This window comes from Salvelinus namaycush, unplaced genomic scaffold (assembly GCF_016432855.1).
Source record: "Salvelinus namaycush isolate Seneca unplaced genomic scaffold, SaNama_1.0 Scaffold1448, whole genome shotgun sequence".
In the NCBI taxonomy this organism is placed as follows: domain Eukaryota; kingdom Metazoa; phylum Chordata; class Actinopteri; order Salmoniformes; family Salmonidae; genus Salvelinus; species Salvelinus namaycush.
Window position 1 is genome coordinate 1326 of NW_024058173.1, and position 61175 is coordinate 62500.

Below are 61175 nucleotides of genomic sequence, written 5' to 3' on the forward strand. Positions count from 1 at the left end.
GAGACTGGCCCTTCCGGAGAGAGAGACTGGCCCTTCCGGAGAGAGAGACTGGCCCTTCCGGAGAGAGAGACTGGCCCTTCCGGAGAGAGAGACTGGCCCTTCCGGAGAGAGAGACTGGCCCTTCCGGAGAGAGAGACTGGCCCTTCCGGAGAGAGAGACTGGCCCTTCCGGAGAGAGAGACTGGCCCTTCCGGAGAGAGAGACTGGCCCTTCCGGAGAGAGAGACTGGCCCTTCCGGAGAGAGAGACTGGCCCTTCCGGAGAGAGAGACTGGCCCTTCCGGAGAGAGAGACTGGCCCTTCCGGAGAGAGAGACTGGCCCTTCCGGAGAGAGAGACTGGCCCTTCCGGAGAGAGAGACTGGCCCTTCCGGAGAGAGAGACTGGCCCTTCCGGAGAGAGAGACTGGCCCTTCCGGAGAGAGAGACTGGCCCTTCCGGAGAGAGAGACTGGCCCTTCCGGAGAGAGAGACTGGCCCTTCCGGAGAGAGAGACTGGCCCTTCCGGAGAGAGAGAGACTGGCCCTTCCGGAGAGAGAGAGACTGGCCCTTCCGGAGAGAGAGAGACTGGCCCTTCCGGAGAGAGAGACTGGCCCTTCCGGAGAGAGAGAGACTGGCCCTTCCGGAGAGAGAGACTGGCCCTTCCGGAGAGAGAGAGACTGGCCCTTCCGGAGAGAGAGACTGGCCCTTCCGGAGAGAGAGACTGGCCCTTCCGGAGAGAGAGACTGGCCCTTCCGGAGAGAGAGACTGGCCCTTCCGGAGAGAGAGACTGGCCCTTCCGGAGAGAGAGACTGGCCCTTCCGGAGAGAGAGACTGGCCCTTCCGGAGAGAGAGACTGGCCCTTCTGGAGAGAGAGACTGGCCCTTCTGGAGAGAGAGACTGGCCCTTCTGGAGAGAGAGACTGGCCCTTCTGGAGAGAGAGACTGGCCCTTCTGGAGAGAGAGACTGGCCCTTCTGGAGAGAGAGACTGGCCCTTCTGGAGAGAGAGACTGGCCCTTCTGGAGAGAGAGACTGGCCCTTCTGGAGAGAGAGACTGGCCCTTCCGGAGAGAGAGACTGGCCCTTCCGGAGAGAGAGACTGGCCCTTCCGGAGAGAGAGACTGGCCCTTCCGGAGAGAGAGACTGGCCCTTCCGGAGAGAGAGACTGGCCCTTCCGGAGAGAGAGACTGGCCCTTCCGGAGAGAGAGACTGGCCCTTCCGGAGAGAGAGACTGGCCCTTCCGGAGAGAGAGACTGGCCCTTCCGGAGAGAGAGACTGGCCCTTCCGGAGAGAGAGACTGGCCCTTCTGGAGGCAGAGAGACTGGCCCTTCTGGAGAGAGAGACTGGCCCTTCTGGAGAGAGAGACTGGCCCTTCTGGAGAGAGAGACTGGCCCTTCTGGAGAGAGAGACTGGCCCTTCTGGAGAGAGAGACTGGCCCTTCTGGAGAGAGAGACTGGCCCTTCTGGAGAGAGAGACTGGCCCTTCTGGAGAGAGAGACTGGCCCTTCTGGAGAGAGAGACTGGCCCTTCTGGAGAGAGAGACTGGCCCTTCCGGAGAGAGAGACTGGCCCTTCTGGAGAGAGACTGGCCCTTCTGGAGAGAGAGACTGGCCCTTCTGGAGAGAGACTGGCCCTTCTGGAGAGAGACTGGCCCTTCTGGAGAGAGAGACTGGCCCTTCTGGAGAGAGAGACTGGCCCTTCTGGAGAGAGAGACTGGCCCTTCTGGAGAGAGAGACTGGCCCTTCTGGAGAGAGAGACTGGCCCTTCTGGAGAGAGAGACTGGCCCTTCTGGAGAGAGAGACTGGCCCTTCTGGAGAGAGAGACTGGCCTATATCTTCACCCCTCCCCCTCTTCTTGTCTCAACATTTTGTAAATGATACTCAAGATGCTTTTCACTGACAGCCACAACTCAATAATCAGCTAGTCTCTCTGTAGACACTCACAGGGCCCTACACTCTTACGCACACTACAACACACACACTCCATCTTCTCACTCACACATAATAAGCACATACATTTATACTGACACTCTACACACACACACGTCTCACCAGGACAGTGAACTTCCCGCTGAGCAGTTCAGAGCGAAGAGGTTCCTCCTCTGGGTTGATGTTGAAGATTCCTTCCTTAATCCTCGTGTTCTGATTGGATCAATCACAGACATACAGGTCAAGGGTCAACCATTAGTACATTCTGACATAGGTGGGAATTTACAGTGTATCTCCGGGACTAATAAACACAAAAATGCTCTCTCTCTCACGCGCACGCACACACACACACACACACACACACACACACACACACACACACACACACACACACACACACACACACACACACACACACACACACACACACACACACACACACACACACACAGCAGTAGCGTCTGGTCCCTCTCGGTACCTTGTATGCCTGGAAGAGGTTTATTGCTCGGGAGACATCAAACTTGCGTGCCATGAGGAACTTGACGGCGGTTGGCTGAGAGACCAGGGCTGCACTGTGGGGATGCTCCCTGCTACGCACCTCACTCAGAAACTCCTCCACCGCCTGGGGACAGACGGAGGGGACGGGGGGATGGTGGGGAGGGATGGTGGGGACGGAGAGAAAGGACAGAGAAGGGACAAGTGAGGGTGGGGTTGGAGAGAGAGGACAGAGAAGGGACAAGTGAGGGTGAGGTTGGAGAGAGAGGACAGAGAAGGGACACGTGAGGGTGGGAGAGAGAGGACAGAGAAGGGACAAGTGAGGGTGGGGTTGGAGAGAGAGGACAGAGAAGGGACAAGTGAGGGTGGGGTTGGAGAGAGAGGACAGAGAAGGGACAAGTGTGGGTGGGGTTGGAGAGAGAGGACAGAGACGGGACAAGTGAGGGTGAGGTTGGAGAGAGAGGACAGAGAAGGGACAAGTGAGGGTGGGGTTGGAGAGAGAGGACAGAGAAGGGACAAGTGTGGGTGGGGTTGGAGAGAGAGGACAGAGAAGGGACAAGTGAGGGTGGGGTTGGAGAGAGAGGACAGAGAAGGGACAAGTGTGGGTGGGGTTGGAGAGAGAGGACAGAGAAGGGACAAGTGAGGGTGAGGTTGGAGAGAGAGGACAAGTGAGAAGGGACAAGTGAGGGTGGGGTTGGAGAGAGAGGACAGAGAAGGGACAAGTGAGGGTTGGAGAGAGAGGACAGAGAGGGGACAAGTGAGGGTGAGGTTGGAGAGAGAGGACAGAGAAGGGACAAGTGAGGGTGGGGTTGGAGAGAGAGGACAGAGAAGGGACACGTGAGGGTGAGGTTGGAGAGAGAGGACAGAGAAGGGACACGTGAGGGTAAGGTTGGAGAGAGAGGACAGAGAAGGGACAAGTGAGGGTGGGGTTGGAGAGAGAGGACAGAGAAGGGACAAGTGAGGGTGAGGTTGGAGAGAGAGGACAGAGAAGGGACACGTGAGGGTGGGGTTAGATAGAGGACAAAGAAGGGACAAGTGAGGGTGGTGTTGGAGAGAGAGAGCGAGGACAGAGAAGGGACAAGTGAGGGTGGAGTTGGAGAGGAAGAGAGAGGACAAGTGATGGTGGGGTTGGAGAGAGAGGACAGAGAAGGGACACGTGAGGGTGAGGTTGGAGAGAGAGGACAGAGAAGGGACACGTGAGGGTGAGGTTGGAGAGAGAGGACAGAGAAGGGACAAGTGAGGGTGGGGTTGGAGAGAGAGGACAGAGAATGGACAAGTGTGGGTGAGGTTGGAGAGAGAGGACAGAGAAGGGACAAGTGAGGGTGGGAGAGAGAGGACAGAGAAGGGACAAGTGAGGGTGAGGTTGGAGAGAGAGGACAGAGAAGGGACAAGTGAGGGTGGGAGAGAGAGGACAGAGAAGGGACAAGTGAGGGTGAGGTTGGAGAGAGAGGACAGAGAAGGGACACGTGAGGGTGGGGTTGGAGAGAGAGGACAGAGAAGGGACAAGTGTGGGTGGGGTTGGAGAGAGAGGACAGAGAAGGGATAAGTGAGGGTGAGGTTGGAGAGAGAGGACAGAGAAGGGACACGTGAGGGTGGGGTTGGAGAGAGAGGACAGAGAAGGGACACGTGAGGGTGAGGTTGGAGAGAGAGGACAGAGAAGGGACACGTGAGGGTAAGGTTGGAGAGAGAGGACAGAGAAGGGACAAGTGAGGGTGGGGTTGGAGAGAGAGGACAGAGAAGGGACAAGTGAGGGTGGGGTTGGAGAGAGAGGACAGAGAAGGGACAAGTGAGGGTGAGGTTGGAGAGAGAGGACAGAGAAGGGACACGTGAGGGTGAGGTTGGATAGAGGACAAAGAAGGGACAAGTGAGGGTGGTGTTGGAGAGAGAGGACAGAGAAGGGACAAGTGAGGGTGAGGTTGGAGAGAGAGGACAGAGAAGGGACACGTGAGGGTGAGGTTGGAGAGAGAGGACAGAGAAGGGACAAGTGAGGGTGGGGTTGGAGAGAGAGGACAGAGAAGGGACACGTGAGGGTGAGGTTGGAGAGAGAGGACAGAGAAGGGACACGTGAGGGTAAGGTTGGAGAGAGAGGACAGAGAAGGGACAAGTGAGGGTGGGGTTGGAGAGAGAGGACAGAGAAGGGACAAGTGAGGGTGGGGTTGGAGAGAGAGGACAGAGAAGGGACAAGTGAGGGTGAGGTTGGAGAGAGAGGACAGAGAAGGGACACGTGAGGGTGGGGTTAGATAGAGGTGAGGTTGGAGAGAGAGGACAGAGAGAGAACAAGTGAGGGTGGAGTTGGAGAGGGAGAGAGAGGACAGAGAAGGGACAAGTGAGGGTGGAGTTGGAGAGGACAGAGAGAGAACAAGTGAGGGTGAGGTAGTTATAAGAAGGGGAGAGGAGAGCTCAAAGAGTTGTTGACACTTGTGTCTCATGGTTGAATCCCTGTGTGGTGTGTTGTGCTGGTGTATTCAATGTAACCAACATCCCCAGGAAGTAGCAACCAAGACCAGTCACCTATTGGCTAAATCAACAGCAACTCAATCTCTGATTGGTTGATAGAAAGACAGTCGGACAGATAAACACACGGCCAACATCACGTGATTGACAGATATACACACTAGAGGTCGACCGATTAATCGGCATGGACGATTAACTAGAGCCGATTTCAAGTTTTTCATAACAATCGGTAATCTGCATTTTTGGACGCCGATTATGGTCGATCACATTGCAATCCACGAGGAAACTGCGTGGCAGGCTGACCACCTGTTACGCGAGTGCAGCAAGGAGCCAAGGTAAGTTGCTAGCTAGCATTAAACTTATCTTATAAAAAACAATCAATCTTCACATAATCACTTGTTAACTACACATGGTTGGTAATATTACTAGGTTAACTAGCTTGTCCCTGCGTTGCATATAATCAATGTGGTGCCTGTTAATTTATCATCGAATCACAGCCTACTTCACCAAACGGGTGATGATTTAACAAAAGCACAATCGTTGCACAAATGTACCTAACCATAAACATCAATGCATTTATTAAAATTTATACACAGAAGTATATTTTTTTTTTAAACCTGCATATTTAGTTAAAAGAAATTCATGTTAGCAGGCAATATTTACTAGGGAAATTGTGTCACTTCTCTTGCGTTCATTGCACGCTATTTGCAAACTAATTTGCCAGGAATTTACATAATTATGACAAAACATTGAATGTTGTGCAATGTAACAGCAATATTTAGACTTAGGGTTGCCACCCGTTAGATAAAATACGGAACGGTTCCGTATTTCACTGAAAGAATAAACGTTTTGTTTTCGAAATGATAGTTTCTGGATTTGACCATATTAATGACCTAAGGCTCGTATTTCTGTGTTTATTATATTATAATTAAGTCTATGATTTGATATTTGATAGAGCAGTCTGACTGAGCGGTGGTAGACAGCAGCAGGCTCGTAGGCATTCATTCAAACTTTACTGTGTTTGCCAGCAGCTCTTAGCAATGCTTGAAGCACAGCGCTGTTCATGACTTCAAGACTATCAACTCCTGAGATTAGGCTGGCAATACTAAAGTACCTATTAGAACATCCAATAGTCAAAGGTAAATGAAATAAAAATGGTATAGAGAGAAATAGTCGAAATAACAGCAACCTAAAACTTCTTAATTAACTGGGAATATTGAAGACTCATGTTAAAAGGAACCACCAGCTTTCATATGTTCTCATGTTCTGAGCAAGGAACTTAAAACGTTAGCTTTTTTTACATGGCACATATTGCACTTTTACTTTCTTCTCCAACACTGTGTTTTTGCATTATTAAAACCAAATGGAACATGTTTCATTATTTATTTGAGACTAAATAGATGTTATTTCTGTTTTATATTAAGTTCAAATAAGTGTTCATTCAGTATTGTTGTAATTGTCATTATTACATATATATATAACATACATATTTAAAAAATCGGCCGATTATATCGGCTTTTTAGGTCCTCCAATAATCGGTATCGGAAAATCACTTTCGGTCGACCTCTAATACACACAGCCCTACGTCATGTGCTTGAACTGGGTGGACCTTTAAGCTTCCAATTATATCCAGTGACGTAGGGGATATGCAACGACAACATCCGTTCGACACTTGACAACGGATTGTACCAACTACTTCAACAACCAATTTTGGCAAAGGAGTACATAGAAACGTCCCTGGAAAAACTTGACTCAAAATGTTAACTCCCGTTACAAATGCACGTTAAAGTGGTAACATAATTGATATAGCACATAATGCGTGTTACTCGCTAGCTAGAGTAGCTGCATTAGTCAAATAACTAACGTTAGCTCTAGCTAAAAGATGAGAGGACCGAGCAAGTCGTAGCTACTAGCTAGGGCCCTAAGCTACTCGTCTACTGTTGCCAATGTAGTTTAACAGTTAAATAAGATGAACTATGGCAGTGTGGTCTAGCATCAGCTATTTTGTATCTGATAGCGGCTCTTTCGTCATCGATGATGGGGGTTGTTAACGTTAACTTGCAGTCTAGCCAGCCAGTTGAATGACGAAAACAAAGTTAACTGTTACTAGGAATTGGGAGCAAATTCTGTGAGCCGACTGGCGTAAAATTGATAGCTAACGTGCGTGCTATGACTGAGACCAAACAGTACTCAAAACAAACATGTCACTAGACATGCAACCTTAAACTGACTTCTGAAAGGAAGTCGTATTTTGCTCAAATTAATCAGCAATGTTCTCTTACTATAGTTACCTAACTAGGAAACTACATGTGGTATGCCAAAGAGGATGTGGGTAAACCCGGTCTTCCTCTCGGGCTAACGTTTAGCTGTCGCTAGGTAGCCATCTGCGTTCAATATGACTGACGACGTTCAGTCTCAATTGGAGAGTTGATTTTGAAAATCAACGTTAGCGAGTTGATTTTCAGTTCTTCAAAATAATATGGGTAAACAATATGAAATCTAACCAGTGAGATGTAACTTCGCTTAAATATTTGCAAAACAAAATGCTAGTCAGCCAACTAAACGTGAGGCGTCAACTGGGAGTTGCATCCAGACGAGCGTGCTAAGCAGCTAGCTAATAGTAGCATGCTAGCGGCTGTCATAATATTTGTAACGGGCCACGGATATTTACGAGACAGTATCCTCACCAAGGAGAACACTGACCTACAACCTAACCAGACATTGGGTTTATTATGCAAATAATATATAACACAAATGTTATAAATCCACGTTTTTGGACGAAATCGAGAGCACCATGGTAAACCAAACCCTTACCAGTTCCTCCTGACTTGTCAAGGCTTCCGCCATCTTGAAGCCTCGGCAACGTCGTTTCTACGTGCTCGTTCACGACGCAGAAGACCGAGTGCGCGGGGGGTTGTCACTAGTTACCAGAGACACAAAGTCAAAATACGTTACTAATATCGCAACAAAATGTATGAAAACAAAAAATGAGCTTTTAGGTCATAATTTAAGGTTAGGGTTAGGCAGAAGGCTAGCAGTGTGGTTAATGTTAGGTTTAAAGTCAGATTTTAAGAAGATACATTTTAAATATAGGCGTGGTTTAGCATAAATATGACTTTGTGGCTCTGGTAACTAATGACGACCAGACGGGAAGCGGGTTAGTGCTATACAAAATCCTTGGGACGTCCTTATCCAAAAACCTAACTTTAACCCCAAAACTTTAACTATAACCTTTACCTAAACTTACATTTGAACTTCAATGGGGTCCCAAGGAGCCCGAAAAACAAGGACCACGGGAGAAGACTACGGGTCGCCAAAGGGCTCATTCTACAAAAGGTCGAACGTTAGTGTACACTTCTAATGCAGATGATGATTTAATAAATTCTGCACCATTCTTTATTAAAATGTTAGGTGACACAACACATGGTGGGGAAGCATACAAGGTTTGGTTTAATGACTGACAATGAATGTATATCCATGTTTGTGATGTTATTTTCCATACGTGAATCTCTCTGTCATGAAAAACAAAATGTCAGGCAAAGGTTCAGTCACAAAACATCCTGAAAACGATTTTTATTGGACCATCTCTTGAGTTGTCTGTCACAACAAATTACATCATATCATGTTAATTTATTTATTTTAATATTATGCTTCTGACATTCATTATCAAGGAAATCCTGATAGATATTTCCTGAGCAAGACAGTTGGCGATGGAGTGTCTCAGCGGCACCCTAATCCCTACACAGTAGTGCAGTATATAGGCAATAGGGTGTAATTTGGGACACAAACCCACATCAGAGGGTTTAGTAGGGATACATGTAAATACAAGGTAGGGAACAGCAGGGACAGATCAGTCTCATTTGGGACACAGTCCCCCGTCAGAGGGTTTAGTAGAGATACATGTAAATACAAGGTAGGGAACAGCAGGGACAGATCAGTCTCATTTGGGACACAGCCCACATCAGAGGGTTTAGTAGAGGGATACATGTAAATACAAGGTAGGGAACAGCAAGGACAGATCAGTCTCATTTGGGACACAGTCCCCCGTCAGAGGGTTTAGTAGAGATACATGTAAATACAAGGTAGGGAACAGCAGGGACAGATCAGTCTCATTTGGGACACAGCCCACATCAGAGGGTTTAGTAGAGAGATACATTTAAATACAAGGTAGGGAACAGCAGGGACAGATCAGTCTAATTTGGAACACAGGCCACATCAGAGGGTTTAGTAGAGATACATGTAAATACAAGGTAGGGAACAGCAAGGACAGATCAGTCTCATTTGGGACACAGACCACATCAGAGGGTTTAGTAGAGATACATGTAAATACAAGGTAGGGAACAGCAGGGACAGATCAGTCTCATTTGGGACAGTTCCTCTCTGACATCACTTCTTCTGGATGCAAACTACAAGCTCAGGGTCCGAAATGGCACCCTATTCCCTATTAAAGTGCACTGCTTTTGACCAGAGTCCATAGGGTAGTATGAACACTATATGTAACCTCTTTATTTAACTAGGCAAGGCATCTTCAACAACAGACAGACCTGTTTATATAGTGAATTGCTGACATGGCTTCTAACTGAGGAGAGCATATAGGGGGCGTCCCAATAATATCTCCTTTCTTATGAAGGGTGCACTCGTTCACTACTTCTCTCAAAACCAAAAGCCTTGGATTGGTGGAGTCATGAGTTAGTAGGAATCATCATATTCATTATACCAGTCATTTCCTTTTAAAACCTGTGAAGGGAAGTGAACAAAGTGCACACTCTGGGAGGAAGGAGAGATGATTGGGACACACCTATGTCGCTATCAATCATCCAAAATCCCCATGAGCCAATAGGAACGTTTAGGTGACGATTGTGATCCCGCCTTTTAAGATCAAGAGTTCCTCCCCTCTACCTCTCTCTCTCCATCCCGCAAATGAAAACCATGGGAAGTGTGTATGTTCGGGTGTGTAAACACTGTTGTTTTTATTCTCATCATCATCATCATCATCATCATCATCATCGTCGTGACAAACACAACAAGGTTGTTAGTTAAGGCATGTGCATAGCAGTCAGAGCTGTGCTTTAAACCAGAGTAGAAAACACCAGTCTGAGCTGTGCTTTAAACCAGAGTAGAAAACACCAGTCTGAGCTGTGCTTTAAACCAGAGTAGAAAACACCAGTCTGAGCTGTGCTTTAAACCAGAGTAGAAAACACCAGTCAGAGCTGTGCTTTAAACCAGAGTAGAAAACACCAGTCTGAGCTGTGCTTTAAACCAGAGTAGAAAACACCAGTCTGAGCTGTGCTTTAAACCAGAGTAGAAAACACCAGTCTGAGCTGTGCTTTAAACCAGAGTAGAAAACACCAGTCTGAGCTGTGCTTTAAACCAGAGTAGAAAACACCAGTCTGAGCTGTGCTTTAAACCAGAGTAGAAAACACCAGTCTGAGCTGTGCTTTAAACCAGAGTAGAAAACACCAGTCAGAGCTGTGCTTTAAACCAGAGTAGAAAACACCAGTCAGAGCTGTGCTTTAAACCAGAGTAGAAAACACCAGTCAGAGCTGTGCTTTAAACCAGAGTAGAAAACACCAGTCAGAGCTGTGCTTTAAACCAGAGTAGAAAACACCAGTCAGAGCTGTGCTTTAAACCAGAGTAGAAAACACCAGTCAGAGCTGTGCTTTAAACCAGAGTAGAAAACACCAGTCAGAGCTGTGCTTTAAACCAGAGTAGAAAACACCAGTCAGAGCTGTGCTTTAAACCAGAGTAGAAAACACCAGTCAGAGCTGTGCTTTAAACCAGAGTAGAAAACACCAGTCAGAGCTGTGCTTTAAACCAGAGTAGAAAACACCAGTCTGAGCTGTGCTTTAAACCAGAGTAGAAAACACCAGTCTGAGCTGTGCTTTAAACCAGAGTAGAAAACACCAGTCTGAGTTGTGCTTTAAACCAGAGTAGAAAACACCAGTCTGAGCTGTGCTTTAAACCAGAGTAGAAAACACCAGTCAGAGCTGTGCTTTAAACCAGAGTAGAAAACACCAGTCAGAGCTGTGCTTTAAACCAGAGTAGAAAACACCAGTCTGAGTTGTGCTTTAAACCAGAGTAGAAAACACCAGTCTGAGCTGTGCTTTAAACCAGAGTAGAAAACACCAGTCTGAGCTGTGCTTTAAACCAGAGTAGAAAACACCAGTCTGAGCTGTGCTTTAAACCAGAGTAGAAAACACCAGTCTGAGCTGTGCTTTAAACCAGAGTGAAAACACCAGTCTGAGCTGTGCTTTAAACCAGAGTAGAAAACACCAGTCTGAGCTGTGCTTTAAACCAGAGTGAAAACACCAGTCAGAGCTGTGCTTTAAACCAGAGTAGAAAACACCAGTCTGAGCTGTGCTTTAAACCAGAGTAGAAAACACCAGTCTGAGCTGTGCTTTAAACCAGAGTAGAAAACACCAGTCTGAGCTGTGCTTTAAACCAGAGTAGAAAACACAGAGGGACTACTATGTACACAGTCAAGTGCTACCCTCTTCTCATAGAGGTAGAAAGAGAACTCATTAAACCAGGTTATATCCATCTAGAGCCCTCTTTCTACCTCTATGCTCTTTCTCTAATAATGGTCCATGGGGCCAGCCCTGTTCTAGAATCCCCCCATTCTAGAATCACCATCTGTTCTAGAATCACCATCTGTTCTAGAATCAACATCTGTTCTAGAATCAACATATATTCTAGAATCAACATATATTCTAGAATCCACCCCTGTTCTAGAATCCACCCCTGTTCTAGAATCCACCCCTGTTCAAGAAGCACCACTGTTGTCAACTGGGGTTTTGCAGGTACAGGGGGTTAGTTTGAGGGGACTGAGGGGTGGTTATATTTGGTTAGTTTGAGGGGTGTCAGGGATGTTATGGTCCGGGCGTGTCAGGCGGTGTGAGCGTCTCCGTCGGGGCTGAAGTAGTACCTAACGGGGGGTCCAGGTAGGTCTTCATCACCATCTGACTCTGGAGCGAAGGACACGGTCAGGTCAACATAGCGACGGTCTACAGACGGCTTGATCAACTTCTGCATCCTGGGAGAGGAGGGGAGGGATAGAGGGAGGAAAGGGAGGGATAAAGGGAGGAAAGGGGGGGATAGAGGAAGGAAAGAGGGAGGGATAAAGGGAGGAAAGGGGGGGATAGAGGAAGGAAAGGGGGAGAGAGGGAGTGAGAGGGAGGGATAGAGGGAGGAAAGGGAGGGATAGAGGGAGGAAAGGGAGGGAGAGGGAGGAAAGGGAGGGATAGAGGGAGGAAAGGGGGAGAGAGGGAGGGATAGAGGGAGGAAAGGGAGGGATAGAGGGAGGAAAGGGGGGAGAGGGAGGAAAGGGGGGAGAGGGAGGAAAGGGGGGGAGAGGGAGGGATATGTGGAGGAGAAGGAATACGGGAGGAGAATGAGAGACTAAGATTCAGTGATTCAGGAGGACACAGTGTGTGTGTGTGTGTGTGTGTGTGTGTGTGTGTGTGTGTGTGTGTGTGTGTGTGTGTGTGTGTGTGTGTGTGTGTGTGTGTGTGTGTGTGTGTGTGTGTGTGTGTGTGTGTAGTGCTTACGTTAGTTTCAGTCTCTTGTTGTGTCCTGGCATCACAGGAACATAGAGCATCTTCACACCATGGACCACCATGGTAGGCTCTATCCCATAATGCACCTGTAATACAACACAGTCAACACCATGGTAGGCTCTATCCCATAATGCACCTGTAATACAACACGGTCAACACCATGGTAGGCTCTATCCCATAATGCACCTGTAACACAACACAGTCAACACCATGGTAGGCTCTATCCCATAATGCACCTGTAACACAACACAGTCAACACCATGGTAGGCTCTATCCCACAATGCACCTGTAATACAACACAGTCAACACCATGGTAGGCTCTATCCCATAATGCACCTGTAATACAACACAGTCAACACCATGGTAGACTCTATCCCATAATGCACCTGTAATGCAACACAGTCAACACCATGGTAGGCTCTATCCCATAATGCACCTGTAATACAACACAGTCAACACCATGGTAGGCTCTATCCCATAATGCACCTGTAATACAACACAGTCAACACCATGGTAGGCTCTATCCCATAATGCACCTGTAATACAACACAGTCAACACCATGGTAGGCTCTATCCCATAATGCACCTGTAATACAACACAGTCAACACCATGGTAGGCTCTATCCCATAATGCACCTGTAATACAACACAGTCAACACCATGGTAGGCTCTATCCCATAATGCACCTGTAATACAACACAGTCAACACCATGGTAGGCTCTATCCCATAATGCACCTGTAATACAACACAGTCAACACCATGGTAGGCTCTATCCCATAATCCACCTGTAATACAACACAGTCAACACCATGGTAGGCTCTATCCCATAATGCACCTGTAATACAACACAGTCAACACCATGGTAGGCTCTATCCCATAATGCACCTGTAATACAACACAGTCAACACCATGGTAGGCTCTATCCCATAATGCACCTGTAATACAACACAGTCAACACCATGGTAGGCTCTATCCCATAATGCACCTGTAATACAACACAGTCAACACCATGGTAGGCCCTATCCCATAATGCACCTGTAATACAACACAGTCAACACCATGGTAGGCTCTATCCCATAATGCACCTGTAATACAACACAGTCAACACCATGGTAGGCTCTATCCCATAATGCAACTGTAATACAACACAGTCAACACCATGGTAGGCTCTATCCCATAATGCACCTGTAATACAACACAGTCAACACCATGGTAGGCTCTATCCCATAATGCACCTGTAATACAACACAGTCAACACCATGGTAGGCTCTATCCCATAATGCACCTGTAATACAACACAGTCAACACCATGGTAGGCTCTATCCCATAATGCACCTGTAATACAACACAGTCAACACCATGGTAGGCTCTATCCCATAATGCACCTGTAATACAACACAGTCAACACCATGGTAGGCTCTATCCCATAATGCACCTGTAATACAACACAGTCAACACCATGGTAGGCTCTATCCCATAATGCACCTGTAATACAACACAGTCAACACCATGGTAGGCTCTATCCCATACTTCTTAATATAGTAATGAATGTGTCTCACCAGCACTGCGTTGATGAAGTCAGAGAGGGAGAAGTGTTGGTGACCCCACACAGTCCAGCGATCCCAGATAGAGAAAGATATGTCTTCCCTGAGGAGGAGAACACACAGACAGGACTCAGTGATAGAGAGAAACAGAGACAGAAAGAGAGACAGAGACACAGACAGAGAGACAGAGACAGAGAGAGACAGAGACACAGAGAGAGAGAGAGAGAGAGAGAGAGAGAGACAGAGAGAAGGAGACAGAGACAGAGAGGAGAGGGAGACAGAGAGAGAGAAAGAAGAGTTGAGACCACACAGCTCAGAGGTCCCAAATAGAGAAAGATATGTATTTTCTGTGTGTCTGTGTACAGGTGTGTGTCTGTGTACAGGTGTGTGTGTGTGTACAGGTGTGTCTCTCCTACCTGATCTGTGTTCTCTTGACAGGTGCAGCCTCGGTGAGGACCATGACAGGAATGGCCAGGTTGAAGAAACAGTTGTTGAACGACTCAAACCCGTATCCTCCCACCACCTTCACCAGCTCCAACGACACCTGGGGGTGCACAACACAACCACTCTCAAACCTGTATCCTCCCACCACCTTCACCAGCTCCAACGACACCTGGGGGAGCACAACACAACCACTCTCAAACCCGTATCCTCCCACCACCTTCACCAGCTCCAACGACACCTGGGGGTGCACAACACAACCACTCTCAAACCCGTATCCTCCCGCCACCTTCACCAGCTCCAACGACACCTGGGGGAGCACAACACAACCACTCACTGACCCGTATCCTCCCACCACCTTCACCAGCTCCAACGACACCTGGGGGTGCACAACACAACCACTCTCAAACCCGTATCCTCCCACCACCTTCACCAGCTCCAACGACACCTGGGGGTGCACAACACAACCACTCTCAAACCCGTATCCTCCCACCACCTTCACCAGCTCCAACGACACCTGGGGGAGCACAACACAACCACTCTCAAACCCGTATCCTCACACCACCTTCACCAGCTCCAACGACACCTGGGGGAGCACAACACAACCACTCTCAAACCCGTATCCTCCCACCACCTTCACCAGCTCCAACGACACCTGGGGAGCACAGCACAACCACTCACTGACGACCTCCCAGACGACCCCCCCAGACGACCCCCCCAGACGACTACCCAGACGACCACCCAGACGACCCCCCCGGACGACTCCACAGACGAACCCCCAGACGACCCCCCAGACGACCCCCAGACGAACCCCCAGACGACCTCCAGACGACCCCCCAGACGACCTCCCAGACGACTCCCAGACGACCCCCCAGACGACCCCCCCAGACGACCCCCCAGACGACTCCCCAGACGACCCCCCCAGACGACTCACTTCAACAGCCAAAACTACACAGCGCTGAATCCATTGGTACGTTCTATTTAGTTCTGTGACTGAATCAGACAAGCAGATTCTGTAAAACCAATTCAAAACCACGAAGAAGAAATCCAAGCTGTTTAAAGAACCTATTAAACTGATAAACATCTGACTCAGTCATTTACTACCATCTAAAACCATTTCCTACCAGTCTGATAAGACAGAGAACTAGAGAGGCCTCCTGTTCATCTGATTCAGTCATTTACTACCATCTAAAACCATTTCCTACCAGTCTGATAAGACAGAGAACTAGAGAGGACTCCTGTTCATCTGATTCAGTCATTTACTACCATCTAAAACCATTTCCTACCAGTCTGATAAGACAGAGAACTAGAGAGGCCTCCTGTTCATCTGATTCAGTCATTTACTACCATCTAAAACCATTTCCTACCAGTCTGATAAGACAGAGAACTAGAGAGGCCTCCTGTTCATCTGATTCAGTAATTTACTACCATCTAAAACCATTTCCTACCAGTCTGATAAGACAGAGAACTAGAGAGGCCTCCTGTTCATCTGATTCAGTCATTTACTACCATCTAAAACCATTTCCTACCAGTCTGATAAGACAGAGAACTAGAGAGGCCTCCTGTTCATCTGACTCAGTCATTTACTACCATCTAAAACCATTTCCTACCAGTCTGATAAGACAGAGAATTAGAGAGGGCTCCTGTTCATCTGATTCAGTCATTTACTACCATCTAAAACCATTTCCTACCAGTCTGATAAGACAGAGAACTAGAGAGGGCTCCTGTTCATCTGATTCAGTCATTTACTACCATCTAAAACCATTTCCTACCAGTCTGATAAGACAGAGAACTAGAGAGGCCTCCTGTTCATCTGATTCAGTCATTTACTACCATCTAAAACCATTTCCTACCAGTCTGATCAGACAGAGAACTAGAGAGGACTCCTGTTCATCTGACTCAGTCATTTACTACCATCTAAAACCATTTCCTACCAGTCTGATCAGACAGAGAACTAGAGAGGCCTCCTGTTCAGCTGATTCAGTCATTTACTACCATCTAAAACCATTTCCTACCAGTCTGATAAGACAGAGAACTAGAGAGGACTCCTGTTCATCTGATTCAGTCATTTACTACCATCTAAAATAAATATCTAATTCACATTAGTATTCACACCCGAGTCAATACATGTTAGAATCACCTTTGGCAGCGATTACAGCTGTGAGTCTTTCTGGGTAAGTCTCTAAGAGTCATTACAGCTGTGAGTCTTTCTGGGTAAGTCTCTAAGAGTCATTACAGCTGTGAGTCTTTCTGGGTAAGTCTCTAAGAGTCATTACAGCTGTGAGTCTCCTTGGGTAAGTCTCTAAGAGTGATTACAGCTGTGAGTTTTTCTGGGTAAGTCTCTAAGAGCTTTACACACCTGGATTGTACAATATTTTCACATTATTCTTCTCATAATTCTTCAAGCTCTGTCAAGTTGGCGGTGATCATGGCTAGACAACCATTTTCAGGTCTTTCCATAGATTTTCAAGACGATTTAAGTCAAATCTGTAACTTGGCCACTCAGGAACATTCACTGTCGTCTTGGTAAGCAACTCCAGTGTATATTTGGCCTTGTGTTTTAGGTTATTGTCCTGCTGAAAGGTGAATTCCTCTCCCAGTGTCTGGTGGAAAGCAGACTGAACCAGGTTTTCCTCCAGGATTTTACCTGCATAGCTCTATTCTGTTTCTTTTTATCCTAAAAAAAATTCCCTTGTCTTTGCCGATGACAAGCATACCCAACACATGATGCAGCCACAACTTAGACCGCCCAGTAATCTCCTCTGATGTCATGAGGTGTGTTCTAGATAGCAACTTAGACCACAACTAGACCACCCTAGACCACAACTAGACCACAACTAGACCACAACTAGACCACCCTAGACCACCCTAGACCACCCTAGACCACAACTAGACCACCCTAGACCACAACTAGACCACAACTAGACCACCCTAGACCACAACTAGACCTCAACTAGACCACAACTAGACCACCCTAGACCACAACTAGACCACCCTAGACCACAACTAGACCACAACTAGACCACCCTAGACTACAACTAGACCACAACTAGACCACCCTAGACCACAACTAGACCCCCCTAGACCACAACTAGACCACCCTAGACCACAACAAGACCACAACTAGACCACCCTAGACCACAACTAGACCACCCTAGACCTCAACTAGACCACCCTAGACCACAACTAGACCACAACTAGACCACCCTAGACCACCCTAGACCACAACTAGACCATCCTAGACCACCCTAGACCACAACTAGACCACCCTAGACCTCAACTAGACCACCCTAGACCACCCCTAGACCACCCTAGACCACCCCTAGACCACAACTAGACCACAACTAGACCACCCTAGACCACCCTAGACCACAACTAGACCACCCTAGACCACAACTAGACCACCCTAGACCACCCTAGACCTCTACTAGACCACCCTAGACCTCAACTAGACCACCCTAGACCTCAACTAGACCACCCTAGACCACCCCTAGACCACCCTAGACCACCCCTAGACCACAACTAGACCACACTAGACCACCCCTAGACCACCCTAGACCACCCCTAGACCACAACTAGACCACACTAGACCACCCTAGACCACAACTAGACCACCCTAGACCACAACTAGACCACCCTAGACAACAACTAGACCACAACTAGACCACAACTAGACCACCCTAGACCACAACTAGACCACCCTAGACCACAACTAGACCACAACTAGACCACCCTAGACCACAACTAGACCACCCTAGACCCCAACTAGACCACCCTAGACCACAACTAGACCACAACTAGACCACAACTAGACCACCCTAGACAACCCTAGACCACAACTAGACCACCCTAGACCACCCTAGACCACAACTAGACCACAACTAGACCACCCTAGACCACAACTAGACCACCCTAGACCACAACTAGACCACCCCTAGACCAAGACTAGACCACCCTAGACCACAACTAGACCACAACTAGACCACCCTAGACCACAACTAGACCACAACTAGACCACCCTGACCACAACTAGACCACCCTAGACCACAACTAGACCACAACTAGACCACCCTAGACCACAACTAGACCACCCTGACCACAACTAGACCACCCCTAGACCACGACTAGACCACCCTAGACCACAACTAGACCACCCTAGACCACCCTAGACCACAACTAGACCATCCTAGACCACAACTAGACCACCCTAGACCACAACTAGACCACCCTAGACCACAACTAGACCACCCTGACCACAACTAGACCACAACTAGACCACCCTAGACCACAACTAGACCACGACTAGACCACCCTAGACCCCTCTAGACCACAACTAGACCACCCTAGACCACCCTAGACCACAACTAGACCACCCTAGACCACAACTAGACCACCCTAGACCACCCTAGACCACAACTAGACCACCCTAGACCACAACTAGACCACCCTAGACCACCCTAGACCACAACTAGACCACAACTAGACCACAACTAGACCACCCTAGACAACTAGACCACCCTAGACCACCCTAGACCACCCCTAGACCACCCTAGACCACCCTAGACCACAACTAGACCACCCTAGACCTCAACTAGACCTCAACTAGACCACCCTAGACCACCCTAGACCACAACTAGACCATCCTAGACCACCCTAGACCACCCTAGACCACAACTAGACCACCCTAGACCACAACTAGACCACAACTAGACCACCCTAGACCACCCTAGACCCCAACTAGACCACCCTAGACCACAACTACACCACCCTAGACCACAACTAGACCATCCTAGACCACCCTAGACCACAACTAGACCACCCTAGACCTCAACTAGACCACCCTAGACCACAACTAGACCACAACTAGACCACCCTAGACCACCCTAGACCACAACTAGACCATCCTAGACCACCCTAGACCACAACTAGACCACCCTAGACCTCAACTAGACCACCCTAGACCACCCCTAGACCACCCTAGTCCACCCCTAGACCACCCTAGACCACAACTAGACCACCCTAGACCACCCTAGACCACAACTAGACCACCCTAGACCACAACTAGACCACCCTAGACCACCCTAGACCTCTACTAGACCACCCTAGACCTCAACTAGACCACCCTAGACCTCAACTAGACCACCCTAGACCACCCCTAGACCACCCTAGACCACCCCTAGACCACAACTAGACCACACCTAGACCACCCCTAGACCACCCTAGACCACCCCTAGACCACAACTAGACCACACTAGACCACCCTAGACCACAACTAGACCACAACTAGACCACCCTAGACAACAACTAGACCACAACTAGACCACAACTAGACCACCCTAGACCACAACTAGACCACCCTAGACCACAACTAGACCACAACTAGACCACAACTAGACCACCCTAGACCCCAACTAGACCACCCTAGACCACAACTAGACCACAACTAGACCACCCTAGACCACAACTAGACCACCCTAGACCACCCTAGACCACCCTAGACCACCCTAGACCAGCCTAGACCACAACTAGACCACAACTAGACCACCCTAGACCACCCCTAGACCACAACTAGACCACCCTAGACCACAACTAGACCACCCCTAGACCAAGACTAGACCACCCTAGACCACAACTAGACCACAACTAGACCACAACTAGACCACCCTGACCACAACTAGACCACCCTAGACCACAACTAGACCACAACTAGACCACCCTAGACCACAACTAGACCACCCTGACCACAACTAGACCACCCCTAGACCACCCTAGACCACAACTAGACCACAACTAGACCACCCTAGACCACCCTAGACCACAACTAGACCATCCTAGACCACAACTAGACCACCCTAGACCACAACTAGACCACCCTAGACCACAACTAGACCACCCTGACCACAACTAGACCACAACTAGACCACCCTAGACCACGACTAGACCACGACTAGACCCCTCTAGACCACAACTAGACCACCCTAGACCACCCTAGACCACAACTAGACCACCCTAGACCACAACTAGACCACCCTAGACCACCCTAGACCACAACTAGACCACCCTAGACCACAACTAGACCACCCTAGACCACAACTAGACCACAACTAGACCACAACTAGACCACCCTAGACAACTAGACCACCCTAGACCACCCCTAGACCACCCCTAGACCACCCTAGACCACCCTAGACCACCCTAGACCACCCTAGACCACCCTAGACCTCTGATGTCATGGAGTGTGTGTAGTGTGTGCTCGTGCGCTGTCTCACCAGCCCGGCAACGGCGGCGGTAGCCGTGGCGATGGCGGGGATGATCTTCCCAGCGATGCGTTTGGTCTTGAGGCGGTCGGCCACCTCGATGGAGTACATCCTGGCCCTGAGGGAGGAGGCCGCCGCCACGAAGTCCATGTGACCGTTGAGGTCGTCGTCCTTCTCAAACATCCGGGGAGACATCCGTAACCTCTCTGTAGGACACACAGTCAGGGGTCAGGAGTGTGTCGATAGTGCCCTCCAGCTGACTGAATGATGGGGGGGGGGGGGGGGGGGGGTGTGTGTGTGTGTGTGTGTGTGTGTGTGTGTGTGTGTGTGTGTGTGTGTGAATGATGGTGAGAATGAGTGAGACAGAGAGAGACAGAGAGACAGAGAGACAGACAGAGAGAAAGACAGAGAGAAAGACAGAGAGACAGACAGAGAGACAGACAGAGAGACAGACAGAGAGAAAGACAGAGAGAAAGACAGAGAGAAAGACAGAGAGACAGAGAAAGACATGGAGACAGACAGGGAGAGTCAGAGAGAGACAGAGAAAGACAGAGAAAGACAGAGAGAGAGTGTGTGTGTGTGTGTGTGTGTGTGTGTGTGTGTGTGTGTGTGTGTGTGTGTGTGTGTGTGTGTGTGTGTGTGTGTGTGTGTGTGTGTGTGTGTGTGTGTGTGTGTGTGTGTGTGTGTGTGTGTACCTGGTGTAACGTGGTCTGCACTGATAGCCTCCTCTAACTGGGCGATGGCCTCTCTCTCCTCCTCGCTGCTCACAGACAGCTTCATCTGATCAGGCTTCTTCACATTCTCATCCGTCTCAATACGCTAGCCAGATCAATACATTAATCAATACATCAATATACTGTATTAATCAAACTTCACATTCTCATCCGTCTCAATACGCTAGCCAGATCAATACATTAATCAATACATCAATATACTGTATTAATCAAACCTCACATTCTCATCTGTCTCAATACGCTAGCCAGATCAATACATCAATCAATAAACAAATGTGGCAATTCATACATCCATAAAAGAACCACTAAATCAATAAAACAATCACTCAATCAATAAAACAACCACTCAATCCATAAAACAACCACTCAACCAATAAAACAACCACTCAACCAATAAAACAACCACTCAACCAATAAAACAACCACTCAATCAATAAAACAACCACTCAACCAATAAAACAACCACTCAACCAATAAAACAACCACTCAACCAATAAAACAACCACTCAACCAATAAAACAACCACTCAACCAATAACACAACCACTCAATCAATAAAACAACCACTCAACCAATAAAACAACCACTCAACCAATAAAACAACCACTCAACCAATAAAACAACCACTCAACCAATAAAACAACCACTCAACCAATCCAAAAAATCTATCCATCAATCAATCAGCAATATTTATCAATACATTAAGTGAATCTATCAATACAGTCCGTCAATCAATCCATCCCATAACCCAGTGTCGTCCATAGTAACCGTGGTATCCTTACCTTCTCGGCTGGCCTGTACTCTGGGACGGTAATCTCTGACAACATCCTGGACACGGCTTCCTGTGACAGATCCTGCGGACACACACACAGCCCCGGGGGGGGGGGGGGGGTAAATACCATTTGAATTCAAGGACGTATACTGAAAGTCAAATTCCAATTCTCTTCAATAGATTCCAATGGATTTGGAAGTGACCCCCAACCCTGGAAAGACAAACTAGTTACTAGTGAAGGGGCGGGGGGGGGGGGGGATCGATAGTTACATATGCTCCAGAATTAAAGTATTTTTACTTCAGTTTGTTCTCCATATTGTTTTTACATATCCTATTGTGAGGTCTCTGATAATTCAATACGTATCGTATGGTGAGGTCCCTGATAATTCAATACGTATCGTACGGTGAGGTCCCTGGTAATTCATTACATATCGTATGGTCCCTGGTAATTCATTACATATCGTATGGTGAGGTCCCTGATAATTCATTACATATCGTATGGTGAGGTCCCTGGTAATTCATTACATATCGTATGGTGAGGTCCCTGATAATGGTAATCCATTACATATCGTATGGTCCCTGGTAATTCATTACATATCGTACGGTCCCTGGTAATTCATTACATATCGTATGGTCCCTGGTAATTCATTACGTATCGTATGGTGAGGTCCCTGGTAATTCATTACATATCGTATGGTCCCTGGTAATTCATTACATATCGTATGGTCCCTGGTAATTCATTACATATCGTATGGTCCCTGGTAATTCATTACATATCGTATGGTCCCTGGTAATTCATTACATATCATATGGGGAGGTCCCTGATAATTCATTACATATCGTACGGTGAGGTCCCTGATAATTCATTACATATCGTATGGTCCCTGGTAATTCATTACATATCGTACGGTCCCTGGTAATTCATTACATATCGTATGGTCCCTGGTAATTCATTACGTATCGTATGGTGAGGTCCCTGGTAATTCATTACATATCGTATGGTCCCTGGTAATTCATTACATATCGTATGGTCCCTGGTAATTCATTACATATCGTATGGTCCCTGGTAATTCATTACATATCGTATGGTCCCTGGTAATTCATTACATATCGTATGGTCCCTGGTAATTCATTACATATCATATGGGGAGGTCCCTGATAATTCATTACATATCGTATGGTGAGGTCCCTGGTAATTAATTACATATCGTATGGTGAGGTCCCTGGTAATTCATTACATATCGTATGGGGAGGTCCCTGATAATTCATTACATATCGTATGGTGAGGTCCCTGGTAATTCATTACATATCGTATGGTGAGGTCCCTGGTAATTCATTACATATTGTATGGTGTTCACTCTCTCTATTTCACTAGTAACTGATTCATACTCTATACAGAGGAGAGATAGAGATATAGTAAAATAGAGATATAGTAAAACAGAGAGATAGAGATATAGAGAGATAGTGAAATTGTGAAATAGAGAGATATAGAGATAGTGAATTAGAGATGGAGATAGTGAAATAGAGAGATAGAGAGATAGTTAAATAGAGAGAGAGAGAGATAGTGAAATAGAGAGATATAGAGATAGTGAAATAGAGATAGAGATAGTGAAATAGAGAGAGTGAAATAGAGAGAGATAGTGAAATAGAGAGATATAGAGATAGAGAGATAGTGAAATAGAGAGATAGTGAAATAGAGAGATAGAGAGATCGTGAAATAGATAGAGAGATAGTGAAATAGAGAGATATCGAGAAATAGAGAGAGAGAGATAGTGAAATAGAGATAGAGATAGTGAAATAGAGAGAGAGTGAAATAGAGAGAGAGTGAAATAGAGAGATAGAGAGATAGTGAAAGAGAGAGTGAAATAGAGAGATAGAGAGATAATGAAATAGAGAGATATAGAGATAGTGAAATAGAGAGAGATAGTGAGAGATAGTGAAATAGAGAGATAGTGAGAGATAGTGAAATAGAGAGATAGTGAAATAGAGAGAAAGTGAGATAGGGAGATAGAGAGAAAGAGAGAGACAGAGAGAAAGAGAGCTAGAGGTATATATATAGGGATATTGAGTGTGTGTGTGTGTACCTTCTCTGAGTAGGGGATGTTGTAGATTTCAGCATAAAGCCGAGCTGCGCTCACCACAAAACTGAAGTGCCTGATGGGAAACACAGAGGGAAATGAGAGTGAGTTACAAATAACGAAAAGGAGTTGGAGATAATGGGAGGTCACCAACAGGTCAGGGGTCACCAACAGGTCAATCTAGAGAGAGGTGTAGAGCAGGGGTCACCAACAGGTCAATCTAGAGAGAGGTAGAGCAGGGGTCACCAACAGGTCAATCTAGAGAGAGGTAGAGCAGGGGTCACCAACAGGTCAATCTAGAGAGAGGTGTAGAGCAGGGGTCACCAACAGGTCAATCTAGAGAGAGGTGTAGAGCAGGGGTCACCAACAGGTCAATCTAGAGAGAGGTAGAGCAGGGGTCACCAACAGGTCAATCTAGAGAGAGGTAGAGCAGGGGTCACCAACAGGTCAATCTAGAGAGAGGTGTAGAGCAGGGGTCACCAACAGGTCAATCTAGAGAGAGGTAGAGCAGGGGTCACCAACAGGTCAATCTAGAGAGAGGTAGAGCAGGGGTCACCAACAGGTCAATCTAGAGAGAGGTAGAGCAGGGGTCACCAACAGGTCAATCTAGAGAGAGGTGTAGAGCAGGGGTCACCAACAGGTCAATCTAGAGAGAGGTAGAGCAGGGGTCACCAACAGGTCAATCTAGAGAGAGGTAGAGCAGGGGTCACCAACAGGTCAATCTAGAGAGAGGTAGAGCAGGGGTCACCAACAGGTCAATCTAGAGAGAGGTAGAGCAGGGGTCACCAACAGGTCAATCTAGAGAGAGGTAGAGCAGGGGTCACCAACAGGTCAATCTAGAGAGAGGTAGAGCAGGGGTCACCAACAGGTCAATCTAGAGAGAGGTGTAGAGCAGGGGTCACCAACAGGTCAATCTAGAGAGAGGTAGAGCAGGGGTCACCAACAGGTCAATCTAGAGAGAGGTAGAGCAGGGGTCACCAACAGGTCAATCTAGAGAGAGGTAGAGCAGGGGTCACCAACAGGTCAATCTAGAGAGAGGTGTAGAGCAGGGGTCACCGACAGGTCAATCCCCAGCTACCAGTAGCTACCAGCCCACCTATGAGTAGCTCGCCAAACAATTCTGAAAGTACATGCAATTTTCAAACGTTCCACCGCAAACTGTCATGAACAAATCTCAAAAGTATCAAACACAAGCTCCCAGCTATCTAATCAAAACAACATTGACATTAACCCCGACACCTGGTGAGCCACTATTGGCTTAAAAAACCAAACCTAATACAATATCTGCCAATTAATTTCCAGCAATATTGCCCGTCCGTCCGTCTGTGTGGTGCAGCTAACCTTTGTGCACCCGAGTAGTTAACTAGGTTGTGTTCTTTTACTCAATCAGACGTTATTATCATGGGTGACTTCAATTATGATTTGGGAAACATGCAGGCTTCAGACAATCTAAACAACAACATGTGATTTAAACCTAAACCCAGCTGGTGACTAAGCCGACACGGCCCCAAACCCTAAAGATCATTCAAAGTCAATTCTGATTGAGCTTATTTTTTTAAAGGAATTCACCACTCAGAAATATGTTTCTACTGGTGTCTTCACACCCAAGACATTAGTGACCATTACCAGAACGCAAAATTCTAAGCCTTGTGACATCACAAAGAGGAAATTGTAAAAACTTCAGTCTAGTCTTTTTTTTTTACACAAATCTTTATTTTAGTGACCTTGATTGTATTTAGCTTTGAGCGTCTTTGCAGATGTCTTCAATACTATTGTGTGGATAATCATGCTCCCTTCAAAAAAAATTAAGGGTTTAAAGGTAGATCGAATACCTGCTAAACTCAGGAATTTTCAGAAGTTATTCATAAAAGATATGATGTTTGGGTCAAGGCCAGGAACAGCAAGTTTTTATGCATTGTGTAAGAATCTGATTATTATGTAACTGCTCTTTCGGATTGTAATGGGAACCCCGGCTAAATTCGGGAAAGCTGTCAAATCCCTGAAGGGTTGGGCCTCAGGAGTGGCACAGCAGTCTAAGGCACTGCAGTGCTTGAGGCGACACTACAGACCCGGGTTCGATCCCAGTCTGTGTCGCAGCCGGCCGCGATCGGGAGACCCATGAGGCGGCGGCGCACAATTGGCCCAGCGTCTACCAATTAGATAACTAAACCTATTCACAATGATATTGGGCTGGATACCGATAAGGGGAAACTTGCTGAATGATCAGAGAAATGATAGTCAACACTTTTCTTTTAGGCTTATTTACAGAAAAACAAGTCCTGGTAGCTTTGCTAGCAATAGACAACAAGAAGTCCACAGGAGCTGACCAATTGGATCCTGGTCTATTTAAGTGTGCCGCGCCCATTATTGTTGGCTCAATAACCTACTTTTTTTGTTATCAGGAAATATTCCAAAAGAATGGAAATCAGCTCTTGTGCTGCCTCTCCATAAGGACGGGGACAGTAGAGACCAAGACTTCCTGGTCTAGCTAAGATTCTAGAATCCCTGGTAAAACATTGCTCTTTTTTAAAATCTGAGAAATGTATTTTGAATGTAAACCAATCAGGGTTTAGGCCTGGACATCCAATCAGGGTTTAGGCCTGGACATCCAATCAGGGTTTAGGCCTGGACATTCAATCAGCGTTTAGGCCTGGACATCCAATCAGGGTTTAGGCCTGGACATCCAATCAGGGTTTAGGCCTGGACATCCAATCAGGGTTTAGGCCTGGACATCCAATCAGGGTTTAGGCCTGGACATCCAATCAGGGTTTAGGCCTGGACATCCAATCAGGGTTTAGGCCTGGACATCCAATCAGGGTTTAGGCCTGGACATTCAATCAGCGTTTAGGCCTGGGCATCCAATCAGGGTTTAGGCCTGGGCATCCAATCAGGGTTTAGGCCTGGGCATCCAATCAGGGTCTAGGCCTGGGCATCCAATCAGGGTCTAGGCCTGGACATCCAATCAGGGTCTAGGCCTGGACATCCAATCAGGGTCTAGGCCTGGACATCCAATCAGGGTCTAGGCCTGGACATCCAATCAGGGTCTAGGCCTGGACATCCAATCAGGGTCTAGGCCTGGACATCCAATCAGGGTCTAGGCCTGGACATCCAATCAGGGTCTAGGCCTGGACATCCAATCAGGGTCTAGGCCTGGACATCCAATCAGGGTCTAGGCATGGACATAGCACTATTACAGCAACCATTTTAGTTGTTAATGATGTCATTGCTTTAGACACTAAACTGAAATGTGCTGCTTTGTTTGTGGACCCGTCAAAAGCTTTTGATACCATTGATCATGAATAAGTTGTTCCTCGATCGGCCTGAGCACTGACGCCTGTTCACGGTTTCATGATTATCTTAGTGACAGAACTCGGGCCATCGTGATTGATGGGGTTAAAGTCTGAATTTCATGCTTATCTTAGTGACAGAACTCATGGCCATCGTGATAGACGGGGTTAAGTCTGAATTTCATGATTATCTTAGTGACAGAACTCAGACCATCGTGATTGACGGGGGATAAGTCTGAATTTCATGATTATCTTAGTGACAGAACTCGTGGCCATAGTGATTGACGGGGTTAAGTCTGAATTTCATGATTATCTTAGTGACAGAACTCGTGGCCATCGTGATTGACGGGGTTAAAGTCTGAATTTCATGATTATCTTAGTGACAGAACTCAGACCATCGTGATTGACGGGGTTAAAGTCTGAATTTCATGATTATCTTAGTGACAGAACTCGTGGCCATCGTGATAGACGGGGGTTAAAGTCTGAATTTCAGGATTATCTTAGTGACAGAACTCAGGTCATCGTGATTGACGGGGTTAAAGTCTGAATTTCATGATTATCTTAGTGACAGAACTCAGGCCATCGTGATTGACGGGGTTAAGTCTGAATTTCATGATTATCTTAGTGACAGAACTCATGGCCATAGTGATTGACGGGGTTAAGTCTGAATTTCATGATTATCTTAGTGACAGAACTCGTGGCCATAGTGATTGACGGGGTTAAGTCTGAATTTCATGATTATCTTAGTGACAGAACTCAGGTCATCGTGATTGACGGGGGTTAAAGTCTGAATTTCTTCAAGTGCCTAAAGGTGTAAGACACGGGGGGGTTGATTTCGGGATGTGTTCTCTTCACTATTTATATGAACACTATTGGTCAATCTGTTAAAACGTGTAAACTTCATCCATTATGCGGATGATACTAGTATGTCTGCTGTTGCCCTGACTGGTGATCTGACTGTTGCCCTGACTGTTGATCTGACTGTTGCCCTGACTGTGTCAAAACTACACTCAGACTTCATAGCTATTCAGGAATTCAAAACGGATGCTTAATACGGGGCAAAACTACATTCAACTATATTTTTTAACTCTCGTAACAATGTTTCAGATGAATTACATGTTCACTCATTAGATGGTTCTCGGGGCGGCAGGTAGTCTTGTGGTTAGAGCGTTGGGACTAGTAACCGAAAAGGTCGCTGGAACGAATCCCCGAGCTAACAAGGTAAAAATCATAGCTAGTATAGCTAGCAGTATAGCTAGGATAGCTAGCAGTATAGCTAGGATAGCTAGCAGTATAGGCAGTATAGCTATGATAGCTAGCAGTATAGCTAGGATAGCTAGCAGTATAGGCAGTATAGCTATGATAGCTAGCAGTATAGCTATGATAGCTAGCAGTATAGCTAGCAGTATAGCTAGGATAGCTATCAGTATAGGCAGTATAGTTATGATAGCTAGCAGTATAGCTAGGATAGCTAGCAGCACAGCTAGTATAGCTAGTATAGCTAGCAGTATAGCTAGGATAGCTAGCAGTATAGGCAGTATAGCTATGATAGCTAGCAGTATAGCTATGATAGCTAGCAGTATAGCTAGCAGTATAGCTAGGATAGCTATCAGTATAGGCAGTATAGTTATGATAGCTAGCAGTATAGCTAGGATAGCTAGCAGCACAGCTAGTATAGCTAGTATAGCTAGCAGTATAACTAGGATAGCTAGCACCATAGCTAGTATAGCTAGCAGTACAGCTAGCAGTATAGCTAGTATAGCTAGGATAGCTAGCAGCACAGCTAGTACAGCTAGCAGTATAGCTAGTATCGTTGGTCTACTCACAGTGAGTCCTTCAGGTCAAACTCTATGGGAGACGGGGGTCGTTTAGGTGACTGCCAGAATAAACCTGCAGAACAAGGACAGAGATAAGAAGACTGGACAATATAATGGGCTGCAAAAGTCTTTGTTGTGTGGTTGTGGATTGACGGCAACAGGTCATCTATAGACATAAAGGTACTAAAAGCTCTTTGTTTGTTTAGAGATACTTACTGCCGTCCTTTAACCGAGTGTCCAGGGGGAAGGAGTGCAGCAGCTGTAGAGCCTACATGAGAACACACACACACACACACACACACACACACACACACACACACACACACACACACACACACACACACACACACACACACACACACACACACACACACACACACACACACACACACACACGCACACGGAAACAAGGTTATGGTGTGTGTGTGTGTGTGTGTCTGCGTGTGTCTCTTTGTGTGTCTGCTGTCAGTGTGTGTGTGTGGGGTAACGTTACCTTCCTCTTGAAGTACTTGTCGAATTTCAGGCGTGCCAGAATGATACAGTGATCCCATTGGCTGGGCCGTCGACTCAGCAGCTTGACTACCTGGAACGCCCCCTCCAGAGTCTCCCTCTGCTGCATCCTCTACACACACACACACACACACGCACGCACGCACGCACGCACACGCACGCACGCACACACGCACAGACACACACGCACGCACACACACGCACACACGCACACACACAGACGCACAGAGAGACACACACACACACAGAGAGACACACACACACACACACACACACACACGCACGCACGCACGCACGCACGCACACAGAGAGACACACACACACACACACACACGCACACACACACACACACACAATCAAACACATCAAACACAGTGCAATTTTCTTCCCAATAATAACAAACAAATGTCCCATACCTCAGTATTAATTTACTGTCTGTTAATGTCCCATACCTCAGTGTTAATTTACTGTCTGTTAATGTCCCATACCTCAGTGTTAATTTACTGTCTGTTAACATCCCATACCTCAGTGTTAATTTACTGTCTGTTAACGTCCCATACCTCAGTGTTAATTTACTGTCTGTTAACGTCCCATACCTCAGTGTTAATTTACTGTCTGATAACGTCCCATACCTCAGTGTTAATTTACTGTCTGTTAACATCCCATACCTCAGTGTTAATTTACTGTCTGTTAACATCCCATACCTCAGTGTTAATTTACTGTCTGTTAACGTCCCATACCTCAGTGTTAATTTACTGTCTGTTAATGTCCCATACCTCAGTGTTAATTTACTGTCTGTTAACATCCCATACCTCAGTGTTAATTTACTGTCTGTTAATGTCACATACCTCAGTGTTAATTTACTGTCTGTTAACATCCCATACCTCAGTGTTAATTTACTGTCTGTTAATGTCACATACTTCAGTGTTAATTTACTGTCTGTTTTTTTTTTTTAAATAACGTTCTCAAGGTAAACGGACTATTTCTAAGGTCCAGATCGTAGAATATGCATATAATTTACAGATTGGGATAGAAAACACGCCAAAGTTTCCAAAACTGTCAAAATATTGTCTGTGAGTATAACAAAACTGATTCTGCAGGCGAAAACCTGAGGAAATCTAACCCGGAAGTGTTTTTTTTTTTTTTTATCTGTGTTTCCTTTCCCGTCTTTCTTCCATTTAAAGGGGTATCAACCAGATTCCTTTTCCAATGGCTTCCTCAGGCTGTGACCAGGCTTTAGACATAGTTTCAGGCTTTTATTTAAAAAAATTAGCGAGATTTTTTTTTAAACTAGTCAGGTGCCCTTTGATTAGTTCCTGCGCGCGAGAGGGGTAGCTCTCCATTTTCTTTCTCTCTTTTATTGAATAGGTTACGGTCCGGTTGAAATATTATCGAATATGTTTGTTAAAAACAACCTGATTGATTATAAAAAACATTTGACATGTTTCTACGAACATTACGGATACTTTTTGGAATTTTCGTCAAACGGAACGAGGCTTTGGTTTTCTGAACATAATGCGCAACCCAAATGGCGTTTTTTCGTTATAAAAGTAATATTTATCGAACAAAAATAACATTTATTGTGTAACTGGGAGTCTCGTGAGTGCAAACATCCGAAGATTATCAAAGGTAAGCGATTAATTTTATTGCTTTTCTGACTTTCGTGACCATGCTAATTTGGGGCTAGCTGTTCTAGCATTGATTGATACACTCACAAAAGCTTGGATTGCTTTCGCTGCAAAGCATATTTTCAAAATCTGACATGATAGGTGGATTAACAACAAGCTAAGCTGTGTTTTGGTAGATTTCACTTGTGATTGCATGATTATAAATATTTGTAGTAATATTTTGCGCCCTGCAATTCAGCGGTTGTTTAGGAAAATGATCCCGCTAAAGGGATCCGTAGCGCAGAGAGGTTAATGTCTCATACCTCAGTGTTAATTTACTGTCTGTTAACGTCCCATACCTCAGCGTTAATTTACCAGGATATCTGGAAAAAGCTGAACATTTAGGGAAAGTTACGGGAACTTTTCAACCCGAGTTATGAGAAGAAGCTGTTCCTACCTGTAGCACGGCTTCTGCTGAGGAGTGGGTCTGCCAGAACATATTATAGATGGTGGGCTTGTGGGCAAACGCACTCTCAAACTACAGACAGAGAGACAGAGGGAGAGAGTGGAGAGAAAGTGAGGGAGAAAGACGGAAAGGGAGAGAGGGAGAGAGGAGAGAAAGAGAGAGAAAGAGCGAGAGAAAGACAAAGGGAGAGAGGGAGAGAGAGGAGAGATAGAAAGACAGAAAGGGAGAGAGGGAGAGAAAGAAGAGATAGAAAGACAGAAAGGGAGAGAGGGAGAGAAAGTGAGAGAGAAAGACAGAAAGGGAGAGAGGGAGAGAGAGGAGAGAAAGAGAGAGAAAGAGCGAGAGAAAGGGAGAGAGGGAGAGAGAGGAGAGAAAGAGAGAGAGAAAGGGAGAGAGGGAGAGAGAGGAGAGAAAGAGAGAGAAAGAGCGAGAGAAAGAAAGAAAGGGAGAGAGAAGAGAGAAAGAGAGAGAGAAAGACGGAAAGGGAGAGAGACAACAAATCAAAATTAAATCAAATGTTATTTGTCACGTGCTCCGAATACAACAAGTGTAGACCTTACCGTGAAATGCTGAATACAACAAGTGTAGACCTTACCGTGAAATGCTGAATACAACAAGTGTAGACCTTACCGTGAAATGCTGAATACAACAAGTGTGGACCTTACCGTGAAATGCTGAATACAACAAGTGTAGACCTTACCGTGAAATGCTTACTTACAAGCCCTTAACCAACAATGCAGTTCAAGAAATAGAGTAAAGAAAATATTTACCAAATAAACTAAAGTAAAAAAATGTTTTTAAAAAGTAACACTAAATAATAACAAAAAAGCTATATACAGGCAGTACCGGTACCAACTCAATGTCCAGGGGTACAGGTTAGTCGAGGTAATTTGTACATTTAGGTAGAGGTAAAGTGACTATGCATAGATAATAAACAGCGAGTAGCAGCAGTGTACAAACATGTGTAAATGGTCCAGGTGGCCATTTAAATAATTGTTCAGCAGTCTTGTGGCTTCTGGGTAGAAGCTGTGTTCAGGGTGTTGTCCTCAACATATTCTAGAACCATCCATATTAGAATGGAACATAGCCAGTTAGATTAGTTCTATCACCTTGTCCCTTGCCCATTGGATGGTGCGTTCTATAATACCCAGTTAGATTAGTCCTATCAACTTGTCCCTTGCCCATTGGATGGTGTGTTCTATAATAACCAGTTAGATTAGTTCTATCACCTTGTCCCTTGCCCATTGGATGGTGCGTTCTATAATAACCAGTTAGGACTAATCTATCACCTTGTCCCTTGCCCATTGGATGGTGCGTTCTATAATAACCAGTTAGGAATAATCTATCAACTTGTCCCTTCCCCATTGGATGGTGCGTTCTATAATAACCAGTTAGATTAGTCGTATCACCTTGTCCCTTGCCCATTGGATGGTGTGTTCTATAATAACCAGTTAGATTAGTTCTATCACCTTGTCCCTTGCCCATTGGATGGTGTGTTCTATAACAACCAGTTAGATTAGTCCTATCACCTTGTCCCTTGCCCATTGGATGGTGTGTTTGATAATAACCAGTTAGATTAGTCCTATCACCTTGTCCCTTGCCCATTGGATGGTGTGTTCTATAATAACCAGTTAGATTAGTCCTATCACCTTGTCCCTTGCCCATTGGATGGTGCGTTCTATAATAACCAGTTAGATTAGTCCTATCACCTTGTCCCTTGCCCATTGGATGGTGTGTTCTATAATAACCAGTTAGATTAGTCCTATCACCTTGTCCCTTGCCCATTGGATGGTGCGTTCTATAATAACCAGTTAGATTAGTCCTATCACCTTGTCCCTTGCCCATTGGATGGTGTGTTCTATAATAACCAGTTAGATTAGTCCTATCACCTTGTCCCTTGCCCATTGGATGGTGCGTTCTATAATAACCAGTTAGATTAGTCCTATCACCTTGTCCCTTGCCCATTGGATGGTGTGTTCTATAATAACCAGTTAGATTAGTCCTATCAACTTGTCCCTTGCCCATTGGATGGTGCATTCTATAATAACCAGTTAGGACTAATCTATCACCTTGTCCCTTGCCCATTGGGTGGCTTGTTCTATAATAACCAGTTAGATTAGTCCTATCACCTTGTCCCTTGCCCATTGGATGATGTGTTCTATAACAACCAGTTAGATTAGTTCTATCACCTTGTCCCTTGCCCATTGGATGATGTGTTCTATAACAACCAGTTAGATTAGTTCTATCACCTTGTCCCTTGCCCATTGGATGGTGTGTTCTATGACAGCAGGGAAAGACTTGAGGGTGCAGAACGGAATCTCCTCTTCTGGTGGGTCCCTCTGTCAATACACAAAGATATGGACATTCAAAAACACAGGCATCTGGTTATACATGGCTGGTACGACCATTGAGAGAGACAGAGAGGCAGGCAGACAGACAGGCAGGCAGACAGACAGGCGGTACGTACATGGCTGGTACGACCATTGAGAGAGAGAGACAGAGAGACAGACAGGCAGGCACACAGACAGGCAGACAGACAGACAGGCAGACAGACAGGCAGGCAGGCAGACAGACAGACAGAGATGCAGACAGGCAGGCAGGCAGACAGAGATGCAGACAGGCAGGCAGGCAGACAGACAGACGGTACGTACATGGCTGTTGTAAGACTCGGTCAGGTTGGGCACGATGATCTCCGTGTGTCCTTTGGTTCCCATGGTACCGGAATCCAGAAGAGCCTTCTGATTGGATACACTGCGGCTGTGGGGAAAACCAATCAGAGAGAGGCAAAACATTACACATGATCAATTAGTGTTGATTAATAATCCCAGTTTATCCCCTCCCCCCCTCAATTCAATAAAGAAAACATGATTTACCCCTGATGTGAAGTTACTCAACAACAATATACCAACATACCACAACTATTCTGCAATGACACACAACCATTCACTATCACATAACCTGATATAGATACCACACAACCATTCACTATCACATAACCTGATATAGACACCATACAACCATTCACTATCACTATAACCTGATATAGATACCATACAACCATTCACTATCACATAACCTGATATAGATACCACACAACCATTCACTATCACATAACCTGATATAGATACCATACAACCATTCACTATCACATCACCATAACCTGATATAGATACCATACAACCATTCACTATCACATAACCTGATATAGATACCATACAACCATTCACTATCACATCACCATAACCTGATATAGATACCACACAACCATTCACTATCACCATAACCTGATATAGATACCGCACAACCATTCACTATCACATAACCTGATATAGATACCATACAACCATTCACTATCACATAACCTGATATAGATACCATACAACCATTCACTATCACTATAACCTGATATAGATACCATACAACCATTCACTATCACATCACCATAACCTGATATAGATACCACACAACCATTCACTATCACATCACCATAACCTGATATAGATACCACACAACCATTCACTATCACCATAACCTGATATAGATACCACACAACCATTCACTATCACTATAACCTGATATAGATACCACACAACCATTCACTATCACATACCCTGATATAGATACCATACAACCATTCACTATCACATAACCTGATATAGATACCACACAACCATTCACTATCACTATAACCTGATATAGATACCACACAACCATTCACTATCACATACCCTGATATAGATACCATACAACCATTCACTATCACATAACCTGATATAGATACCACACAACCATTCACTATCACCATAACCTGATATAGATACCACACAACCATTCACTATCACATCACTATAACCTGATATAGATACCATACAACCATTCACTATCACATAACCTGATATAGATACCACACAACCATTCACTATCACTATAACCTGATATAGATACCACACAACCATTCACTATCACCATAACCTGATATAGATACCACACAACCATTCACTATCACATCACCATAACCTGATATAGATACCACACAACCATTCACTATCACATAACCTGATATAGATACCATACAACCATTCACTATCACATAACCTGATATAGATACCATACAACCATTCACTATCACATCACCATAACCTGATATAGATACCACACAACCATTCACTATCACATAACCTGATATAGATACCATACAACCATTCACTATCACATCACTATAACCTGATATAGATACCACACAACCATTCACTATCACCATAACCTGATATAGATACCATACAACCATTCACTATCACATCACTATAACCTGATATAGATACCACACAACCATTCACTATCACATAACCTGATATAGATACCATACAACCATTCACTATCACCATAACCTGATATAGACACCATACAACCATTCACTATCACATAACCTGATATAGATACCATACAACCATTCACTATCACCATAACCTGATATAGATACCACACAACCATTCACTATCACCATAACCTGATAGATACCACACAACCATTCACTATCACCATAACCTGATATAGATACCACACAACCATTCACTATCACATCACCATAACCTGATATAGATACCACACAACCATTCACTATCACATAACCTGATATAGATACCACACAACCATTCACTATCACATCACCATAACCTGATATAGATACCACACAACCATTCACTATCACCATAACCTGATATAGATACCAAACAACCATTCACTATCACCATAACCTGATATAGATACCATACAACCATTCACTATCACATCACCATAACCTGATATAGATACCACACAACCATTCACTATCACATCACTATAACATGATATAGATACCATACAACCATTCACTATCACCATAACCTGATATAGATACCATACAACCATTCACTATCACATAACCTGATATAGATACCATACAACCATTCACTATCACATCACCATAACCTGATATAGATACCATACAACCATTCACTATCACTATAACCTGATATAGATACCATACAACCATTCACTATCACTATAACCTGATATAGATACCATACAACCATTCACTATCACATCACCATAACCTGATATAGATACCATACAACCATTCACTATCACCATAACCTGATATAGATACCACACAACCATTCACTATCACATAACCTGATATAGATACCACACAACGATTCACTATCACATAACCTGATATAGATACCATACAACCATTCACTATCACATAACCTGATATAGATACCATACAACCATTCACTATCACATCACCATAACCTGATATAGATACCACACAAATATTCACTATCACCATAACCTGATATAGATACCACACAACCATTCACTATCACTATAACCTGATATAGATACCATACAACCATTCACTATCACATCACCATAACCTGATATAGATACCATACAACCATTCACTATCACCATAACCTGATATAGATACCATACAACCATTCACTATCACCATAACCTGATATAGATACTACACAACCATTCACTATCACATAACCTGATATAGATACCAAACAACCATTCACTATCACCATAACCTGATATAGATACCATACAACCATTCACTATCACATCACCATAACCTGATATAGATACCACACAACCATTCACTATCACATCACCATAACCTGATATAGATACCATACAACCATTCACTATCACATAACCTGATATAGATACCATACAACCATTCACTATCACATCACTATAACATGATATAGATACCATACAACCATTCACTATCACCATAACCTGATATAGATACCATACAACCATTCACTATCACATAACCTGATATAGATACCATACAACCATTCACTATCACATCACCATAACCTGATATAGATACCATACAACCATTCACTATCACTATAACCTGATATAGATACCATACAACCATTCACTATCACTATAACCTGATATAGATACCATACAACCATTCACTATCACCATAACCTGATATAGATACCATACAACCATTCACTATCACATCACCATAACCTGATATAGATACCACACAACCATTCACTATCACATAACCTGATATAGATACCATACAACCATTCACTATCACATAACCTGATATAGATACCATACAACCATTCACTATCACATCACCATAACCTGATATAGATACCACACAACCATTCACTATCACTATAACCTGATATAGATACCATACAACCATTCACTATCACATCACCATAACCTGATATAGATACCATACAACCATTCACTATCACCATAACCTGATATAGATACCACACAACCATTCACTATCACATAACCTGATATAGATACCACACAACGATTCACTATCACATAACCTGATATAGATACCATACAACCATTCACTATCACATAACCTGATATAGATACCATACAACCATTCACTATCACATCACCATAACCTGATATAGATACCATACAACCATTCACTATCACTATAACCTGATATAGATACCATACAACCATTCACTATCACTATAACCTGATATAGATACCATACAACCATTCACTATCACCATAACCTGATATAGATACCATACAACCATTCACTATCACATCACCATAACCTGATATAGATACCACACAACCATTCACTATCACATAACCTGATATAGATACCATACAACCATTCACTATCACATCACTATAACCTGATATAGATACCACACAACCATTCACTATCACCATAACCTGATATAGATACCATACAACCATTCACTATCACATCACTATAACCTGATATAGATACCACACAACCATTCACTATCACATAACCTGATATAGATACCATACAACCATTCACTATCACATCACCATAACCTGATATAGATACCATACAACCATTCACTATCACATCACCATAACCTGATATAGATACCACACAACCATTCACTATCACATCACCATAACCTGATATAGATACCACACAACCATTCACTATCACCATAACCTGATATAGATACCATACAACCATTCACTATCACATAACCTGATATAGATACCACACAACCATTCACTATCACATCTATAACCTGATATAGATACCATACAACCATTCACTATCACATCACCATAACCTGATATAGATACCACACAACCATTCACTATCACATCACCATAACCTGATATAGATACCACACAACCATTCACTATCACTATCACCTGATATAGATACCACACAACCATTCACTATCACCATAACCTGATATAGATACCATACAACCATTCACTATCACTATAACCTGATATAGATACCACACAACCATTCACTATCACCATAACCTGATATAGATACCACACAACCATTCACTATCACATCTCTATAACCTGATATAGATACCACACAACCATTCACTATCACATAACCTGATATAGATACCATACAACCATTCACTATCACATAACCTGATATAGATACCATACAACCATTCACTATCACATAACCTGATATAGATACCACACAACCATTCACTATCACATCACCTGATATAGATACCATACAACCATTCACTATCACATCACCATAACCTGATATAGATACCACACAACCATTCACTATCACCATAACCTGATATAGATACCACACAACCATTCACTATCACATCACCATAACCTGATATAGACATCACACAACCATTCACTATCACATCACCATAACCTGATATAGATACCATACAACCATTCACTATCACATCACCATAACCTGATATAGATACCATACAACCATTCACTATCACATCACCATAACCTGATATAGATACCATACAACCATTCACTATCACATAACCTGATATAGATACCATACAACCATTCACTATCACATAACCTGATATAGATACCACACAACCATTCACTATCACATCACCTGATATAGATACCATACAACCATTCACTATCACATCACCATAACCTGATATAGATACCACACAACCATTCACTATCACCATAACCTGATATAGATACCATACAACCATTCACTATCACATAACCTGATATAGATACCATACAACCATTCACTATCACATCACCATAACCTGATATAGATACCACACAACCATTCACTATCACCATAACCTGATATAGATACCACACAACCATTCACTATCACATCACCATAACCTGATATAGATACCACACAACCATTCACTATCACATAACCTGATATAGATACCACACAACCATTCACTATCACATAACCTGATATAGATACCACACAACCATTCACTATCACATCACTATAACCTGATATAGATACCATACAACCATTCACTATCACCATAACCCTCCCCCCTCACCTGTCGACGTATCTGCGAGCCTCTACATTGTCCAGCGCCGTGACAACCAGGTGTAGGCGGGAGTAGAACAGGTCGTTGTAGACCCCCTCGGTGGCAGGACACACCTTGTTGAGGTGAGCGTCTACCTGCATCTCTGGGTTGATCTCCAAGGTCGCTACTGCTGCTGTGGTGCTCTTAGGTTTCTGAGGGAGGGAGGGAGGGAGAAGCAGACAGAGAGAGAGAGAGAGAGAGAGAGAGAGAGAGAGAGAGAGAGAGAGAGAGAGAGAGAGAGAGGGGGAGGGAGGGAGGCAGGGAGGAAGGGAGGGAGAGAGGCAGGGAGAGAGAGGCCGAGGGAGAGAGGCAGGGAGGGAGGCAGAGAGGCAGGGAGAGAGGCAGAGATGAAGGGAGAGAGACAGAGATGAAGGGAGAGAGGCAGAGAGGCAGAGGCAGAGATGAAGGGAGAGAGGCAGAGATGAAGGGAGAGAGACAGAGATGAAGGGAGAGAGGCAGAGAGGCAGAGAGGCAGAGAGGCAGAGAGGGAGGCAGAGAGGGAGGGAGGGAGGGAGGGAGGGAGGGAGGGAGGGAGGGAGGGAGGGAGGGAGGGAGAGAGGGAGGGAGGGAGGGAGGGAGGGAGGGAGGGAGGGAGGGAGGGAGGGAGGGAGGGAGGGAGGGAGGGAGGGAGGGAGGGAGGGAGAAGCAGACAGAGAGAGAGAGAGAGAGAGAGAGAGAGAGAGAGAGAGAGAGAGAGAGAGAGAGAGAGGGAGGGAGGCAGGGAGGAAGGGAGGGAGAGAGGCAGGGAGAGAGAGGCCGAGGGAGAGAGAGGCCGAGAGAGGCCGAGGGAGAGAGGCAGGGAGGGAGGCAGAGAGGGAGGCAGAGAGGGAGGGAGGGAGGGAGGGAGGGAGGGAGGGAGGGAGAGAGGGAGGGAGGGAGGGAGGGAGGGAGGGAGGGAGGGAGGGAGAAGCAGACAGAGAGAGGGAGGGAGAAGCAGACAGAGAGGGAGGGAGAAGCAGACAGAGAGAGGGAGGGAGAAGCAGACAGAGAGAGGGAGAGAGGGGCAGAGGGAGAAGCAGACAGAGAGAGGGAGAGAGAAGCAGACAGAGAGAGGGAGAGAGGGGCAGAGGGAGAAGCAGACAGAGAGAGGGAGAGAGGGGCAGAGGGAGAAGTCAGACAAGTTATTTTGATGTGGACAAAACTTATAATGGATGATGATGATTAATAAATGTATCAATAATGATGGTATGTTTGTGTGTCTGACCTGTTTGTAGTGAGGTCTCTGTCTGTTGTCTGTGTGTGTGTGTGTGTGTGTGTGTGTGTGTGTGTGTGTGTGTGTGTGTGTGTGTGTGTGTGTGTGTGTGTGTGTGTGTGTGTGTGTGTGTCTGTTTGTCCTGTTTGTAGTGTGTGCGTGTGAGTGTGAGTGTGAGTGTGAGTGTGTGTGTGTGTGTGTGTGTGTGTGTGTGTCTGACCTTGTCACGTTCCTGACCTGTTTTCTCTTGTTTTTGTATGTGTTTAGTTGGTCAGGACGTGAGCTGGGTGGGTAGTCTATGTTATGTGTTTCTATGTTGGGTTTAATGTGTTGCCTGATATGGTTCTCAATTAGAGGCAGGTGTTTGACGTTTCCTCTGATTGAGAACCATATTAAGGTAGGCTGTTCTCACTGTTTGTTTGTGGGTGATTGTCTTCCGTGTCTGTGTATGTTGCACCACACGGGACTGTTTCGTTTTCGTTCGCGTAAGTAGTCTGTTCCTGTTCGTGAGTTCTTCGTGTTTATGTAAGTTCACATGTTCAGGTCTGTCTACGTCGTTTTGTTGTTTTGTAATCATTTCAAGTGTTCTTCGTGTTTCGTCCTGTTTAAATAAATATCGTTATGTCTGCATACAACGCTGCATTTTGGTCTGATCCCTACTCCTCCTCTTCAGACGAAGAGGAGAAGAGAAGCCGTTACAGACCTGTATGTGCTGAGATCTGAAGAGGAACTGTCTGTTGAGGTTGGACTTCTCTATCAGGTCGGGGTCCGTCACACACACCTGGGGACAAGGTCACCAATCAATACCACTAATCACACACACACACCTGGGGACAAGGTCATCAATCAATACCACTAATCAATCACACACCTGGGGACAAGGTCATCAATCAATACCGCTAATCAATCAATCAATACCTCTAATCAATCAATCAATACCGCTAATCACACACACACCTGGGGACAAGGTCATCAATCAATACTGCTAATCAATCAATCAATATCGCTAATCAATCAATCAATACCGCTAATCAAACACACACCTGGGGACAAGGTCATCAATCAATACTGCTAATCAATCAATCAATATCGCTAATCAATCAATCAATACCGCTAATCAAACACACACCTGGGGACAAGGTCATCAATCAATACCGCTAAATCAATCAATCAATACCGCTAATCAATCAATCAATCCACTAATCAAACACACACCTGGGGAAAAGGTCATCAATCAATCAATACCGCTAATCAAACACACACATTAACTAATGATTTTACTAATGAATTAACCAATCAATGAACTGATCAGTCTGTCAAGGTACACGTAGCGACCACAGAAGAGAACAGGTAATACGCAAAATCAACCAACCAATCCCTACCTCTCCTGAGCTCTTGGCCAATCCCACTCCCAGCAGGGCAAAGTTCTTGAGCATCTCACAGCCAATGGCTCCACAGCCCACCTGGAGAAGACAAACTGTCATCAACTACAGGTAAAATGGGGTCAAAGGCCAAAAAGGTTTGGGGACCCCTGTATTAGTGTGTGTACTGATATGTGTGGGTTGAGTCATCAGTGGGTTGTCACAGCGTGGGTTGTCACAGTGTGGTTTGTAACACCGTGGGTTGTCACAGTGTGGTTTGTAACACCGTGGGTTGTCACAATGTGGGTATTGACAGTGTGGGTTGTCACAGTGTGGTTTGTAACACCGTGGGTTGTCACAATGTGGGTATTGACAGTGTGGGTTGTCACAGTGTGGGCTGTAACAGCGTGGGTTGTCACAGTGTGCGTATTGACAGTGTGGGTTGTCACAGTGTGGGTTGTCACAGTGTGGGTCGTAACAGCGTGGGTGGTAACAGTGTGGGTCGTAACAGCGTGGGTCGTAACAGCGTGGGCTGTGACAGCGTGGGTTTTGATAGCGTGGGTTGTAACACCGTGGGTCGTAACAGCGTGGGTTGTAACAGCGTGGGTCATAACATAGTGGGTCGTAACACCGTGGGTCGTAACATTGTGGGTGGTAACATTGTGGGTCGTAACAGCGTGGGTGGTACCAGCGTGGGTGGTAACATTGTGGGTTGTAATAGCGTGGGTCGTCACCATAAAGACTCTCAGCTTGTGGAGTTCCAGACACATGGTCTCCCCGATGCAGACCCTCAGCCCGTCGTACCGATCACCCCTACACACACACACACACAGACACACACACACTTTGTGAGAATGTGTTTCACATTCTTTGTAGTGTGTGTGTGTGTGTGTGTGTGTGTGTGTGTGTGTGTGTGTGTGTGTGTGTGTGTGTGTGTCTGTGTGTGTGTCTGTGTCTGTGTGTGTGTGTTTTACCTGGGGCTAAACTCCTCTGCAGATAGAGACTGTAGTGGTTTCACTACCTCTATGGCATCTAGATAGAACTAGAAAGAGGAGAGAGAGAGAGGGGAGAAAGAGGAGAGAGAGGGGAGAGAGAGACACAGTATTACAATTCTAACACCAGAAAAATAAATCAGATGTATTGATCAGTCTGTGAGGTGGATGGCAGTAGGTTGACCTACCCAACCAACCAATCAGATGTATTGATCAGTCTGTGAGGTGGAAAGCAGTAGGTTGACCTACCCATTGCTGTAGCGGGGCAAACTTCCCCGTGAGGGCCTTGAGGACCTCCTGACTGGCAATGCCCCCCACCGCCGCGGACAACGGAGGGAGAAAACCCTGAGCCGTTCTGGACAGACAACGCACCAACTCACTATTCACTGGAGCCTGGAGAGGAGAGGGGAGAGGAGAGAGGGGGGGACGGGAGGAGAGGGGAGAGGAGGGAGGGGGGGAGGGAGGGGAGGAGAGAGGGGAGGAGGGGAGAGGAGAGGACGGGAGGGAGGGAGAGAGGGAGGGGAGAGGGGAGAGGGGAGAGGAGGGGAGGGGAGGGAGAGAGGGGAGGACGGGAGAGGGGAGGAGGACGGGAGAGTGGAGGACGGGAGAGGAGAGAGGAGAGAGGAGAGGAGAGAGGGGAGGGGAGAGAGGAGAGGAGAGAGAGAGGGAAGGGAGAGAGGAGAGGAGAGAGGAGAGGACGGGAGAGGAGAGAGGAAGGGAGGGAGAGAGGGAGGGGAGGGGAGAGGAGAGAGGAGAGGAGAAAGGGAGGGAGAGAGTGGAGAGGAGAAAGGGAGGGAGAGAGTGGAGAGGAGAAAGGGAGGGAGAGAGTGGAGAGGAGAGAGGGGACAGGAGAGAGGGGAGGGAGAGAGGAGAGGATGGGAGAGGGGAGAGGGGAGGACGGGGAGAGGGGAGAGGAGAAAGGGAGGGAGAGAGGGGAGAGGAGAAGATGGGAGAGGGGAGGACGGGAGTGTCACGAGTGTGAGTGTGTGTGTGCGCACATTCGTACACCAGTGTGTGTAGATGAAACACTCACTCTGGTTGTCAAGGTGTGGTTGACTTCCTCTGTTAGTTTGACCAGAACCTCCGCATCCTGACAGCACCTGGAAAAACAACAAATCACAACCAGCTATACAGGAAGTAGGGGCTAGGGACCAACCAGCTATACAGGAAGTAGGGGCTAGGGACCAACCAGCTATAGAGGAAGTAGAGGCTAGGGACCAACCAGCTATACAGGAAGTAGGGGCTAGGGACCAACCAGCTATAGAGGAAGTAGGGGCTAGGGACCAACCAGCTATACAGGAAGTAGGGGCTAGGGACCAACCAGCTATACAGGAAGTAGGGGCTAGGGACCAACCAGCTATACAGGAAGTAGGGGCTAGGGACCAACCAGCTTTACAGGAAGTAGGGGCTAGGGACTAACCAGCTATACAGGAAGTAGGGGCTAGGGACCAACCAGCTATAGAGGAAGTAGAGACTAGGGACCAACCAGCTATACAGGAAGTAGGGGCTAGGGACCAACCAGCTATACAGGAAGTAGAGGCTAGGGACCAACCAGCTATACAGGAAGTAGAGGCTAGGGACCAACCAGCTATACAGGAAGTAGGGGCTAGGAACCAACCAGCTATAGAGGAAGTAGAGGCTAGGGACCAACCAGCTATAGAGGAAGTAGGGGCTAGAGACCAACCAGCTATACAGGAAGTAGGGGCTAGGGACCAACCAGCTATACAGGAAGTAGGGGCTAGGGACCAACCAGCTATACAGGAAGTAGAGGCTAGGGACCAACCAGCTATACAGGAAGTAGGGGCTAGGGACCAACCAGCTATACAGGAAGTAGGGGCTAGGGACCAACCAGCTATACAGGAAGTAGGGGCTAGGGACCAACCAGCTATACAGGAAGTAGGGGCTAGGGACCAAGGGGGTAGAGGGTAGGGGGTAGGGACTAGGGGGTAGAGACTAGGGGGTAGAGGGCAGGGACTAGGGGGTAGGGAGTAGAGGGTAGGTACCAGGGGGTAGAGGGTAGGGACTAGGGGGTAGAGGGTAGGGACTAGGGGGTAGAGGGTAGGGACTAGGGGGTAGAGGGTAGGGGGTAGGGACTAGGGGGTAGAGGGTAGGGACTAGGGGGTAGAGGGTAGGGGGTAGAGGGTAGGGACTAGGGGCCGGGGGGAGGGGCTAGGTGGAGGGACTAGGGGGTAGAGGGTAGGGACTAGGGGCCGGGGGGAGGGGCTAGGTGGAGGGACTAGGGGGTAGAGGGTAGGTACTAGGGGGTAGAGGGTAGGTACTAGGGGGTAGAGGGTAGGTACTAGGGGGTAGAGGGTATGGACTAGGGGTTGTGTTACCCAATATTGGGCAGTCTGTTGTGTTGCTCCTGGAAGGCATCGAGAGCCAGCATGGCGGCGTGGATCTGCAGCGGGGCCTGAGGGACACATTCACAATGGACAAAACAGGAAACTGCTCAGAGACGGCTCCAACACACAGCAGATCAAACACACAGCACACTGGAGCTGACCTATGACCTCTCACCTCTGGTTTGCTGAAGTCGGGAGTCAGGACCTGAGGCTGAGACAGCTGCTGCTCCATCGTCTCCTGAAGAACACACGGACAGAGACACACGGACAGAGACACACGGACAGAGACGTTTAAGGAAAAGACCCCTGCAAACTGTCTTTTGGTGTGTGTTTCATTAGTCCACTGTTGATATCAGCCCCATAACAATCAGCAAGCAACTTTTCAACATATAGAACTTTAAAAATACAGAAAGTACCACAGTATGATGCAGTATGATGCAGTATGACACAGTATGATGCAGTATGATGCAGTATGATGCAGTATGATGCAGCACGAGGCAGTATGATGCAGTATGGTGCAGTATGACACAGTATGATGCAGTATGATGCAGTATGATGCAGTATGATGCAGTATGATGCAGTATGACGCAGTATGATGCAGTATGATGCAGTATGACACAGTATGATGCAGTATGACGCAGTATGACGCAGTATGACGCAGCACGAGGCAGTATGATGCAGTATGACACAGTATGATGCAGTATGACACAGTATGATGCAGTATGATGCAGTATGACACAGTATGATGCAGTATGATGCAGTATGACGCAGTATGATGCAGCACGAGGCAGTATGATGCAGCATGATGCAGTATGACACAGTATGACAATATGACGCAGTATGATGCAGTACGGCGCAGTATGACTAAGTATGATGCAGTATGACGCAGTATGATGCAGTATGATGCAGCATGATGCAGCACGACGCAGTATGACGCAGTATGATGCAGTATGACACAGTACGATGCAGTATGACGCAGTATGATGCAGTATGACGCAGTACGATGCAGTATGACGCAGTATGATGCAGTATGATGCAGTATGACGCAGTATGACACAGTATGACGCAGTATGATGCAGTATGACACAGTATGACGCAGTATGATGCAGTATGACACAGTATGATGCAGTATGACACAGTATGATGCAGTATGACACAGTATGACGCAGTATGATGCAATACGGCGCAGTATGACACAGTATGACGCAGTATGACGCAGTATGATGCAGTATGACACAGTATGACGCAGTATGACGCAGTATGACGCAGCACGAGGCAGTATGATGCAGCATGATGCAGTATGACACAGTATGATGCGGTACGGCGCAGTATGACACAGTATGACGCAGTATGACGCAGTATGACACAGTATGACGCAGTATGACGCAGCACGAGGCAGTATGATGCAGCATGATGCAGTATGACGCAGTATGACGCAGCACGAGGCAGTACGATGCAGCATGATGCAGTATGACACAATATGACACAGTATGATGCAGCACGAGGCAGTATGATGCAGTATGACACAGTATGATGCAGTATGACACAGTACGATGCAGTATGACGCAGTATGACACAGTATGATGCAGTATGACACAGTACGATGCAGTATGACGCAGTATGATGCAGTATGATACAGTATGATGCAGTATGACGCAGTATGACGCAGTATGACACAGTATGACGCAGTATGATGCAGTATGACACAGTATGACGCAGTATGACGCAGTATGATGCAGTATGACACAGTATGATGCAGTATGACACAGTATGACGCAGTATGATGCAGTACGGCGCAGTATGACGCAGTATGACACAGTATGACGCAGTATGATGCAGTACGGCGCAGTATGACACAGTATGATGCAGTATGATGCAGTACGACGCAGTATGACACAGTATGATGCAGTATGATGCAGTACGACGCAGTATGATGCAGTATGACGCAGTATGATGCAGTACGGCGCAGTATGACACAGTATGACACAGTATGATGCTTTCTGGAAACTAGATCTGGAAAACTTGATTACTGACAGGCAAAACATTTTGGGACTGTATCAACAGCGGACTAATAATTTAAAAAATTACCAAAAGATGGAATTTTCCTTTAAGTGTAAACCATTAAAAGTGTTATGTGGTTTATGAACGCGGTATTGCGGTTGTGTTGTGGTTGTGTTCTTACGAAGCTGTATGTTCTGGGGGTTTTGACCAGCAGGAAGAAGCCCCCGTGTGCATAGGGCTGCAGACACGATGTGTCCCCTACGGTGAAACTGTAGGGAGAGAGGACTGACAGACACACATTATTATCAACATTAATACCCCTCTCCTACCTGTGACCTGTCATAGGCCTGTCGTATCAGTACCTGTGACCTGTCATAAGCCTGTCCTATCAGTACCTGTGACCTGTCATAAACCTGTCGTATCAGTACCTGTGACCTGTCATTGGCCTGTCGTATCAGTACCTGTGACCTGTCATATGACTGTCGTATCAGTACCTGTGACCTGTCATAGGCCTGTTGTATCAGTACCTGTGACCTGTCATAAGCCTGTCGTATCAGTAGCTGTGACATGTCATAGGCCTATGGTATCAGTACCTGTGGCCTGTCATAAGCCTGTCCTATCAATACCTGTGACCTGTCATAAGACTGTCGTATCAGTACATGTGACCTGTCATAGGCCTGTCCTATCAGTACCTGTGACCTGTCATAAGCCTGTGGTATCAGTACCTGTGACCTGTCATAAGCCTGTCGTATAAGTACCTGTGACCTGTCATAAGACTGTCGTATCAGTACCTGTGACCTGTCATAGGCCTGTCATATCAGTACCTGTGATCTGTCATAAGCCTGTCTAATAAGCCTGTCGTATCAGTACCTGTGACCTGTCATAAGCCTATCGTATCAGTACCTGTGACCTGTCATAAGCCTGTCTTATCAGTACCTGTGACCTGTCATAAGCCTGTCGTATCAGTAGCTGTGACCTGTCATAAGCCTGTCGTATCAGTACCTGTGACCTGTCATAAGACTTTTCTATCAGTACCTGTGACCTGTCATAAGATTGTCCTATCAGTACCTGTGACCTGTCATAAGCCTGTCGTATAAGTACCTGTGACCTGTCATAAGCCTGTCGCATCAGTACCTGTGACCTGTCATAGGCCTGTCTTATCAGTACCTGTGACCTGTCATAAGCCTGTCCTATCAGTACCTGTGACCTGTCATAAGCCTGTCGTATCAGTACCTGTGACCTGTCATAGGCGTATCGTATCAGTACCTGTGACCTGTCATAGGCGTATCGTATCAGTACCTGTGACCTGTCATAAGCCTGTCGTATCAGTACCTGTGACCTGTCATAAGCCTATCGTATCAGTACCTGTGACCTGTCATAAGCCTGTGGTATCAGTACCTGTGACCTGTCGCGCGGTGCCGTTGAGTGTGTCCATGCCGTTGACCTCTCTGAAGAGAACACTCTGTCCAGTCTGGAGGCCGTGGGTCCTGCTGTCCATACAGGTTACCACCCCTGGGTTACCCTACAGATCAGAGGTCAGAGGTCAGAGAGGAGGGTGTGTGTGTGTGTGTGTGTGTGTGTGTGTGTGTGTGTGTGTGTGTGTGTGTGTACCTGTGTGTGTGTGTACCTGTGTGTGTGTGTACCTGTGTTATGTTCTGGATAAACATCTCCTTGGCTTCCTCTCCCGTGGGGTCCGACACCTCAAACTGGTCCCCGAAGTCACAGAACACTCTCACACAGATCCCGTACGCGTCACATCCAATGAACTGCAAGGAAACAAGAGAGACATCATGCTTTTAGTTCCCGGGGGGGGGGGGGGGGGAACAGGGTGCCATAGGGTTACATTTGTGGCCCAGGTAATTAAACATACCGTACAAAGATAATCCGTCTGGGTGTGACCACAGAAATATAATATATTCTCTGATTGTGAATCTGAAATAGATTACATTTCTATGATCGTGTAAATGAAGAGGTCTGACCCTGATAGGAGGGTCTCTAGAGGTCTGACCCTGATAGGAGGGTCTCTATATGTAGAGGTCTCACCCTGATAGGAGGGTCTCTATATGTAGAGGTCTCACCCTGATAGGAGGGTCTCTATATGTAGAGGTCTCACCCTGATAGGAGGGTCTCTATATGTAGAGGTCTCACCCTGATAGGAGGGTCTCTATATGTAGAGGTCTCACCCTGATAGGAGGGTCTCTATATGTAGAGGTCTGACCCTGAAAGGAGGGTCTCTATATGTAGAGGTCTCACCCTGATAGGAGGGTCTCTATATGTAGAGGTCTCACACTGATAGGAGGGTCTCCATATGTAGAGGTCTCACCCTGATAGGAGGGTCTCTATATGTAGAGGTCTCACCCTGAAAGGAGGGTCTCTATATGTAGAGGTCTTACCCTGATAGGAGGGTCTCTATATGTAGAGGTCTCACCCTGATAGTAGGGTCTCTAGAGGTCTGACCCTGATAGGAGGGTCTCTATATGTAGAGGTCTCACCCTGGTAGGAGGGTCTCTATATGTAGAGGTCTCACCCTGATAGGAGGGTCTCTATATGTAGAGGTCTCACCCTGATAGGAGGGTCTCTATATGTAGAGGTCTCACCCTGATAGGAGGGTCTCTAGAGATCTGACGCTGATAGGTGGGTCTCTATATGTAAAGGTCTCACCCTGATAGGACGGTCTCTAGAGGTCTCACCCTGATAGGAGGGTCTCTCGAGGTCTCACCCTGATAGGAGGGTCTCTATATGTAGAGGTCTCACCCTGATAGGACGGTCTCTAGAGGTCTCACCCTGATAGGAGGGTCTCTAGAGGTCTCACCCTGATAGGAGGGTCTCTAGAGGTTTCACCCTGATAGGAGGGTCTCTAGAGGTCTCACCCTGATAGGAGGGTCTCTAGAGGTCTCACCCTGATAGGAGGGTCTCTAGAGGTCTTACCCTGATAGGAGGGTCTCTATATGTAGAGGTCTCACCCTGATAGGAGGGTCTCTAGAGGTCTGACCCTGATTGGATGGTCTCTAGAGGTCTGACCCTGATAGGAGGGTCTCTATATGTAGAGGTCTTACCCTGATAGGAGGGTCTCTATATGTAGAGGTCTCACCCTGATAGGAGTGTCTCTAGAGGTCTGACCCTGATAGGACGGTCTCTAGAGGTCTTACCCTGATAGGACGGTCTCTAGAGGTCTTACCCTGATAGGAGGGTCTCTATATGTAGAGGTCTCACCCTGATAGGAGGGTCTCTAGAGGTCTTACCCTGATAGGACGGTCTCTAGAGGTCTTACCCTGATAGGACGGTCTCTATATGTAGAGGTCTTACCCTGATAGGAGGGTCTCTATATGTAGAGGTCTTACCCTGATAGGAGGGTCTCTATATGTAGAGGTCTTACCCTGATAGGACGGTCTCTAGAGGTCTTACCCTGATAGGAGGGTCTCTATATGTAGAGGTCTCACCCTGATAGGAGGGTCTCTAGAGGTCTGACCCTGATAGGACGGTCTCTAGAGGTCTGACCCTGATAGGAGGGTCTCTAGAGGTCTCACCCTGATAGGAGGGTCTCTAGAGGTCTTAACCTGATAGGAGGGTCTCTATATGTAGAGGTCTCACCCTGATAGGAGTGTCTCTAGAGGTCTGACCCTCTAAGGACGGTCTCTAGAGGTCTTACCCTGATAGGAGGGTCTCTATATGTAGAGGTCTTACCCTGATAGGAGGGTCTCTATATGTAGAGGTCTTACCCTGATAGGAGGGTCTCTATATGTAGAGGTCTTACCCTGATAGGACGGTCTCTAGAGGTCTTACCCTGATAGGAGGGTCTCTATATGTAGAGGTCTCACCCTGATAGGAGGGTCTCTAGAGGTCTGACCCTGATTGGACGGTCTCTAGAGGTCTGACCCTGATAGGAGGGTCTCTATATGTAGAGGTCTTACCCTGATAGGAGGGTCTCTATATGTAGAGGTCTTACCCTGATAGGACGGTCTCTAGAGGTCTTACCCTGATAGGAGGGTCTCTATATGTAGAGGTCTCACCCTGATAGGAGGGTCTCTAGAGGTCTGACTCTGATTGGACGGTCTCTAGAGGTCTGACCCTGATAGGAGGGTCTCTAGAGGTCTGACCCTGATAGGAGGGTCTCTAGAGGTCTTACCCTGATAGGACGGTCTCTAGAGGTCTTACCCTGATAGGACGGTCTCTAGAGGTCTTACCCTGATAGGACGGTCTCTAGAGGTCTTACCCTGATAGGACGGTCTCTAGAGGTCTTACCCTGATAGGACGGTCTCTAGAGGTCTTACCCTGATAGGACGGTCTCTAGAGGTCTGACCCTGATAGGAGGGTCTCTATATGTAGAGGTCTTACCCTGATAGGAGGGTCTCTATATGTAGAGGTCTGACCCTGATAGGAGGGTCTCTATATGTAGAGGTCTTACCCTGATAGGAGGGTCTCTATATGTAGAGGTCTCACCCTGATAGGAGGGTCTCTAGAGGTCTGACCCTGATTGGACGGTCTCTAGAGGTCTGACCCTGATAGGAGGGTCTCTTGAGGTCTGACCCTGATAGGAGGGTCTCTTGAGGTCTCACCCTGATAGGACGGTCTCTAGAGGTCTCACCCTGATAGGACGGTCTCTGGAGGTCTTACCCTGATAGGAGGGTCTCTATATGTAGAGGTCTCACCCTGATAGGACGGTCTCTAGAGGTCTGACCCTGATAGGACGGTCTCTAGAGGTCTGACCCTGATTGGACGGTCTCTAGAGGTCTTACCCTGATTGGACGGTCTCTAGAGGTCTGACCCTGATAGGACGGTCTCTAGAGGTCTCACCCTGATAGGAGGGTCTCTAGAGGTCTCACCCTGATAGGAGGGTCTCTAGAGGTCTCACCCTGATAGGAGGGTCTCTAGAGGTCTTACCCTGATTGGACGGTCTCTAGAGGTCTGACCCTGATAGGACGGTCTCTAGAGGTCTGACCCTGATAGGACGGTCTCTAGAGGTCTCACCCTGATAGGAAGGTCTCTATATGTAGAGGTCTCACCCTGATAGGAGGGTCTCTAGAGGTCTTACCCTGATTGGACGGTCTCTAGAGGTCTGACCCTGATAGGACGGTCTCTAGAGGTCTTACCCTGATAGGAGGGCCTCTATATGTAGAGGTCTTACCCTGATAGGAGGGTCTCTATATGTAGAGGTCTTACCCTGATAGGAGGGTCTCTATATGTAGAGGTCTTACCCTGATAGGAGGGTCTCTATATGTAGAGGTCTTACCCTGATAGGAGGGTCTCTAGAGGTCTTACCCTGATAGGAGGGTCTCTAGAGGTCTTACCCTGATAGGAGGGTCTCTAGAGGTCTTACCCTGATAGGACGGTCTCTAGAGGTCTTACCCTGATTGGACGGTCTCTAGAGGTCTTACCCTGATAGGAGGCTGATGGAAGTGGCAGAAGTCATTGATTTTCTTCTGGAGACTCAGCCTGGCCTCAGTTAGGATCACACACTGGACAACACAACGAGGACAGTCAACAGTGTTTCAGATCCACAAAGTTACAGCACGACTGTGCAGAATCACTCATCAACAAGACGTGTGTGTGTGTGTGTGTGTGTGTGTGTGTGTGTGTGTGTGTGTGTGTGTGTGTGTGTGTGTGTGTGTGTGTGTGTGTGTGTGTGTGTGTTGCTGTGTGTTGCTGTGTGTTGCTGTGTGTGTTGCTGTGTGTGTGTGTGTGTGTGTGTGTGTGTGTGTGTGTGTGTGTGTGTGTGTGTGTGTGAGTGTGTGAGTGTGTGAGTGTATCTCTCACCTGGTATCTCTTGAGGAAGCTGAGGTCAGTGGACAGGTCGAGAGAGGAGGAGGATGTGTCCACATGGACGTAAGGGTTCAACTCTGCTACCCTGGGATGGACCGCCAAAGCCCTGGGGGACAACGGAGACAGAGACAGAGAGACAAATACCGATTCAAACCATGAAAACCTGGGTATTGAATGGAAAGTTAGGGGATTGTTACCCGACCCCTAGTTTCCTGTTTCCTGTGTTACCGAGAAGCCACAAAATGCTGACGACGCAAGAGCAAATACGCTACAGCTGGCGAAGACAGTGGGCGTGTCGCGTAGTGACGTCAACGCTGATGGGCGTTCCTTGACGTAACTGCAGATAGACGGGACTGGTCTCACCTGTTCCTCTGAGTCAGCACATCGTCCTGTCTGAGGAAGAAGTTGGAGCCCAGGTCCCAGGTCTCACACTGCTTAGTGTCATGCAGCGTCAACACCTATACACACACACACCACACACACACACACACAGACACACACACACACACACACAGACACACACACCACACACACACACACAGACACGTCAATACAGCCAGGTCCCCCTGATTAAATGGTGACAATGAGATGTAGCTGAATGAAGTCATCATGAAGAATAACACAGTCCTAAATGGCACCCTATTCCCTATATAGTGAACTACTTTAGACCAGAGCCCTATTCCCTATATAGTGAACTACTAGTGACCAGAGCCCTATTCCCTATATAGTGGACTACTAGTGACCAGAGCCCTATTCCCTATATAGTGAACTACTAGTGACCAGGGCCCTATTCCCTATGTAGTGAACTACTAGTGACCAGAGCCCTATTCCCTATATAGTGAACTACTAGTGACCAGAGCCCTATTCCCTATATAGTGAACTACTAGTAACCAGAGCCCTATTCCCTATATAGTGCACTACTAGTGACCAGAGCCCTATTCCCTATATAGTGAACTACTAGTGACCAGAGCCCTATTCCCTATATATAGTGAACTACTAGTGACCAGAGCCCTATATAGTACACTACTAGTGACCAGAGCCCTATTCCCTATATAGTGAACTACTAGTGACCAGGGCCCTATTCCCTATATAGTGAACTACTATAGACCAGAGCCCTATTCCCTATATAGTGAACTACTAGTGACCAGAGCCCTATTCCCTATATATAGTGAACTACTAGTGACCAGAGCCCTATTCCCTATATATAGTGAACTACTAGTGACCAGAGCCCTATTCCCTATATAATGAACTACTAGAGACCAGAGCCCTATTCCCTATGTAGTGAACTACTAGTGACCAGAGCCCTATTCCCTATGTAGTGAACTACTAGTGACGCAGACTACAATCTCACTCACCTTCACACCTGCTAACACGATGTTCTTTGCTGTGAAAATAGGGCAGAGACGTCTAACGTCGGTCACATGACAGGAAATACATGGATACAATACATACTGTAAAAACTCACTGAACGCTATGTCATGTCACTTAATGTCATGTTCTGGCATGTATCGTCATGCTATGTCATGTGACTTAATGGCATGTTCTGTCATGCTATGTCGTGTCACTTAATGGCATGTTCTGGCATGTACCGTCATGCTATGTCATCTCGCTTAATTGCCTGTTCTGGCATGTACCGTCATGCTATGTCATGTCACGTAATTGCTTGTTCTGGCATGTACTGTCATGCTATGTCATGTTACTTAATGGCCTGTTCTGGCATGTACCATCATGCTATGTCATGTCACTTAATGGCATGTTCTAGCATGTATTGTCATGCTATGTTATGTTACTTAATGGCATGTTCTGGCATGTACTGTCATGCTATGTCATGTCACTTAATGGCATGTTCTGGCATGTGCCGTCATGCTATGTCATGTCACTTAATGGCATGTTCTGGCATGTACCGTCCCGCTAAGCCATGTCACTTAACGGCATGTTCTGGCATGTGCCGTCATGCTATGTCATGTCACTTAATGGCATGTTCTGGCATGTACCGTCCCGCTAAGCCATGTCACTTAACGGCATGTTCTGGCATGTACCGTCATGCTATGTCATGTAATGTCACATAATGTAATGCTATGTCATGTAATGTCACATAATGTAATGCTATGTGTTATTTGATGCGTATGTCACCTACCGATCTCCACTCCCAGTCCTCCCATTCCACTGAGGAAGACAGAAGACTGAGCCATCTGCTGCATAGCACTGTCCCCCAGGACATACCTCTGACGACTGGAAGGAGGGAGGGGGATCAGGGAGGGAGAGGGGAGAGAGAGGGGGGGGGGGGGTAGGGGGGGTAGGGGGCGGCGAGGGGAGTGAGGAAGGGGAGAGGGGAGAGAGGGAGGGGAGAGGGGTTAGGGAGGGAGGGAGGAGAGGGAGGATGGGGGTTAGGGAGGGGGGTGAGGGAGGAAGGCAGGTACAGAGAGGGATTAGGGAGAGGGAGGCAGGAAGAGGGGGAAGCAGGGAAGAGGGGGAAGCAGGGAAGAGGGGGAGCAGGGAAGAGGGGGAAGCAGGGAAGAGGGGGGGCAGGGAAGAGGGGGAGCAGGGAAGGGCAGGGAAGAGGGGGAGGCAGGGAAGAGGTGGAGGGAGGCATGGGAAGAGGTGGAGGGAGGCATGGGAAGAGGGGGAGGCAGGGAAGAGGTGGAGGGAGGCATGGGAAGAGGTGGAGGGAGGCATGGGAAGAGGGGGAGGCATGGGAAGAGGTGGAGGGAGGCATGGGAAGAGGTGGAGGGAGGCATGGGAAGAGGTGGAGGGAGGCATGGGAAGAGGTGGAGGGAGGCATGGGAAGAGGGGGAGGCATGGGAAGAGGTGGAGGGAGGCATGGGAAGAGGGGGAAGCATGGGAAGAGGTGGAGGGAGGCATGGGAAGAGGTGGAGGGAGGCATGGGAAGAGGGGGAGGCATGGGAGGAGGTGGAGGGAGGCATGGGAAGAGGTGGAGGGAGGCATGGGAAGAGGTGGAGGGAGGCATGGGAAGAGGTGGAGGGAGGCATGGGAAGAGGGGGAGGCATGGGAAGAGGTGGAGGGAGGCATGGGAAGAGGGGGAGGCATGGGAAGAGGTGGAGGGAGGCATGGGAAGAGGGGGAGGCAGGGAAGAGGTGGAGGGAGGCATGGGAAGAGGGGGAGGCAGGGAAGAGGTGGAGGGAGGCATGGGAAGAGGTGGAGGGAGGCATGGGAAGAGGGGGAGGCAGGGAAGAGGTGGAGGGAGGCATGGGAAGAGGTGGAGGGAGGCATGGGAAGAGGGGGAGGCATGGGAAGAGGTGGAGGGAGGCAGGGAAGAGGGGGAGGCAGGGAAGAGGGGGGGGGGATCAAATGATGTTGTTGTGAGACACTGAGCACATAGAACATGTTTTATTGGAACTATTACTGGTATGTAACTGTACCCACTTAATAGTGTTCAGTGATAATAGGTAGTACGGGATTTACCTGTACAGGGAGTCATCAATCTCCATGGAGTCAGCTGACATCTTGGGATGGGGAAACTCACTGGTCCGAGACGCACTGGATCGTGAGAGAGATCATGGAGGAGAGAAGTCCTTCTGACGTCAGGGTTTATATTATCTCTGTCCTTCTGACGTCAGGGTTATATTATGATCTCTGTCCTTCTGACGTCAGGGTTATATTATGATCTCTGTCCTCCTGACGTCAGGGTTATATTATGATCTCTGTCCTTCTGGCGTCAGGGTTATATTATGATCTCTGTCCTCCTGACGTCAGGGTTATATTATGATCTCTGTCCTCCTGACGTCAGGGTTATATTATGATCTCTGTCCTCCTGACGTCAGGGTTATATTATGATCTCTGTCCTCCTGACGTCAGGGTTATATTATGATCTCTGTCCTCCTGACGTCAGGGTTATATTATGATCTCTGTCCTCCTGACGTCAGGGTTATATGATGTCTGTCCTGGCTCCCCCCCGGGGCCCCCAGAACTACACAACTGATTCAAATAATCAAAGCTCGATGATGAGTTGGTTATTTAAATCAGCTGTGTAGTGATAGGGCAAAAAACTTGCAACGATGCAACGGAGGGGCCCAGAGTGGGGCCCCAGGACCCAGAGTGGACCCCCAGGACCCAGAGTGGACCCCAGGACCCAGAGTGGACCCCAGGACCCAGAGTGGACCACAGGACCCAGAGTGGACCCCAGGACCCAGAGTGGACCCCAGGACCCAGAGTGGGGCCCAGGACCCAGAGTGGACCCCAGGACCCAGAGTGGACCCCAGGACCCAGTTTGGGAAACCTTGGTCTACGCCACTGTTCTACACCCTAGTCCTGAGGACACAGGTGGGGGGGGGGCTACGTCCCAATTATCTCTCCTACCTCCCAAAATGTGCACTTGTACAATTCCCTTCACTGCTTTGAATGTAAATGACAGGTATAAGAAACTCCCTCTAGCTCTCTCCTCCAGCAATCCACTCCTTTCAGAGGAGTTTGTGGAACGTAGTGCACACTTTACAAGAAAGGACATATAATTGGGACGCACACATAGACTGGGTTTGCAGGCTTTCATTCCAACCCAGTACTTAAGAGTCCTGATACAATGGACCAACTTTTTATCCAGCCATTGAGTTGGTTTATCAGGTGTGTTTAGTGCTGGGCTGTAACAGTCTAACTTTACGTCGTCCCCTCGCCCCGACACGGGCGCGAACCAGGGACCCTCTGCACACATCTAACTAGCTAGCCATTTCACATCCGTTACACTGGGCTGTAACAAAAGATTAAAGGAATCTGCTCTGTTCTTACAGGTGAGATAAGAGGAATACCTGTGTTACGTTATTCTAGAATACATTATTTTAGCTAGCTATGTCTGTGTAATATCTGATAACACTATGTTGTCATCCGGTATATCCTTATCGGCTGCAATAGCTACAGAACAATCCACTATATTATGATACTAGCTGTCCTATGTCAAGGTACAATGGTTTTTCTGACTTAGCTAGCTCCATCAAGCTTTCTGTTTAGTGTATCTTAAAGTATCTATCTGATCGTTCTTACCGTTAGCGAGCTACATCACCACGCCAAATGAAGTTGATAGCTGAGTAAAGTTTGCTCGCTAAATAAACAGTATTGCTAGCTAGCTAATGGGCTTGCTAACTAGCTAGCTTCCTGGTCCCAATCTGCAGTTAGCTACTAGTAGCTAGCTACAATAACGTGAGGACGTTGTAAGAGTAGCAGTAACACTCGTAGTAGTACCATATTCAAATGTTTTGAGGTTGACAACTTCTCAAAGCCTTGTCAATAGCTATCTATGTGTTCATCTTGCTACGAACGATGGCTAACCTAACTTAGCATAGACTGCTTACTCAGAAGGGCGTTAGCTAGCACTAGCTAGATTTCTACATCTGCATTGCTTGCTGTTTGGGGTTTTAGGCTGGGTTTCTGTATAGCACTTTGTGACATCGGCTGATGTAAAAAGGGCTTTATAATTACATTTTATTGATTGATTGATACTGCCTGATGCCGGGTCAGTGCAAAAACACACCCTGCATAAACGTGTATAGTCATGCCGTATCAAGCACAAGTCTTCCTATGGCTGCAGATACGGATGTTCATAATGGTATTTGTGAATGTTGCGAAAAATGCGCATTAAAAACGTCATTCAGAGACGAACTATCTTACCTGTCGGTGTACGATAGGTTCATTGAGTTGTTGTTACGAATGAAGGGTTGTGTATAGATTAAAAAAAAAACATTAAAACTGTTCCGGGTTACCCAGATCACATGACACGGTTCACGTTTAAATTATATTTATTTGATAGATTTTTTTATTTTTATTGTTTAAAAAAAAATACAACAAACAACTGAAACAAAATTGTTCTGGGATATCCAGACTTTAACTTATTTAAATCAGGGTTGCAAGTTCGATTCCCCCAGCTGACAAGGTACAAATCTGCCGTTCTGCCCCTGAACAAGGCAGTTAACCCACTGTTGCTAGGCCGTCATTGAAAATAAGAATTTGGTCTTAACTGACTTGCCTAGTTAAATAAAGGTAAAAAATATATATATATGTGTTATATCGCAATAACAAGTGATCTGTTCTTTCTCTTGGTATTTGGCATTGCCAATTTTTACCAGAATCCATATTAAGTGCAAGCATCATAGTGCATAATATCATGTATCATTGGTCCTATTGAAAACCTGCAAGACACCATTTTACAAAACAGAGACACTGTTCAAACAGCCAAAGTTCATCTGCCCAGTAAAACATTTACAACTCAGACTCTCTAACTGATAGGGGTGAGGGATGAGAGGGGTGAGGGGTTGAGGGGAGAGGGGTGAGGGGAGGTGAAGGGTAGATGGGGTCCAGTTCTAAGGGTCCTGTACTCTTGGCCCTTGGTACAGGACCCTTAAAATCTAGAGTGAGTCATTGTCAGGTCCGATGGTCAGGAAAAACCAAAACCAAACGATGACGTCACTAATCTTATAGTAATTTATCCTACTGTAGACCTAATCCTAATGTTAGTTAGACTGTACCTATAGATAACAGATAGACAGTAGACCTAATCCTGATGTTAGTTAGACTGTAATAATAGATAACAGATAGATAGTAGACCTAATCCTAATGCTAGTTAGACTGTAATAATAGATAACAGATAGACAGTAGACCAATATAGAACTGACTAGATCATGTCATGTGGTCCATGTTAGTTAGACTGTAACAATAGATAACAGATAGACAGTAGACCTATATAGAACTGACTAGATCATGTCATGTGGTCCATGTTAGTTAGACTGTAACAATAGATAACAGATAGACAGTAGACCTATATAGAACTGACTAGATCATGTCATGCGGTCCATGTTAACTAGACTGTAACAATAGATAACAGATAGACAGTAGACCTATATAGAACTGACTAGATCATGTCATGTGGTCCATGTTAGTTAGACTGTAACTATAGATAACAGATATTAGTTAACAGTGGACCACAGGTCATCATGGCTGAGCGTCATAGCCTGTTTTACACAACTGTCTGGTTAGTGGTTACTTACATAGCTATATGTACAACAGGATCAAACTCTGTGTGTGTGTGTACTACTTTATGAATGGTTGACTGAAGTTATCATTTAATAAGCCATAAACCTATGTAACAGTATAACTTTACGGCGTCCCCTCGCCCCGACACGGGCGCGAACCAGGGACCCTCTGCACACATCAACAACGGTCACCCACGAAGCGTCGTTACCCATCGCTCCACAAAAGCCGTGGCCCTTGCAGAGCAAGGGGAACCACTACT

General features: G+C 46.5%; 1 protein-coding gene across 4 annotated transcripts; it reads right to left on the minus strand.

The window, feature by feature from the left end:
- Positions 1-9791: 9791 nt before the first annotated feature.
- uba6 (ubiquitin like modifier activating enzyme 6) lies at positions 9792-59623 on the minus strand. Of its 4 annotated transcripts, XM_038983095.1 has the most exons (33): positions 59558-59623; positions 57365-57439; positions 56079-56173; positions 55297-55325; positions 54305-54399; positions 53936-54047; positions 53557-53637; positions 49825-49947; positions 49580-49703; positions 48363-48466; positions 46356-46418; positions 46172-46248; positions 44869-44935; positions 44085-44228; positions 43818-43885; positions 43578-43656; positions 42865-42945; positions 42186-42263; positions 40261-40442; positions 34567-34672; positions 34165-34254; positions 31907-31987; positions 29826-29954; positions 29549-29600; positions 29342-29405; positions 24235-24304; positions 22161-22232; positions 21341-21464; positions 20658-20851; positions 14364-14491; positions 13963-14050; positions 12394-12488; positions 9792-11879 (listed from the first exon to the last, which is right to left on the minus strand). In XM_038983095.1, exons 1-33 carry the CDS (start codon positions 59578-59580, stop codon positions 11732-11734), a joined length of 3141 nt encoding a protein of 1046 aa, XP_038839023.1. In that variant the 5' UTR covers positions 59581-59623; the 3' UTR covers positions 9792-11731. The 4 variants fall into 4 exon arrangements, with proteins under 4 accessions (XP_038839023.1, XP_038839025.1, XP_038839024.1 ...); XM_038983097.1 differs by lacking the exons at positions 9792-11879; positions 12394-12488 and adding an exon at positions 12496-12788; XM_038983096.1 differs by lacking the exons at positions 9792-11879; positions 12394-12488 and adding an exon at positions 13424-13538.
- Positions 59624-61175: the final 1552 nt, after the last annotated feature.

What these genes read in the sequence shown, in the direction of transcription:
- uba6 (XM_038983095.1), bottom strand. Translation starts at nt 59,580, where the DNA reads ATGAACCTATCGTACACCGACAG. An exon ending in GTGCTGACTCAGAGGAACAG is followed by an intron (nt 54,048 to 54,304) that starts GTGAGACCAGTC and finishes GTTGTCCCCCAG; the next exon opens with GGCTTTGGCGGTCCATCCCA. An exon ending in ACTTCATCAACGCAGTGCTG is followed by an intron (nt 12,489 to 13,962) that starts GTGAGACACATT and finishes GTTGTATTACAG; the next exon opens with GTGCATTATGGGATAGAGCC.